At 38.9% G+C, this 72,089-nt stretch overlaps 1 protein-coding gene and 1 long non-coding RNA gene across 3 annotated transcripts; both read right to left on the bottom strand.

The window, feature by feature from the left end:
• Positions 1–12,108: 12,108 nt before the first annotated feature.
• SPINK7 (serine peptidase inhibitor Kazal type 7) lies at positions 12,109–15,810 on the bottom strand. Its single transcript, XM_069592732.1, has 4 exons — positions 15,723–15,810; positions 14,571–14,596; positions 13,664–13,788; positions 12,109–12,231 (listed from the first exon to the last, which is right to left on the bottom strand). Exons 1-4 carry the CDS (start codon positions 15,781–15,783, stop codon positions 12,186–12,188), a joined length of 258 nt encoding a protein of 85 aa, XP_069448833.1. The 5' UTR covers positions 15,784–15,810; the 3' UTR covers positions 12,109–12,185.
• Positions 15,811–33,403: 17,593 nt separating this feature from the next.
• On the bottom strand, positions 33,404–42,271 carry LOC138441406 (uncharacterized). 2 transcript variants are annotated; one of them, XR_011257330.1, is made up of 3 exons: positions 42,215–42,271; positions 41,894–42,001; positions 33,404–34,105 (listed from the first exon to the last, which is right to left on the bottom strand). It is a non-coding gene; the product is annotated as an uncharacterized lncRNA (long non-coding RNA). The 2 variants fall into 2 exon arrangements; XR_011257331.1 differs by having other exon boundaries at positions 42,104–42,223.
• Between the last annotated feature and the right edge of the window lie 29,818 nt (positions 42,272–72,089).

Raw genomic sequence — 72,089 nt, 5'->3', positions numbered from 1 at the left:
AGTGTGTAATAGAATTGGGAATCCAAAAATAAATTCTAATATGTACATTTAATTGATTTTTGACTAGAATGACAAAGCAAGTTAGTGAAGAAAGAATAATCTTTTAAAAACTTTCTGGGACAGCTGGATAGTCACATACAAAACAAATGAGATTGGACCCCCACCTCATTTTGTGTTAAAAATCATAACATAAATTAACTTGAAATACATAAATGTGAGAGCTAAAACTATAGAGTTCTTAGAAGAAAATATAGGTGTTCATCTTTGTGACCTTTGAATAGGTGATTATTTTTTAGATATGACACTAAATTACAAGAAACAAAAGAGGAAATAGATAATTTGGACATCATCAAAATTAAAGACTTTTGCATTTAAGAGCAAAGACCACAGAATGGGAGAAAATAGTTGCAAATTATATATCTGATAAGGGACTAGTATCTAGAGTATATTAAAAAAAATTACATTTGCAACTTACAATGACCAGGAAAATAATTTATTTAAAAACAAAGCAGAGGGTTGGAATAGATATTTTCCAAAACAAAACATGAAAATATGCTCATTGTCATTAGTTATTCAGTCAGTTCAGTTCAGCTGCTCAGTCGTGTCTGACTTTTTGTGACCCCATGAATTGCAGCATGCCAGGCCTCCCTGTCCATCACCAACTCCCGGAGTTCACTCAGACTCACGTCCATCGAGTCAGTGATGCCATCCAGCCATCTCATCCTCTGTTGTCCCCTTCTCCTCCTGCCCCCAATCACTCCCAGAATCAGAGTCTTTTCCAATGAGTCAACTCTTCACATGAGGTGGCCAAAGTACTGGATTTCAGCTTTAGCATCATTAGTTATTAAGTAAAGACAAATCAAAGAGACACCATTTCCTATCCATTAAGATGACTGAAATTAAGAAAACAGACAAGATGTTGGTATGGATGTGAAAATGTTGGAACTCTCATACATTGCTGGTGGGAATATATTATAAAATGTTGTAGCTACTTTGGGAAATAGTTTGGTAATTCCTCAAAAAGTTATATGTAAAGTTACCATATGACTTAACAGTTCCATTCCTAGGTATTTGCCCAAGAGTATTAAAAACATATATCCACTAAAGACATTAATGTTCATAGCAGCTTTATACATCAGTTCAGTTCAGTTCAGTCGCTCAGTTGTGTCCGACTCTTTGCGACCCCATGAATCGCAGCACACCAGGCCTCCCTGTCCATCACATCTCCCGGAGTTCACCCAGACTCACGTCCATTGAGTCCATGATGCCGTCCAGCCATCTCATGCTCTGTCATCCCCTTCTCCTCCTGCCCCCAATCCCTCCCAGCATCACAGTCTTTTCCAATGAGTCAACTCTTCGCATGAGGTGGCCAAAGTACTGGAGTTTCAGCTTTAGCATCATTCCTTCCAAAGAAATCCCAGGGTTGATCTCCTTCAGAATGGACTGGTTGGATCTCTTTGCAGTCCAAGGGACTCTCAAGAGTCTTCTCCAACACCACAGTTCAAAAGCATCAATTCTTCGGCGCTCAGCCTTCTTCACAGTCCAACTCTCACATCCATACGTGTTCAGTTCAGTTCAGTTTAGTTGCTTAGTCGTGTCCGACTCTTTGCGACCCCATGAATCCATACATGACCACAGGGAAAACCATAGCCTTGACTAGACGGACCTTAGTCAGCAAAGTAATGTCTCTGCTTTTGAATATGCTATCTAGGTTGGTCATAACTTTTCTTCCAAGGAGTAAGCGTCTTTTAATTTCATGGCTACAGTCACCATCTGCAGTGATTCTGGAGCCCAAAAAAATAAAGTCTGACACTGTTTCCACTGTTTCCCCATCTATTTCCCATGAAGTGATGGGACCGGATGCCATGATCTTCATTTTCTGAATGTTGAGCTTTAGGCCAACTTTTTCACTCTCCTCTTTCACTTTCATCAAGAGGCTTTTTAGCTCCTCTTCACTTTCTGCCATAAGGGTGGTGTCATCTGCATATCTGAGGTTATTGATATTTCTCCTGGCAATCTTGATTCCAGCTTGTGTTTCTTCCAGTCCAGTGTTTCTCATGATGTGCTCTGCATATAAGTTAAATAAAAGGTGACAATATACAGCCTTGACGTACTCCTTTTCCTATTTGGAACCAGTCTGTTGTTCCATGTCCAGTTCTAACTGTTGCTTCCTGACCTGCATACGGATCAGGAAGCTTTATACATAATAGCCCCAAATTGGAAATAATCCAACTAGCCATCAACTGATGGATGATTAAATGCACTACATCTGTAGAACATAATATTATTCAATGAAAAGGATAAGGTCTTGATATATGCTCTAGCATGGAATAATCTTATAGACAAAAGGCCACATACTTTATGATTCTATTTTAGTGTAATGTCAAGAATAGTGAGTCTATAGAGAAAAGTCAGGTTAATGATTGCCAGGGGCTACAAAGATAGAGCTTCCCTCGGAGCACCAACAATATGGCAGAGGAGGATTGTGCACTCATCTTCTCCTGTGAGAACTCCAAAATTGCGACTCACTGCTGAACAACCATCAATGGGAGAATGTTGGAGTCCACCAAAAAAAGATACCCCGTGTCCAAAGGCAGAGAAGCCCCAGCAAGATGGTAGGAGAGGTGAAATCACATTTAGAATCAAACCCCATACCCATCAGAGTATTCAGAAGGCTCAAACAAAACATGTGCACCAGGGCCTAGAGACCCCAGAGAGACTGAGCCAGACCTGCCTTTGAGTGTTTGAGTGTCTCCTGTGGCAGCACAGGTCAGCAGTGGCCTGTCACAGGGACAAGACTCTGTGCAGCAGACCTGGGTCACCAAGCATGTGGCATAAGCTCTCTTGGAGGAGGTCACCATTAGCCCCACCATAGAGCCACAAAACAGATGACCCACAAACTGCAGAACAATTATACCAAAGAAATTTTTGTACTGTTAAGAAAGTTCTAGGACCCGCAACAGATCTCCCAAGCTGGGGATCTAGCAAAGGGACTGAGAACCCACAAGGAATTTGACTTTGGAGGCCAGTGGAAGACTGAGCCAGACTTGTCTGTGAGTGTCCATGAGTCTCCAGTGGAGGTGTGGGTCAACAGTTTGGCCTCAGGCCAAACAACAGGGAGGGAACACAACCCATCAATAGAAAATTAGATTGAAGTTTTACTGAGCATGACCCTGCCAGTGAGAATAAGATCCAGTTTCTCCCACAGTCTCTCCCATCAGAAGGCTTCCATAAGCCTCTTATCCTTACTCATCAGAGGGCAGACAGAATGGAAACAACAATCACAGAAAAACAACCAAACTGATCACATGGACCACAGCCTTATCTAATTCAGTGAAACTATGAGCCATGCTATGTGGGGCCACCCAAGATGGACGGGTCAAAGTGGAGAGTTCTGACAAAACAGGGTTCGCTAGAGAAGAGATTGGCAAACCACTTCAGCATTCTTGCCTTGAGAACCCTATGAACAGTATGAAAAGGCAAAAATATATGACACCAAAAGAAAAGCTACCCAGATGGAGAAGCCCTATAAAGTCAGCAAAAACAAGTGTAGCTCAGATCATGAACTCCTTATTGCAAAATTCAGACTTACTTGAAGAAAGAAAGGAAAACCACTAGACTATTAAGGTATGACCTAAATCAAATCCCTCACAATTATACAGTGGAAGTGACAAACAGATTCAAGGGATTAGATCTGACAGACAGAGTGCCCGAAGAACTATGGATGGAGATTCCTGACATTGTATAGGAGGCGGTGATCAAGACCATCCCCAAGAAAAAGAAATGCAAGAAGGCAAAATGGTTGTCTGAGGAGACCTTACAAATAGCTGAGAGAAGAAGAGACATGAAAGGCAAAGGAGAAAAGTAAAGATACACCCATTTTGAATGCAGAGTTCCAAAGAATAGAAAGGAGAAATAAGAAAGCCTTTTTCAGTGATCAATGCAAAGAGATAGAGGAAAACAACAGAATGGGAAAGACTAGAGATCTCTTCAAGAAAATAGAGATACCAAGGGAACATTTCATACAAAGATGGGCTCAATAAAGGACAGAAATGGTAGGGACCTAACAGAAGCAGAAGATACTAAGAAGAGGTGGCAAGAATACACAGAAGAACTGTACAATAAAAGATCTTCACGACCCATATAATCATGATGGTGTGATCACTCACCTAGAGCCAGACATCCTGGAATGTGAAGTCAAGTGGGCCTTAGGAAGTATCACTATGAACAAAGCTAGTGGAGGTGATGGAATTCCAGCTGAGTTATTTCAGATCTTAAAAGATGATACTCTGAAAGTGCTGCATTCAATATGCCAGCAAATTTGGAAAACTTGGCAGTGGCCACAGGACTGGAAAAGGTCAGTTTTCATCTAATCCCAAAGAAAGGCAATGCTAAAGATTCCTCAAACTACTGCACCATTGCACTCACCTCACACGCTAGCAAAGTAATGCTCAAAATTCTCCTAGTGAGGCTTCAACAGTACATGAACTGAGAACTTCCAGATGTTCAAGCTGGACTTAGAAAAGGCAGAAGAACCAGAGATCAAATTGCCAACATCCATTGGATCACTGAAAAAGCAAGAGAGTTCCAGAAAAACATCTACTTCCGCTTTATTGACTACACCAAGACCTTTGACTGTATGGATCACAACAAACTCTGAAAAATTTAAAGAGATGGAAATACCACCTTACCTGCCTCCTGAGAAATCTGTATGCAGGTCAAGAAGCAACAGTTAGAACTGGACATGGAACAATGGACTGGTTCCAAATCAGGAAAAGAGTGCATCAAGACTATATATTGTCACCCTGCTTACCTAACTTCTGGCAACCCACTCCAGTATTCTTGCCTGGGAAATCCTGTGTATAGAGTAGCCTAGGGCTACGTTCCATGGGGTCACAAAGAGTCAGACTGAGCAACTAATGAGTGAGTGACTAACGGTACCCTGGTTTTCAAGAATGTTAACTCATAACTATATCTGCTTGTTTTAGCATGGTAGTCGTATAGGTTCAGACACATTCTAAAAGAGCTACATTTTTCCTCCCATCTTCACGTTATGATTTTGATGTTCTATTTTACATGTTCTTGTTTATCCTTTTGCTGCTGATTATAGTTTTATAATTTAAAATTGCTTTTATAAAATTGTTTGATGGTCTCTTAACCTACATACTGGCTTATGTAAATAAGCCAATCCTTTCATATATCTGCCTCTCCTGTTGTATTTTTTCCTTTCCTATAATTTTTTGTTTCTTCTCCGTTTAGAGAAGACCTTTAAATAGTTGCTGTTATGTTAGGTTTAGTACTGTTGTATTCTTTTAATTTTTGCTTCTCTAAGAAATGTTTTCTCTCTCCTTTTGTTATAAATGATACTTTTACTGAATAGAGTATTCTAGGTTACAGATTTTTCCCTTTCAGCACTTCAGTTGGTCATACCTCTCCCTTCTGGCCTAGAAATTTTCTGCAGAGAAATCAGCTGATGACCTTATGAAGGTTCCCTTGTAACTTACTCTTTGTTTTCCTCTTGCTGCCTTTAGAATTATCTCTCCAAGTTTTTCCACTTCAATTAGTATGTTTTGGTGTGGGTCTTTTCATCTTGTTTGGGACACTCTGATTCTTATACCTGGATATCTGTTTTCTTTTAGGTTTGGAAAGTTTTCAGCCATAATTTCTCTAAATATATTTTTGATACTCTCTTCTTCTTCTTCTGGAATCTCTATTTTGCATAGGTTCACACACCTTTATATTATCCCATACATCTCATATGTTGCTTTCATTTTCTTTTTATTTGTTTTCTGTCTGGTGCTCTGATGAAGTATTTCCATTATTCTGTCTTCCAGATCACTTATTTATTCTTCTGTTACTTAGTCTGATATTTATTCCTTTTAGTTTGGTTTTTATCTTTGCAATTGGGTTGTGTAATTTTGATTGGTTACTTTGCAGTTTCTAGTTCCTTGTTACACTGATCTGCATTGTTATTGATAATCTTTCTTATTTTTTTCATCATTTTTACTATCTCCGTTTTGAACTTGGGGTCTGGTAGACTTGAGAGGGAGAAGGCAATGGCACCCCACTCCAGTACTCTTGCCTGGAAAATCCCATGGATGGAAGAGCCTGGTGGCTACTGTCCATGGGGTCGCTGAGGGTCAGACATGACTGAGCGACTTCACTTTCACTTTTCACTTTCCTGCATTGGAGAAGGAAATGGCACCCCACTCCAGTGTTCTTGCCTTATGAATCCCAGGGACGGGGGAGCCTGGCGGGCTGCCGTCTATGGGGTCACACAGAGTCGGACATGACTGAAGTGACTTAGCAGCAGCAGCAGACTTGAGAGGTCTGTTTAATCATTTGTTCTTTCAAGGGATTTCTCTATTCTTTTAATTGGAAATAGTTTCTCTACTTTTTCATGTTACTTAACTTTCATTGTCTCCCTGAGTTTATGGGAAACAGTTATCTACTGTGGTCTTGAAGGGATGTGTTAAGTGGGAATACCCCTGTGTAGACTGTGTGAGTCCAGTATTTTCAGTGCCAGGGCTGTTTTGGTATGGATGCCAGCCACTTCTTTCCTCTGCATGTGCTGGTTTTTAATCTCCTTTATGGAAGGTGTGATGGTACAGTAACCAGAACCTGAACTGGATTATGGAAGGGGTCTCCTCTTTGCTCCATGGCTGTCACAGCCCTGTTGATGGTGATATCTCCTCCCCAGTTTTTAGAGCAGAAGCCCTGAGGGTCAGGTTCACTAAGGATCCGTTGCCTTTGTGTGCTCTGTCGCCGAGGAGGTGAACACTGAAGCAGGTGAGGCCCATGTGGTCACAGTGAACCTGTGGACTGCATTTGTGGTTCTGTCCAGCAGCAAGCAAAGTTTACGTCCCTTTCTCCATTGTGTTGGTCCCAGACTACTGCTCGGCATTGTAGCTCCAGGAATGAAAAGATGGTTTTGCTTCTTCTTGGGACCTGGCATGCCTTTGTTTAGAGCTCCCCCAGGATCTGTTCACCCTAGATCTGGCTCCAAAATGTGGTATTAGTTGGGTGGAACTTGAGTGCTCCTGCCTGGAGAGGGACCTCTGAGTACTCCTTCCCCGGTGCTGGACACTGGGACCACCCCTGATGTGCACATACATGATGCTGATTTGCCCCATGATTAACAATGCTAACTTTAATCACTTGAGTAAGCTGGTAATAACTTCCAGGTTATCCACTATTCAGTTACTCTTTTTACTTTAAAAATTAATAAATATTTTGTAGTGATATTCCTTGAGATTATGCAAATATCATTTTTATTGCAGTTTTGCTCATGCTATTGTGTTAAGTGAGGCCATGTTCAAATGGGGCAAACTATATAAGTAAATGTGTGTAATCTTACATGTTTAAACTACACATTCTCCTTTTCTCTTCCTAGTATCAATTTCTAATGAACAGAAATGTTACCATTTCTCAAACCAAGAAAAATACATGAGCATTTACTGGTCATGAGTATTTAACATGCCAAGCATATTCCAAAAGAATGTGGTATATATTTTTATGCCTTTGTAAGTGATGGAGAAGAATGGGGATATGCAGTATAATCATCTCTTTTCACTTCTATAAGACTTTATAATTTACAAAGCATGTTCACATGCATATCTCATCTGATTCTCACAATATACATGTTAACAGTAAAGGAAAAGATATTGCACACCTGGAGTACCTACCCACAGCTACACACCTGGTAAAAGTCCACGTTGGGGTAAACACACAGTCTTCTGTTGAAAGTTTCCTTGTGTTCTCCTGAGTTGCTTGGTGGAGTTTTATAATGAAGACAGTGATGATGAGGATGCAAATGTTGATGAGTACAGAGAAGCAAGTAAAACTAAGTAAAATCATGCCAAGGCCTAAACTTGGAAATTTAAAAACTTTTAAATAAATTTAAAATAGGAAAAGGAGTACATCAAGGCTGTATATTATCACCCTGCTTACTTAACTTATATGCAGAGTACATCATGAGAAATGCTGGGCTGGAAGAAGCACAACCTGAAATCAAGATTGCTGGGAGAAATATCAATAACCTCAGATATGCAGATGACACCACCCTTATGGCAGAAAGTGAAGAAGAACTAAAGAGCCTCTTGATGAAAGTGAGAGAGGAGACTGAAAAAGTTGGCTTAAAGCTCAACATTCAGAAAACTAAGATCATGGATGGCATTAGGTCCCATCACTTAATGGGAAATAGATAGGGAAACAGTGGAAACAGTGAGACTTTATTTGGGGGGCTCCAGAATCACTGCAGATGGTGACTGCAGCCATGAAATTAAAAGATGGTTACTCCTTGGAAGGAAAGTTATGACCAACCTAGATAGCATATTAAAGAGCAGAGACATTACTTTGCCAACAAAGGTCCATCTAGTCAAGGCTATGGTTTTTCCAGTGGTCATGTATGGATATGAGAGTTGGACTGAAGAAAGCTGAGCACCAAAGAATTGATGCTTTTGAACTGTGGTGTTGGAGAAGACTCTTGAGAGTCCCTTGGGCTGCAAGGAGATTCAGCCAGTCCATCCTAAAGCAGATCAGTCCTGGGTGTTCATTGGAAGGACTGATGTTGAAGCTGAAACTGCAGTGCTTTGGCCACCTCATGTAAGAGCTGACTCATTTGAAAAGACCCTGATGCTGAGAGGGATTGAGGGCAGGAGGGGAAGGGGACAACAGAGGATGAGATGGCTGTATGGCATCACCGACTCGATGGACATGGGTTTGGGTAGACTCTGACAGTTGGTGATGGACAAGGAGGACTGGCATGCTGCAGTTCACGGGATCACAAAGAGTCAGACACGACTGAGTGACTGAAGTGAATTGATTTGACATTTACATTTATGATTGGATGTCTGGCTTTCCTGAACCAGACATAATCCAGAGCCCCAAGTATGGGGGCAAGACTGATCCATTTCTTCTGCAAAGTTTCCAAAGAACACAGAGGTCCAGGTCATTGGCTTCAGGAAGTCAAGTGCATCATGTCTTCACTGGTACAGGCAGAATAACTGTGGAACATAAAGAACCCATTCACTTGCCCCACCTCTCAGGCAACTGTGAGATTGCTTGTAGACATGGTAGGAAGCAAATAAGATTGTTAGAAAAGACACTTCTGTCAGCTTTATAGCCACAAACTAATAACCAGAAGGAGACCCGGACTGAGACATGCAGTAAGTTGCTGCTGCTGCTGCTGCTAAGTCGCTTCAGTCGTGTCCGACTCTGTGCGACCCCATAGATGGCAGCCCACCAGGCTCCACCATTCCTGGGATTCTCCAGGCAAGAACACCTGAGTGAGTTGCCATTTCCTTCTCCAGTGCGTGAAAGTGAAAGGTAAAAGTGAAGTCGCTCAGTCATGTCCGACTTGTAGTGACCCATGGATTGCAGCCTACCAGGCTCCTCCGACCATGGAATTTTCCAGGCGAGAGTACTGGAGTGGGGTGCCATTAGGCCAACTCAATTAAGCCTCAATAGAAGCAGCTTGTCACAGAGGCACAGAACTGGTTTGAAATCATTTAACTCAAAGCAACTGGATCAAAACAACAGTTCAGGTTGAAAAATTATTTTGTTATAAATGATTATGATAAAACATTTATAACAAATGTTATAAATTCCTTAGCCTTGTTTTATTCTTTCTGTTATTTTGTGTTTTAGCTTTTTACTTTAATTCAGTTTCAGCCTTTCATTACTTGGGGAAACCAACAACAGGAACTGATTTGTCACAGTGTAAATAGTCAATAAGATACTAAATGAAACAATCTATATATTTATTAACTGAAAATGAGTTAACTCACTATATTTTTATACATATTGACTTTCAAACACAGTTCTTAAGGTTAGGTTACTGGGGCCACCAGTCATGACCTGGTCATCTGTAAAGAGAGTCACATGTGAACATACACCTACGTAGTTACTAGCATACAAAGTGAGATTGTAGTTTCCCATGTTGTAATCACACATAAGCAGAGTACAACATGCATATAAACATAGGCATTTCAATTCAATCAATGAATAGAAATAAGGCCCAGAGACAGCAAAACATTAGGACTACAGTTTTTAAAGTTTAGGACTGAGTTCAGTGTTGGTTCTCAGATTCATTTATATGAAATGAACTGCATGCAGATTAATATTAAAGATTTGTTTTGAATTTTGATTTAAAGGATAGAATAAAGAGTTGGCCTTTTAAGGGAGTGGTTAAGCCTTATGCTATAGAGCAGTTGTGAAAGGTAAAAATTGGGATTTAGATATAAGGTGAATTTTGGGTTTATATGAAATCAGAATTTATTTTTAAATGTCGAGGTGTAAGCTATCAATTAGGCTATAAGCCTAGGTAAGGATTTGACTGTAGAATAATATACGTGGTAGACATTTTGAAGGTGAGGCCCCAGCCCTCTTCATTTTGAGACAAATGTCTAATAATTTAAAATTTCCCCAAGTGTGTATATGGCTTATGTGCTATCTGACCATTGCTACAAACGGATATACAGTCAGACCTAGAGATATGGAGGCTGGAAGGCTTTGAATAAATAAAAGATGCTTATAAAGACTATAGAAAGTGAAGAAAAGGTAATGAATTTAAGGAAAAGTTAGGAAAAGTTTGCAATAAGAAATAACAGGGAAGGAATATATAGAAAAGGAAAAAATAGTATAGAGAAGAGGAAAACTATTTGAGAGAGAGGAAAGGGAATAGAAAAGAAAGGAGAAAAGATGAGCTTTTGTTTTTATTCACTACTCAGCATTTCTGGACCAGTGTGTCTTCTCTTTTGTGCATTTAGACACTGGTTCTTTGTGTTTACAATTCGATTGAGAAGGTGTGTCACAAAGATCAAAGACTGAGAAATATTAGATTACTGAGTGTCTTACTGTGATTAACATATTGTGAGCTTTTAGTGTTAAACATAGATTTGAGTTAAACGCTATGAACTGTCTAGGATTATGGATAAATTAGGCATTTAACATTAGGATTAAGGGGTTGAGAATCTAAAATCATGGGTCAGGATTTATTAATATGGAATAGCTGATGTTTGTGGCACAATTAGATTGATAATTAAAATGATAAAGATGGTTCAGAGCTGTGTTAAATTTGAAGTAGGATTTGCAAATGTGCCCTCCTCCCTTGAATCACACAGCATCCTTGTTAAAACAGACTGGTATGTCAAGTAAAGAAGACTTAATTAGGAATTAGAGTTTCATTAGAACAATTAGGAAATTAATAGGGTCTCTATTGCAAATGAAAAATTTTTGTCAATTTATTTTAAACATATACTTTTTTAAAACCTTAGGAATAAGTTAGATTGTTTAAGCTATGTCAGAGAGTTCAGTGGTTTATTTTGATAATTTTTGCTATAAAATGTGTTTATGAAATAAATTTATAGTTGTAAAGGCATGTCATTCCTGAAAATATTTATGACTGTGCTATAGGCATTACAAAGGGCTTCCCTGGTGGCTCAGTGGTAAAGAATCCACTTGTCAGTGCAGGAGATTTGAGGTTGATCCTTGGGTTGGGAAGATCCCCTGGAGAAGGGAATGGTAGCCCACTCCAGTATTCTTGCCTGGGGAACCCCTTGGGCAGAGAAGACTGGTGGGGTGTAGTCCATGGGGACACAAAGATTTGGACTTGACTCAGTGACTGAACAACCACAATAGGCATTACACATATTTGGCTCCTTATGTTCCATTTAAAGTAGGTTTTTATCTTTTGATCTATTGAAGTTACTAGGGAGGGATTGGGGGCAGGAGGAGAAAGGGATGACCGAGGATGAGATGGCTGGATGGCATCACTGACTCGATGGATGTTGAGTCTGAGTGAACTCCGGGAGTTGGTGATGGACAGGGAGGCCTGGCGTGCTGCGATTCATGGGGTCGCAAAGAGTCGGACACGACTGAGCGACTGAACTGAACTGAACTGAGGTAGATAGTAGTTCTGCAAAGTTTTTAATAAGCATAATTATTTTGATGCTTAGAACTCAACAATGAGCTGTTACAATTTCATTGTACTTTTTATTTTGAAATATTTGTATTTGTCAGTCAGTGAGACAGAAGTCTGAGGGAGAGCACAACTTTCCCCACCCAACAAAGATGACTCTGGGTCTGTCTCTGACCCCTCCCTACCAGTCCCACCCTCCTGGAACCAGGGATGATGACGATGATAATGAGGATATCCTTGCTCTGTATCCACGTCTGTGGGGAAGTTAACATACTCCTTCATGAAGAAACTGAACTTTTCCATAACTCTTCCTATGGGAAGACACAGTTAAGAGGATCATTAACACAAGAGGAAAATTTACGTTATATTAGAGCTGAAAGGAACTACAGAGATTACAGCCACAACCTGATCTTACACATGAGGAAAATGAGTCTCTAAAAAGGAGTGTCCTTGCTACAGGCAGTTTCTGACAGAGCGAGTAGCAGAATGTCCCTAGTCCAGTGATATTTTCATCCCACCTGCTCCCTCTACTGATCCTAGAGCCCAAACTAATCACCCAGTGTCTTAAACCAGCAAAGAAGGAGGACCTCTGACAAGGGAAGCTGAGGTGGCCGGCTGGCCCCTCAGGCTTTCCTGCTCCACAGGGCCCGTGGTGGGGCCGGCCCCTGTACTAGTGAGAGGGACGTCCATCACGTGTCCTCTTCAGTGTCCTTGGATGCAAGGTGTTTTCTAGGTTGAGGGCCCAGTGTCTGTGCACATTAGAGAATCTTCCCTTTCGTGAAATAAAAGCTCCTGAGTAGGAATCAATGTGTAGACATCCTTCTGGGCTCAGGTCCTAATGTGATATTTTAACTTGTTAAGATGATCACAAAGATGAAAAAAACCCAAAAGAGCTAAGTGGCCAAAACCCGGGGGTCTAAAAGAGAGTTAGCAGTGAGCAAAGGGAACTGGTTGTTACGACCCCTGAGTTGCCTATTTTGCACTAAAGAAGTGTCTTCTGCCTGGTTATATTGCCTTCCAAAACATTGTGTAAGCCAAACGAAATAGTTAAAGCTTGTCCATGAGGATTCTAGCCCAAATTCTGACAGCTTGGACTATATTGTATTCCTTATTTCAGATTGAAGAAAAAAATCTTTGTGGTAGACTTATCCTCCCTACTGCCTCAGGCAACGGATATTTACAGCCACCAGGAAATTGAGGAGGATAAAGACCTTCTGGTCACAGTTTATCTAGAATCATTAAGTCCATTAAGTCTCTTAGAAGTAGGATAAGAGGCTTCTATTCTACATGATAGGATAGTAGTTTTCAATTATTTTTTAGTGTGGGATTCAGAAACATTTCTTCCAGTAAGAAATTTTGTGGAACTCCACTACTTAAAAGAGCCCAAAGCTGGTTAGAATTGGAGACCTCCCCAGATGATCTCTGTAACCTCTTGGGTGACTCCTAACTTCCCTCTACAGAACCTCTGGGCTCTAGAGACAGTAATTTGAAGGCTTCTGGTCTTGTTAGACTCTAAGTTGACAGATGGGAATTAGAGGCTCTGTCATGGAGGGACCAGTCCAAGCTGGTAGAGCAGGTGGCTCATCCTTAATCCAACTGTGAGGCAGCAAGTTTTCTCTGTCTCCCAGATGCTCTGGGTGGGTAAGTACAGTTTTTAGAGAGCTGAGCATGCTGGTGGAAAGAGGAGAAGATTGCAGTGAAGGGCAGTGCCCTAGCTTTTTTTCCTTCCCATGAGGTACTCACAAATTCTCAATACACAAGTGGCATTCATTCCCATAGGTGATGTAGTCAGAACCACAAACAGGCAGGTATGTGATGGGGCAAGGGATGGCCACCACTGGGTACTTCTTGTAAATGCTGCAGTTCACCTGGAACATATGCAAGAGAATGTCCTGCTTTTCTCCTCGTCCTTAAGCTAGGCTACCCTGGCCTCTATCTGACAGGAAGCACAGTACCATCCGGAGGTTCCAGCTCCTATACTCTGAAACTGCTGTGGCTACTTCTATTGATAACACTATGACCACTCTGACAAATAAATGCTAGTACTACCAGTATCACTTCTATTACTACTAGTACACACAGTGAACAGCTCCTGCATATTTCCTTGCCAGGCATTAAACTTAAATCTTACATTAATTTCTTTTGTTGTTTAATCTTCAGAAAACTGAAGTGGGTAGGTTCTTCTGTTACCCCTATTTACAGATGAGGGGGATCTGGGCTTAAAAAAGGAAAGAATTTGTATAATATAAAAGCTAGTTAGTGGTAGGGCTGGGATTTGAATCCAGAATCTGTGCTGTTAACCAAGGTAACTGTCTTTTGCCTCTCACATGTTGCCCTTTCCATGGAGACATCACCAGCTTCTCAGCTAGAAGTACCCTCTCTCTTTTTTAAAAATTTGGAACACTTTCTTTACATTTAGATTATTTGTTTATATGTATATCACATTTCTACAGCTGCCTTCTGAAAAGCAGAGGCAACTTACCTACAGCTGCCTTCCTTGCCTTTCACCTGGCCACTTACCCCACCACAAGCATACTGAATTAACCTTTCATATGTATTTCTCAAGTGTTTTTTGAGTAAATACAGTAAATAGAAAATTAAACTAAGTAGGAAATTAAACTGAAATTAAATTGTGGTTCAATATACTCACTGTTTTTAAAGGCAGGCTAGCAGCTTCTGAAAGAGAGATTCAGTTGGAAACATTAAAAATAAAGCAGAGTTGTAAGGTCTCATTAATTAACGTAAAGTCAGTCTGTCGAATAAGACTCTGTGGTTCTTCTGGTAATTAGTTTCAGCACCTACCCTATCCTTTCACAAAACCCAACTGTATTCTGACGAAGCCAGATGGCCACTGTGTTAGGTAATCCTTGGTTCAGCAAGAGAATTATCCAAATTTCCTCCCTTTATATACCACGGGATGTTTTCTGGAGCTCATTGTGTCTCTGATAGTGTTTTAAATCAGATAGCAATAAAAGTATTGCACTCACTATTTCTAAGAGCCTGAAGCACCATTTTCAATAGTCTCCCCCTCCTAATTGATATGAAGAAAAGTAATAGAATATCTCTAAGGTATTATAATCTTATTTAAGTAATTTTTCACTATATAAATGTTTAATTGTTGACTCCTGGGTTTTGGATAATTTTTTTTCTATTTTCCTGGATTAATTTGGAGAGAGATTCAAGTTCTGGATTAATTTGGAGAGAGATTTAAGTTCTGGATTAATCTGGAGAGAGATTCAAGTTTGTCTGCATCTTTGCAATGAGGAGTAGTATCTCATAACACCAGCAGTTTCCAGGTCCTAATAAAATGGGCTTCCCCGGTGGCTTACATGGTAAAGAATCTGCCAGCAATGCAGGAGACTCAGGTTCAATCCCTGGGTTGTGAAGATCCCCTGAAGAAAGGAATGGCAACCCACTCCAGTATTCTCGCCTGGAGAATTACATGGTCAGAGGAATGTGGTGGGCTACAGTCCATAGGGTCACAAAGAATCAGATATGACTAAGCGACTAACACATGCAATAAGATGGTAGACTTATGAAAAAAGTAGTGTGTGTGTGTTTTTGGTTTTGGTCCCATGAATGGAAATAAAAATCCTTGAAAGGGAATGTTCTAGATCCAAACCCTTAAACTCCAAGTGGAACATAAGATTCTCCCTTTCCAGGCCAAGGCTGTTTCTATTACAAACTAGTATCCTTTAAATCCACATGACCAGACGTTTCTCTGAGATGTTCATATCCTAGGAGGGGCCATGTCAGACAACAAGCTTATGGCTATTAAGGGCACTATCTACCCTTGACTCACCTGAGCAGGAGCAGAGATGGGCCACTACACAGAGCAGAAGGAGACCCCCAGTGGTCTTCATGATGGAGACAGCTGTGATGCAGAGGTTACTCAGGATGGTCACAACAACTGCATCAGCCATACCCTAGGAAAGGGTCATGTTTATAAGGCAATGTTTGATTTCCCCGCCTTTCCTTTGAGGTCATCCAAAGTCAGGGTTGGCTCTGAGTGGCTCTCAAAGCACAATGTCACACCCTGGGTGGTGTTACTTAATTGCTACTTCCTGTCTGATCAACAAATTGATTATTCAAGGTGAGAAGTATTTTTCTGCCTGCTCTAGGGGTGGGGAATGTTGTTCCTTTGAATTCTAAAACTCAGAGTAGAAGAGATTAAGTATAGGCTACTTGACATACTTAAGGAATAAATGAAAATATCAAACTTTCTGTATTTCACCAAAATAGAGACTATTACACTTAGATCAGTCAGATTACACTTTGAACTTGTGCTGTGTTGCTCAGTCATGTCCAGCTCTTTGCGACCCCATGGGCTGTAGCCCGCCAGGCTCCTCTGTCCATGGGATTCTCCAGGCAAGAATACTGGAGTTGGTTGCCATGCTCTCCTACAGGGGATCTTCCCAACCCAGGGATCAAACCCAGGTCTCCTGCATTGCAGGTGGAATCTTTACCATCTGAGCCACCAAGGAAGCCCAAGAATACTGGAGTGGGTAGCCTGGCCCTTCTCCAGGGGATCTTCCTGACCCAGGAATCAACAGATTACACTTAGGTTTATATTTTGGCTCCTGGGGAAATGTTGTTTTATTTTCGAGGCAAAAAGTCCATGAAGCAAACAAGAATATAGTGAAAGGAAGAGTGACCTTAGCCCTTTTGAGGCTTGGAGAAAGGCACTGACATTTTCTAGCTGTAGTCTTCAGGAAGTCCATTGTGCCATGAGCCTGTATCAGTTAGGAAGACCCGATTATGTTGTGGTAACATATAACCCCAAGATTTCTGTGACTTGAAGCAATTCATGTTTATTTTTATTCATACATACAAGCTATACATGTATGATGGTCAGTTGATGGTGCTCCATTGCTTCAGTGGGTTCTAGGTAGACAAGATAGTCACCATTTTGAATATTGTTAACTGTCAAGGTGAAGTGAAGATGTATTCCTAAGGATTTCCATTTACAGCAATTGAATATTCCAGCTCAGAATTGGCACCTATGTGACTATGCTTCGCCATCATTGGCCCTTGTGCAACCATAGAGATTACGGAATACAGTGTTACCTTGTCTCTTAAAAACCAGAATGGGGGAGAACTAGAAATAATTGGCAAATGATACAGAGACCACCCCAGAGCATTAGTTTCATGTCATGTCAAGTGGGACCCATTGCTAACCCTAATAGAGTTCACATAATTGGAGTCTTTTACATGAAAGTCTGTTCTAAAGTGCAGTGCATATAATTGTTGCTACGAGTGTTATTATTATTATTAGCAGGCCAAGAGTATCTGCTAGGGTTGCTGACATTAGATTGTAAACTGTATTGTCCAACTACAGTTGTCGAAATGGCCACTGTTTTCATCTTTTGGGCCTGGGGACATAGGTATGAAAACCTGGGGGAAGGCAGTAGACTGTTCCACCAGTGCTTTGCTTTCAGGTTTATTGTAGTACATCCCAAAGCATAGCACCTACAAAAGAGAATAATTAATGACATTGCATGCCTCTCCAAATATTGACTCATATTTGTTTCAGTTCAGTTCAGTTCAGTCGCTCAGTCATGTCCGACTCTTTGCGACCCCATGAATCGCAGCACACCAGGCCTCCCTGTCCATCAGCAACTCCTGGAGTTCACTCAGACTCATGTCCATCAAGTCAGTGATGCCATCCAGCCATCTCATCCTTGGTCGTCCCCTTCTCTTCCTGCCCCCAATCCCTCCCAGCATCAGAGTCTTTTCCAACTCTTTGCATAAGGTGGTCAAAGTCCTGGAGTTTCAGCTTCAGCATCAGTCCCACCAAGGAAATCCCAGGGCTGATCTCCTTCAGAATGGACTGGTTGGATCTCCTTGCAGTCCAAGGGACTCTCAAGAGTCTTCTCCAATACCACAGTTCCAAAGTATCAATTCTTTGGCGCTCAGCCTTCTTCACAGTCCAACTCTCGCATCCATACATGACCACAGGGAAAACCATAGCCTTGACTAGACGGACCTTAGTCGGCAAAGTAATGTCTCTGCTTTTGAATATGCTATTTAGGTTGGTCATAACTTTTCTTCCAAGGAGTAAGCGTCTTTTAATTTCATGGCTACAGTCACCATCTGCAGTGATTTTGGAGCCCCCCAAAAATAAAGTCTGACACTGTTTCCACTATTTACCCGTCTATTTCCCATGAAGTGATGGGATCGGATGCCATGATCTTCGTTTTCTGAATGTTGAGCTTTAGGCCAACTTTTTCACTCTCCACTTTCACTTTAATCAAGAGGCTTTTTAGTTCCTTTTCACTTTCTGCCATAAGGTGGTATCATCTGCATATCTGAGGTTATTGATATTTCTCCCGGCAATCTTGATTCCAGCTTGTGTTTCTTCCAGTCCAGCGTTTCTCATGATGTACTCTGCATAGAAGTTAGATAAGCAGGATGACTATATACAGCCTTGACGTACTCCTTTTCCTATTTGGAACCAGTCTGTGGTTCCATGTCCAGTTCTAACTGTTGCTTCCTGACCTGCATACAGATTTCTCAAGAGGCAGGTCAGGTGGTCTGGTATTCCCATGTCTTTCAGAATTTTCCACAGTTGCTTGTGATCCACGCAGTCAAAGGCTTTGGCATAGTCAATAAAGCAGAAATAGATGTTTTTCTGGAACTCTCTTGCTTTTTTCATGATCCAGCGGATGTTGGCAATTTGTTTGGGAAGCAATATAATCTTAGGTAAGAATATGTGCATTGAGACTTCCCTGGTGGTCTAGTGGGTAAGGCTCCATACTCCCAATACAGGGGACACAGGTTTGATCCCTGGTCAAGGGACTAAGATCCTACATACTGCACAGTGTAGCCTAAAAAAATAAATTTTTTTAAAATTTTAAAACAGAATGTATGCATTGAGTCCCATGGATCTTATTTGTTTCTAATAAATATTGGTTGTGTGACTTTAAGTGAGTAAATTAAGTTCTGATTATTTAGTTTCCTCATCTGTAACACAGAAATTATATTTACCTCACAGAGTGGTTTTGAGTGTGAAATGCAATTATACATATATATATGCATACATATAGTCTGTGTATTTATAAACATGTAAAATCTCTGGGGTGTGTGTGTGTATATGTATCAGATACCAGTATCATAATTAGAGCTTGATATATAGTAACTAATGATAGGGAATGTGATATTAATCACAGCTCATTGAGGGAGGAATTTTTATTACTCTAATTTTATCTGTGAGTAAGTGGAGGCTCAGAGGATTTAAGTGATCTTCCCAAGATCATAATACCAATTAATGTAGGAAACCATTGAGTTAGGTCATGGAAAAAAGGGGGAGTGAATGTTCTAACAGAGTTAATTATAAGCTTTATTGTTTGCTATGAAAGTTTGAAGACAATGATTACTAAGAAAAAACCATTATATTTCAAGAAGGTGTTTTGTTGCAGTTTAAAATGCAATATTAGCTAAAAGGATTGGGAATGGAATCAAAGAGTGATTAGGATTAAGTGGAAAGATAGGGTTATTTTTTTACATGTTTGATTGTCAAAGGAGGAGAATGGAAGAAGCGAAGGCAACAAGGTCTCAGATGGACTCAGAGCACAAGTGTAACACCATTCCCTGTGACAGGAAGGCAGAAAAAAGCAGATGAGTGAAGAGACAGATATTGTGAAAAGAGAGAGAAAGATGAAGGGGAACCTATTGTAAGCTTGACTCTGACTGTTATGTTCTGGGATTGCCTTTTGCAGTGAAGAATCAAGTTTGTCTGAAAGCTGGAGGAAAATAAAGAAGGCTTGGCATAGAACTTGATGGGAGCATGTCAGAGAATCAACAAAGGATATAAAATTAGTGGCCGCTAGGGAATGATGCTAAAGCTGAAACTCCAGTACTTTGGCCACCTCATGTGAAGAGTTGACTCATTGGAAAAGACTCTGATGCTGGGAGGGATTGTGGGCAGGAGGAGAAGGGGACGACCGAGGACGAGATGGCTGGATGGCATCACTGACTCGGTGGACGTGAGTCTGAGTGAACTCCGGGAGTTGCTGATGGATAGGGAGGCCTGGCGTGCTGCGATTCATGGGGTCGCAAAGGGTCGGACACGACTGAGCGACTGAACTGAACTGAACTGAGACAAAATTAGTACTAGTTTTTAGCAATCAGTACCATGCTTAATATTTCTCCCAAAATATGACACTGAGTACACACTGGGAGTGTGTACATCAGAGACTTGACGGTGGCCCTAAAGTCTATAGTAGGTTTGCAAGGGAGTCAAGTGTTTCACAAGGTTTTGATGAACTATGCAAGGTATGAGCAGTGTAGGTTTAGAGGTCAAGGTTCAGGCAAAGTTTGCACTTAGTAGGTGTGGCAAATAGGAACAATTGTTTATGGAAGCTGTAGCTGATAAGCAAAATGTCCTATTTAATTTCTCAGGGCTGGGGCCAAGATAATGATCTTCAAGCTGTATACAAAGATAAAGTAGATGAAGAATGAGTGGAGGTAAATTTCTATAGATTCAAAAGGCCAGGAAAAAGTCAGTTCAGGGGATCAGAGTAGGGTTGCTTTGACATTTGTTAACTGTATACATGGAGAAGAAATTTTCATGCTGCACAATGAGCCACAGATTATGGAGATTTCTTTGGAGATGAAAGATGAAGGCTCTGAATATTAAAAAATAAAAATAAAAAAGCAGTCGGTGCATTTTAGGCTGAAGGCAGTTTGCTTATTTATCCCCATAGTCCTAGGAGGAGTGGAAAGTTGAAGTATCCTCACAGAGGATCATGATGCCCATCCTACCATTCCAGGGAAGGCAGGATAGAATTAGTGAAGAGAATATAAAAATGAAATGAGAGAAAAGAATGAGACTATGAGAATTCCTTCCCTAGTAGATTTTAGATGTCATAGGCAGGGGAAAGGCAACCTATTAGTAATTTAGAGAACAGACTGGTTCCAAATAGGAAAAGGAGTCTGTCAAGGCTGTATATTGTCACCCTGCTTATTTAACTTCTATGCAGAGTACATCATGAGAAACGCTGAGCTGGAAGAAGCACAAGCTGGAATCAAGATTGCTGGAAGACATATCAATCACCTGAGATATGCAGATGACACCGTCCTTATGGCAGAAAGTGAAGAGGAACTAAAAAGCCTCTTAATGAAAGTGAAAGAGGAGAGTGAAAAAGTTGGCTTATAGCTCAACATTCAGAAAACTAAGATCATGGCATCTGGTCCCATCATTTCATGGGAAATAGATTGGGAAACAGTGGAAACAGTGTCAAACTTAATTTTGGGGGGCTCCAAAATCACGGCAGATGGTGATTGCAGCCATGAAATTAAAAGACACTCCTTGGAAGGAAAGTTATGACCAACCTAGATAGCATATTCAAAAGCAGAGATATTACTTGGCCAACAAAGTTCCGTCTAGTCAAAGCTATGGTTTTTCCAGTGGTCATGTATGGATGTGAGAGTTGGACTGTGAAGAAGGCTGTGAAGAGTGCCGAAGAATTGATGCTTTTGAACTGTGGTGTTGGAGAAGACTCTTGAGAGTCTGCAAGAAGATCCAGCCAGTCTATCCTAAAGGAGATCAGTCCTGGCTGTTTATTGGAAGGACTGATGCTGAAGCTGAAATTCCAATACTTTGGCCACCTGATGTGGAGAGTTGACTCATTGGAAAAGACCCTGATGCTGGGAGGGATTGGGGGCAGGAGGAGAAGGGGACGACAGAGGATGAGATGCCTGGATGGCATCACCGCCTCGATGCACATGAGTTTGGGTGAACTCCAGGAGTTGGTGATGGACAGGGAGGCCTGGCGTGCTGCAATTCATGGGGTCGCAAAGAGTTGGACATGACTGAGTGACTGAAATAAACTGAACTGAGAGGATTAAATTGGAACTGGGCCTGAGTGAAGAGTTCCTGGGACAGTTGTTGTTGCTGTCACAAGGTCATGTCTGACTCTTTGTGCCTCATGAACTACAGTGTGCCAGGCTCCTAATCCTCCACTATCTCCTGGAGTTTGTTCAAATTCATGTCAGTTGATTCGTTGATGCTATGTAACCATCTCATCCTCTGTCGCCTCTTTCTTCTTTTGCCTTCAATCTTTCCCAGCATCAGGGGCTTTTCCAATAAGTTGGCTCTTTGCATCACATGGCCAAAGTACTGGAGCTTCAGCTTCAGCATCTGTCCTTCCCATAAATATTCAGGGTTGATTTCCTTTAGAATTGACTGGTTTGATCTCCTTGCAGTCCAAGGGACTCTCAAGAGTCTTCTCCAACAACACAGTTCAAAAGCATCAATTCTTCGGCACTCTTCACAGCTTTCTTCACAGTCCAACTCTCACATTCCTACATGACCACAGGAAAAGCCATAGTCTTGACTACATGGACCTTTGTTGGCAAAGTAATGTCTCTGCTTTTTAATATGCTATCTAGATTGGTCATAGCTTTCCTTCTAAGGAATGTCTTTTAATTTCATGGCTGCAATCACCATCTGCCGTGATTTTGGAGCCCCCCAAAAATAAAGTCTGACGCTGTTTCTACTGTTTTCCCATCTATTTCCCATGAAGTGATGGGACCAGATCAAAAACAGTTCAAAAACACTCAGCCTTCCTAATGGTCCAACTCTCACATCTGTACATGACTACTGGAAAAACCATAGCTTTGACTATATAGACCACTGTCAGCACAATGATGTCTCAGCTTTTGAATATGCTGTCTAAGTTTGTTATAGCTTTTCTTCCAAGGAGCAAGCATCTCTTAATTTAATGGCTACAGTCACTGTCTGCAGTGATTTTGGAGCTCAAGAAAATAAAATCTGTCTCAATTTCCAGTTTTTCCCCATGTATTTGCCACGAAGAGATGGGACTGGATGTCAAGGTCTTCGTTTTCTGAATGTTGAGTTTTAAGCCAGTGTTTTCACTCTCCTCTTTCACCCTCATCAAGAGGTTCTTTTGTTCCTCTTTACTTTCTGTCATTAGCATGGTATTATCTGCATATCTGAGGTTGTTGATGTTTCTCCTGACAGTCTTGATTCCGGCTTGTGATTCATTCAGCCTGGCATTTTGCATGATGTACTCTGCCTAGAAGTTAATGAGCAGAGTGACAACATACAGCCTTGATGTACTCCTTTCCCAATTTTGAACCAGTTATTTGTTCCATGTCTGGTTCTAACTATTGCTTCTTGTCCTGCATACAGGTTTCTCAGGCAACAGGTAAGCTGGTCTGGTACTCCCATCTCTTTAAGAATTTTCCAGTTTTCTGTGATCCAGTCAAAGGCTTTAACATAGTCAGTGAAGAAGAAGTAGATTTTTTTTTAAATGGAATTCCTTTGCTTTTACTATGATCCAAGTGATGTTAGTAATTTGATCTCTTGTTCCTCTGCCTTTTCAAAATCCAGCTTGTACATCTGGAAGTTTTTGGTTCATGTACTGTTGAAGCCTAGCTTGGAGGACTTGGAGCATAACCTTACTAGCATGTGAGATGAGTGCAATTGCATGGTAGTTTGAACATTCTTTGGCATTGACTTTCTTTGGAATTGGAATGAAAACTGAACTTTTCCAGTCCTGTGGCCACTGCTGAGTTTTCCAAATTTACTGGCATGTTGAGTGCAGCATTTTAATAGCATCATCTTTAAGGATTTGAAACAGCTCAGCTGAAATTCCATCACCTCCACTAGCTTTGTCTGTAGTAATGCTTATTTAGGCCCACTTGACATCCCACTCCAGGATGTCTGGCTCTAGGTGAGTGATCACACCATCATGGTTATCTGGGTCATTAAGACCTTTTGTACAGTTCTTTTGTGTATTTTTTTTTCACCTCTTAATCTCTTTTACTTCTGTTAGGTACTTGCCATTTCTGTTTTTTTTTTTTTTTTTTTTCCCATGCCCATCCTTCTATGAACTCTTCCCTTGGTATCTCTAATATCTCTAATTTTCTTGAAGAGATTTCTAGTCTTTCCCATTCTATTGTTTTCCTCTACTTCTTTGCATTGTTCATTTAAGACAGTCTTCTTACCTCTTCTTGCTATTCACGGGAATTCTGCATTCAGTTGGTATATGTTTCCCTTTCTCCCTTGCCTTTTGCTTTTCTTCTTTCCTCAGCTATTTGTAAAGCCTCCTCAGACAACCATTTTGCCTTCTTGCATTTCTCTTTCTTTGGGATGGTTTTGTTCAGTTAGCTGGAGGGGAAAAGGAAAGCTAGTATTTCAGCTGGGCAATAATTAGGTGTGGAAGATTGGCTGTAGGAAGGGAATCTTAAAATGAGAAAATCCACCAAACACTAAGCACTTATTTGTGCTGGAACTGTGCTATACCTGCTGAGTGCATGAAATAGTTTAAGACCATCTCATGAGATGGGTGTTGCTATTTGCCCTGTTACTTAGCTGAGGCAACAGGGACTTAGAGAAGTGGCTAGTTTATGGTTAACGTTAAGAGTCCATGTTTCTAATCACGGATGTATTGCCTTTAAATCTAAGAGGTAGCCTTGAAGACATATTGGAAATTGGAGTAATAGGAGTAAAACTGGCCAAATCAGACTAGTCAGGAAGGATAGCTGATGTCTCAAGTGAGCAGGCAGAGGAGGCTGAGCACCAGGTCAGGGTGCATGGCATTTTCATGTGTGAGGATCATCTGGAAGAGGATCCCCGTGGGAGAGGGGATGATTGAGAACCAGGGGACGAAGGCTCCTTCTCTGTCCCCACCTTCATCTGTCTAACATGCAATGCTGTGACAGTCCTTTCACCATTTGGTACTTTCTGCTTCTGCCACAGCTAGAGAGATTAGACTGGTGCTTCAGGTTTTCAGGTTAAAACCCCTCCAAGGAACCCTGATATGTTCAAGTGATAAATAAGGCGGCGGATTGGGAGTGGCTGAGAAGAAGTCAGAAGTCTACTACTTGGTTCTGTTTTTCTCTCCTAGTTACTTCACCAGCTCACCCTCAATGCCCAGTGCCTTTCTTACTGGCATCTGTCACTTTCAAGGCCTTCTTGTGGAGTTTGCAATCAGTGGCCTAGACCTGGCTGAACTAACTGTAACCTTTCGTCTGTCCTCTTTTCCCTTCCCTATGTGACCCCTGAATGCTTCAGCTTTTGTTGTTGTTGTTGTGGCATGTGAGATCATTTCCTGACCGGGGATTGAACCTGCACCCCCTACATGGAAGCATGGAATCCTAACCACTGAACTGACTGGGTATTCTGCTCCAACTTTTTTTCCTTTCCCTTCCTTTCCCTTCCCTTTTTCCATTGTGATCATGCCTCCATGCACTGGGCACGATGACCCAGAGATCTGAATATTTGCATTTTAATCTTGTGTCTGATGGGACCTTATACCCTACTTCTCATTGGAACAGGAAGTTAGCACATCTAGTAATTCTATACTTTGGTTCTATTCAGTTTAATTGCATCACCGAGGCTTAATAGTTTCAATCATGGGACAAGATGATCTGAATTAACAGTAAGGACTATTTTGTCCTGTTGGTTCATGTTGCTTCTAAGTAAGCTGACACTATCTGGATCTAGAGTATATACACACACATGCACCTCCCGGCTCCTATTAGTAAAATCATGTCTACTGTGCTCAGTGCTGAAGGGAATATCTGTAACCCCAGAATTAGCCAACATTAGAGACTGTGTCAGTTTGCTAGAGCTGCCATAACAAAATACCAAAGACCGAATGATTTAAGCAACAGGAATTCATTTTCTCACAGTTCCGGCGACTAGAACTTCAAGATCAATGAGCCAGCATTGAACCAGCCAGGCTGGTGTCTCCTGAGGCCTCTCTCTTTGGCTTGCAGATAGCCACCTTTGCACTGTGTCTTCATAGGGACTTCACTCCGGGTGTATGAGCCCTGGTGACTCTTACTCTTCTAATAAAGGCACAAGCCCTATTAACTAGGGGCACACCTTTACGATATCAGTCATCCCCTAATTACTTCTTTGAAAGCACTGTTCCAAATATAGTTACATTAGGGATTGGGACTTTATCACATGGATTTTTGGAAAGGACACCAATCAATCCATAACGTTTACCCCTCTGTACCCCCAGCCCCACCAGTTCATGTCCTTCTTCGGTAGAGAACCATAGACCTTTGATCTTTAAGACACTGGTATTCCATGAAATGTTAACTAGTATTTCTTGAAAAAGGAGCTCTCTGGTCATTTAGATTTGAGAAACCTGAGATACTATTTCATTTGGAGAGATGGAGAGAGTCATAATACACTTTATTTTATTAAAGGCTCTATTAAATTTCCTATAATACAGATTTTTTTTTAACTTTAACTTAATTTCCCCCCAAATTAATTTGCCACAGTCTACTTATTGTGTTACAGAATACTTAATAACATCTAGTGAGATGTTGGTGTTTTCCTGGACATTAGGAAATAAGGATTTACTCCAGTTTCACATAAAGTCATAATGATCAATATATGGACTAGTTGCCAAGGAAGGTCACTGGATTTTTGGTCTGTTTGGACTGTTCAGAAGTTCTTTACCATATTCAATAGAACTGCACCTCTATCTGGCTTTCATATATTCTGGTTCTTTACAGTGGAGCTCAAAGGAATGTGTCTGCTCTCTCATTACAAATGTGCAAAGGCAGCTAGCTCTAAAGTGCCTAATCAGGGCCTTTTTTCTCCAGATGATATGGATCAGCTTCTTTAATACTTTTTGCAGTATATAATCCTGTAAGTCCTCCCTACCCTGATATATCAACATCACTTTACTATTAAAACACAGGTAATAATCAACCTCACCATTTCCTTTCTCTGTCCCAGGCAGTGTTATTGTCACAGAGATAAATAAGACAGATGAGGGCTTTACTTCTTGGACTTTACTTTCTTGTAGAAAAAGAATTGATCAAAAATAACATAATATTGAGATGATTTCAGGTTCTGACAAATATCAAAAAATATATATATCATGGTATTGGGATAGAGAATAACATGGATGTTGGGGGCCAGATTTGACTGGTGGATCAGAAAGGTTTTTATCAGAGGAGCTATTTGAACAGACACCTGAATGATTGGAAGGAGCCGCTCTAGGAGAGCTGGGGGATCAGACAGTACAGAAGCAACGGGAGGTGCAATGGCCATAGGAACAAAAGCCTCTTGAGTGGTTCCCTTTTCTCCAGTTTCATACGCAGTGGCTAGTTTTTCCTGAAAACTTTCAACTTGTAAATCTGACAAGCTATAGCCTGTGTCTTCTGTGATTAGGCTAAATGTTTTATACTGAATTCTATCTGAGACTGCACTGAAGAATTCTATAATCTATTTTTTTAATTGCCATTTTCCTTCTTTCTTCTTATTTTCTATGGCAAATTTTCTTTATGATTTTAATTGGCATCTGGGTCTAGGAGTTTATGGTTGCAAATATTCATTTAGCCTCTGTTTATTTAACTCATAAGATAGGTCTCACTTGTTATTATATGAACATGTTTCATTCATTTTTATCACAACTTTCATTACAACTTAGCCCTATCTGTTCCTTTATTTGTGTATTATTCATCTTTCACCACTAGAATGCAGGTTCCACAAGAAGCAGATCTTGCCTATCGTGTTTACTTGCCTATTATCAGCCCCTAGCACAGTGCACTGCACAGAGTAAAAATTAGTTACTAAATAATTACTAAATAAATGAATAGTCCTAAGATTCAACAAATCAGTCAAAAGGTAGAGTAACACTGGAAAAGGGAATGTCTGTCCACTCCAGTATTCTTGCCTGGAGAATCCCATGGACAAAGGAGCTGAGTGCGCTACAGTCCATGGGATCGCAAAGAGTTGGACAGAATTGAGTGACTAATACTATACTACACTAGAGTAACACACAGTTCACTCAGTATTTGGCAGGAATAGTCTTTTGCATAAATTAATTTAAAAATAAATAAAGCCAGAAATTCCCTGATGGTCCAGTGGTTAGCACTCCACACTCTTACTGCCAAGGGCCCAGAATCAATCCCTAGTCAGAGAACTAAGATTCTACAAGCTATGAGGTGTGGCCAAATAAATAAAATAAATAAAGCCTGTCTCACTGGAACTTATAAGAGTTCAATAATTTTAAATTGAATTTAACTTTAATAAGAATAGAAAACTGTGAAACATTTAACACATTCTCCACTTTTTTTTTTCTGATATGACTCAAAATCATCTTTAAGTTGAAATCACCGTGTTATCTTAGTGACTAGGACTTCTTTCATTACCTAATAGAGGTGAAAAAAAACCACTGCCTGCTTCTCCTTAGCTGCTACCCATGTGTCCATGTAAGTGTTCATACATAATTAAACATTTACCCACTAACCTAAAGGCAGTGTTAATTAAGGTAATACCTACAAAGAAACAATGGAAACAGAATGTGAGAAATAAAGTAACTGGAGCCATACCCATTGCCCCAGAAAAAGAAATTAAGTATGTAATGAGTAGAACATAAGTATGTAATAAATATTCATTGGAGGGACTGATGCTGAAGCTCCAATACTTTGGCCACCTGATGCGAAAAGCTGACTCATTGGAAAAGACCCTAATGCTGGGAAAGATTGAACGCAGGAGAAGGGGACGACAGAGGATGAGATGGTTGGATGGTATCACCGACCTGATGGCTGTGAATTTAAGCAAATTCCAGAAGATGGTGAAGGACAAGGAAGCCTGTCATACTGCAGTCCATGGGGTCGCAGAGAGTCGTACGGGACTGAACAATGACGACAAATGAGTAGAAGACAGGCTATTTATCTTCTGATGCTAACTGAGAGAGGGTAAGCTCCTTCTGTTTTGTCATGAAAGTCTGATGACTGAAAGCACCATGAATGTAGCTTTGGACTCAAGGTAAGCAATGCTCCTAACAATCAAGCCAATACAGCAGTGTTCCTGATTCATCATGAGGTGAATTTTCCATCAGCAGGAAATTCTGGCTGATGCTAGCTCATTAGGGATATTATGGAGGAAGTCAGAGATTGTTTCAGTGGTTTCTGAGTCCTCAATCCAACTCTGAAAGCCTATGACTGTACTAAAATTAGGCTCTCTGTCAATGCATCTTGGGTTTAATTGACTTTACTCATGTTTGATAAGATGGCAGACTCTCCTTGATCATGTTGTAGTCACGTTCGCCTGAGCCCTCTTCTCAACTTGGCTTCAACTTTGACCTATAAAAACTGTAGACTCTCAACACAAATAGTTTTACCCCCACCCCTAACACACACACAAACACCTCTGAGAGACTTGAACATGGTTTCAAATAGCTCGAAATCATTCTTAGGATGACCCAGCCCCATTTAAAATGCCTGCTTGAGAAAGCCCAATGCGGCAGGAAGAATTTAGCATTTGATATAGCCACAATGTGATAAGCAGACAGACCCTTAAACCCCTCTTAGAGCACTTACAGCATGTTTTTTAAAAGGTTAGAATGGTTAAGGCAATTTTACATCTTTTATCTATCATTTGAGTTACAAGTCTACCACCCAAACAGTTTCCTCTAGGACCTGAGAGCTGGCCCTTTGAAATGCAACCTTTCTGGGAGATAACTCTCCTTTTTACTCCCAGTTCCTTTGGGAGTGCTGTGCTGTGCTTAGTTGCTCATTCGTGTCCGAGTCTTTGTGACCCCATGGACTGTAGCCTGGCAGGCTCCTCTATCCATGGGGATTCTCCAGGCAAGAATACTGGAGCAGGTTGCTGTGTCCTCCTCTGGGCAATCTTTCCAACCCAGGGATCGAACCCAGGTATCCCACATTGCAGGCAGGTTCTTTACCATCTGAGACAGCAAGGAAGCCCAAGAATACTGGAGTGGGTAGCCTATTCCTTCTCCAGGAGATCTTCCCAACCCAGGAATTGAATGGGGGTCTCCTGCATTGCAGCTGGATTCTTTACCAGCTGAGCTACCAGGGAAGCCCCTTCTTTGGGAGTAAAATGGCCTTAAATTTGGTATCTTGCTCTGTCATCATTGCCTCCTGACACCCAGATATAAGAAGTTTGTTTCTCCTCTGGAGAAGCACCAATTAGCAAACCTACATGGCCTGGTCACATTAACTAACCTCTGAAAGTGAATTTGTTAGTTTTTCAGTCGTGTCCCACTCTTAGTGATCCCATGGATAAAGGAGCCTGGCAGCCTATAGTCCATGGGATTTTCCAGGTAAGCATACTGGAGTGGGTTGCCATTTCCTTCTCCAGGGGATCTTCCCGACCCAGGGATTGAACCTGAGTCTCCTGCATTGCAAGCAGAGTCTTTAGCACTGTGCCACCTGGGAAGCCCAAGAATAACCCCTATTCTCTGCCTTTGTATAAATTTCTACTTCCCTGACTCTGCTTAACTTCCACCTTACTCATCCCCCTACTCCCTCATTCTCTTTTTAAAATGCCCAGTCATCTCTGAACAAATCAAAGTTGAGTTCAGATCAGTCTGGGCTCTTTCCCCTATTGCAGTAGTATTGCTGAACAAAACCTACCCTTACCTCTCTTACTAGTGCCTGGCTTTCTTATCTTGGACAAGGATTAATTCATAACCTCTAAGTGGGGAAGATATGTGGGGTCGCACAGAGTCGGACACGACTGAAGCGACTTAGCAGCAGCAGCAGCAAGTGGGGAAAAAACAATTGTGACACAGTCAGAACTGTTAGATGTGCTTCTCAAAGTTTAAATAATGGATCAAAATCTGGTCTCAAATGCTTGATGAAAAGGAGAATGTATTTAGACTTAGTCTTGTTAGAAAGAAGATTAGGAGGTCCAATAGAAATTTCTCTGGATGCAGTGACGCACTCTCTGATGGTATATTCAATCTTCTGTCTGTACTCCTATGGCATTCACCCTCACCTTCACAACCCCCCCCCATTATATCTGCCTCAAAATAGAGATTTTTCCTTTCAGTCCTTTTTACAAGCGATGTTTTATTTATTGTTGTTTAGTTGAAAAGTCATGTCCAACTCTTGGCAACGCCATGAACTGTAGCCCACCAAGCTCCTCTCTCCATGGGATTTCCCAGGCAAGAATAATGTAGTGGGTTGTCATTTCCTCCTCCTGGAGATCTTCCTGACCCAGGGCTTGGAGCTGCTTCTCTTGCATCTCCTGGATGCGCAGGTAGATTCTTTACCACTGTGCCACCTGGGAAGCCATTGAATTAGTAGGATACATCGATGGTGGTGAAATTTCTGGGTCAGAGTATGTGTGTGTGTATATATATATATATATCTCCAGAAATTTTATGTCGAGACTAAAATTTCTTAATTAAAATTGAAGGACAAGCATTAGAGATTCCATAGATTCCCTGAAATTTTATACATCATTTGGAATCTATATGAGCACATATATAATTTTATCTTTATGTTAGAATCTCAAAGGGACATCTCTTTAATTCTCGAGTGTGTCCTAGACTCTAAGATGCCAGAAAGTTGAGTTTTTAAAGTTTTCTTCAGCACGGGTCTCTGCACAAAGTAAGTATTAGTAAATGATAAGAACAGTTTTTCAAAATATAGTCCTTTGAACTAATTGTTTTTCAGCCAACATAGCAGTGAACCTGAAATATTTTTACAAACTTATCTCCCTCTTGTAAGGTCTTATTTTTTTTATTGCCCTGAATTTCCTTGTCAGTTGTTCTTTCATCTCACCAGCTTGGGGTGAGAATGGAAATGGGAATGGTAAGGAGGGAGAAATGTGCAGAATGTTTTAAGTTCTATGTGGAGAGAACATGGCATCTGTGGGGAAAGGGTAACTGTGGCTCTGGGATGTGAAGGACAGAGCTATTTAACCCTGCTCTCCAGGAAAAGTGAACCCATCACTCAGGCAGTTGCATGTGTTTTCCTTCCAAGTGGTGTGATTGCCAGTGAAATTTGGCAAGAATGCCACCCCCAAATATGCCACTTTGGCATAATGATTATTTTGAGCTAAAGACACTTATAAAACAGCAGGTGCAAGAAAGATATACTGACTAGTACAAGAAAACATGAATTAACACTCTCATGTGAAAGATGTCCTCTCTACACCAGGAGAAAAGACACTCATCACCAAAAACAAGAGTCAATGCCATGAGAATTGTATGCAAACAGACCTTATTAAAATAACTCTTATCTTACTTTGCCCCTCCTATATTTCAGTTACTTTTCCACAATTGCCTCCCTTTGTTTAGCCAAGTATGAAAACATTTAGGTCTTTTTTAATTCTTTACTTCCTCCCATTTCATAAGTAAACCTTATACCAAATATATTAGTGTGCTTTTTTCTTGTTACTATGTCTTTTGTAACAGAGTCCTAGTCAAGATGTAAGACAGGTAGAAGAAATGCTTTCCTCCCCTGCATCATGATGAATGGCTGATGACATCACAAGCTTCCCTGCTCCTCTTTGTTAGATTCAATCTCTGCACATGCTTGACAGAGGATTTAGCCCGCAGCTTCTTAGAATTCTTTCTCACACATGGAGAAGTTTTCTCAAGTTTTGAATGGAGATAATGTGGGTAGGCACAGCTATCATCCAGAGTCATCGTTTGGACAGATCATGAGCATAAGTATGAACAGGCATGCCAGCATTGCAAGAAAGAAGCAAATGGGGAGAAATCATGGCTAGTGCCTTCTATTTTCCCAGTCTGTGAAAGAATATCCTCAGGCTACCTCCGATGGTACGCCCTCAAAATGATGGTAAAGGGAAAAACTCCAGATCCTTAGGTAAGGAGATTGGAATGTGAAGACATTAGAGTGGGTTGACTTATAGAGTGAAGGGGCACAGAAGTTAGGAAAGAGTGCCTGAGGCAGGTGTGTGTGAGAGAAGGGTGTAGGAACTAAGGCTTTGAGAAGATGACAAAACTGGAGAAAAGGAATTTTCAGAGGAGTGGCTAGGCAGCAAAGATAGAGGGTTAGGAGTTGAAATCTAGGAAGAGGAGAAAAGAAGCAGGAAATCACACAGGAATTTTCTGATGATTCTTTTTTTTCCCAGTTGGGAAAACTAACTACAATGAGAAAGAGTTTTGGAACCAGAAGAGAAGAATAATATCAAGTTTTATAATGGAGACTATAAAGGAAGAAGATGAAAAGAGTTAGCATTGTAAAGAGACCCAATCTGGAAGAGCACTGAGGATGAGAGGAGGTTTAGCAGGGGCTAGGAGTGATCAGTAGCCCAAATTTGAGAAGCTATTAATTTAGAAGGAAAGAGCTAGAAGATAAAAATTAGAAAGTATCAAGTTATGAAGAGGGAAAGTAGAAGGGATACCACTTATTGTTTCTAAGTGACAGTAACTTGAACAGTGAAAGAATTTAAAAGTTTTTTTTAGTGTGAAGTGAAGTGAAGTGAAGTTGCTCAGTCGTGTCCAACTCTTTGCGACCCATGGACTGTAGCCCACCAAGCTCCTCTGTCCATGGAATTTTCCAAGCAAGAATACTGGAATGGGTTGCCATTTCCTTCTCCAGGGGATCTTCCCAACCCAGGGATCGAACCCAGGTCTCCCACATTGCAGGCAGATGCTTTAACCTCTGCACCACCAGAATTAGAACAAATAATCCTAAAATTTTTATGGAACTATAAAAGGCTCAGAATTACCAAAGAAATCCTGAGGAAAAAGAACAAAGTAAGTAATCAAAACAGCATGGTATTGGCACAAAAACAGAAAATACATCAACAGAACTGAATAGAGGGTACAGAAATAAAACCACACACTTAGAGTTAATTAATCTTCAACAAAGGAGGCAAGAATATACAATGGAGAAAAGATTATCTCTTTGGCAAATGGTGTTGGGCAAGCTGGATAGCCACATGGAAATCAGTGAAGTTAGAACACTCCTTCAAACCATACACAAAAATAAACTCTAAATGACTGAAAGACTTAAATATAAGATCAGTTCAGTTGAGTTCAGTCACTCAGTTGTGTCCGACTCTTTGTGATCCCATGAATCGTAGCATGCCAGGCCTCCCTGTCCATCACCAACTCCCGGAATTCACCCAGACTCATGTCCATCGAGTCAGTAATGCCATCCAGCCATCTCATCCTCTGTCGTCCCCTTCTCCTCCTGCCCCGAATCCCTCCCAGGATCAGAGTCTTTTCCAATGAGTCAACTCTTCTTATGAGGTGGCCAAAGTACTGGAGCTTCAGCTTTAGCATCATTCCTTCCAAAGAAATCCCAGGGCTGATCTCCTTCAGAATGGACTGGTTGGATCTCCTTGCAGTCCAAGGGACTCTCAAGAGTCTTCTCCAACACCACAGTTCGAAAGCATCAATTCTTCAGTGCTCAGCCTTCTTCACAGTCCAGCTCTCACAGGACACCATAAAATTCCTAGAAGAAAACATAGGCAGAACATTCTCTGATACAAATTGTAGCAATGTTTTCTTGGGCAGTCTCCCAAGGGAATAGAAATGAAAGCAAATATAAACAAATGGAATCTAATCAAACTTAGAAGCTTTTGCACAGCAAAGGAAATCATCAAGAAAACAAAAAGACAACGTAAGAACTGGGAGAAAATATTTGCAAATTATGAAACCAACAACAGGTTAATTTCCAATATATGAAAACATCTCATCAGCTTAATATTAAAAAAAAAAAAAACAATCAGAAAATGGACAGAACTAAGTAGACATTTCTCCAAAGAAGACATACAGATGGCCAACAGGTGCATGAAAAGATGCTCCACATTGTCAATTGTTAGATAAAGGCAAGAAAAAACTACAATGAAGTTATCACCTCATATCAGTCAGAGTGCCCATCATTAAAAAATCTACAAAAAATAAATACTGGAGAGAGCATGGAAAAAAGGAGCCCTTCTACACCATTGGTGGGACTGTAAATTGGTACAGCCACTGTGGTGAACACTTAAGGAGGTTCCTTTAAAAACTAAAAATAGAGTTACCATATGATCCTGTAATCCTGCTCTTGGGCATATATCTGGAGGAAACCATAATTTGAAAAATACATGTACCCCAATGTTCACTGCAGCACTATATGCAATAGCCAAGACAGGGAAGCAACCTAAATGTCCATTGACAAATGAATGGATAAAGACGATATATATATATATATATATATATATATATATATATATATATACACACACATATATATATATAATACAAATATTAAAATATAAATATATAAAAGATAGAATTATATATATTTATCTTCCCTGGTGGCTCAAACGGTAAAAAATCTGCCCACAATTTGGGAAACCCAGGTTTGATCCCTGGGTCAGGATGATCCCCTGGAGAAGGAAATGGCAACCCACTCCAGTATTCTTGCCTGGAAAATCCCATGAACAGGGGAGCCTGGAGGGCTACAGTCCATGGGGTCACAGAGAATTGGACATGACTGAGCAACTAACACTTCCAATTTTCATACATATGTATATATATATATACATATGTATATTCATATATATAGATACATGAAATGGAATATTACTCATAAAAACAAATGAAATTATGCCATTTGCAGCAACATGGATAGGCCTAGAGATTTTCATGTAAGTGAAGCGAGTCGAAGAAAAACAAATATCATATGATATCACTTACATGTGGAATCTATGAATCTATGATACAAATATACTTATTTACAAAATAGAAACATACATTAAAAAAGACCTGTGGTTATCAAAGGGGAAATGGTTGGGTGGAGGAATAGATTAGTAGCTTGGAATTAGCAAATACAAGCTACTATATATAAAAAAATAGACAAACAGCAAGATTTGACTGTATAGCACAGGGAGATATATTCAACATCTTATAATGACCTGTAGTGAATAAGACGGAGAAGGCAATGGCACCCCACCCCAGTACTCTTGCCTGGAAAATCCATGGAGGGAGGAGCCTGGTGGGCTGCAGTCCATGGGGTCGCTAAGAGTCGGACATGACTGAGCGACTTCAATTTCACTTTTCTCTTTCGTGCATTGGAGAAGGAAATGGCAACCCACTCCAGTATTCTTGCCTGGAGAATCCCAGGGACAGCGGAGCCCGGTGGGCTGCCGTCTCTGGGGGTCACACAGAGTTGGACACGACTGGAGTGACTTAGCAGCAGTGAATAAGAATATGAAAGAGTAATTCTAAAATTTGAAAAATTCTAATCTACACAAAATTCTGAAACATTACATTGTCAACAAATGTGGTCTAAGGTTTTGCCTAGTTGTATTTTTTGATACTAAACCTCTAATGATAAGAAAGCATGCTTAATGATTCTCTAGATTAAAGAGGTTACACTAGAATATAAATCACTCTATCCTTTATGGAGAAAGTTTCACTATGAAAAATACTCTTAGTAGTTGAATTAAATGTTCTTAATGATGTAGTAAGAACTGTGAATTGTATATGGCTAATGCATTACCACTTGGATATTACTGTCTTTTTTATATGATAATGTGGATGTTGATCTTAACCATGGTTGTTCTCTGTACTTATCAGAAAGAAATGATCTGTTGAATATTTTACCACAGAATATACTCCCACTATTTCTGCAAGACCTGAAACTAGTTTGATCTCAAATTTTAAAGATATGAATAAGCCAGACTTATTTGTCTGATATGTTGAGTATTTTTAATTAATATATCCATTCAAAGATGGAGTGTAAGATTTTTTTTTTTTAATGAGCAAAGGTGAAAAACAAAAGTTAGATGTTTGGATGAACAGAGTATCTACAAATTATTATGACATATATGATGATTTAACAATTATCAATAGCTAGTGATAAATTTGGTGTTGAATGTCTGTGAAAAGTTAACACCAAAATCTTACATATTTGTATCTAATTTAAATTTTATTTTCTGTCAAAAGAATATTAATGCATAGGAAATTTTTAAATTAATTAATTTATTTTAATTGGAGGCTAATTACTTTACAGGATTGTAGTGGGTTTTGCCATACATTGACATGAATCAGTCATAGGTGTATATGTGTCCCCCATCCTGAACCCCCATCACCCTCCCTCCCTATCTCATCCCTCAGGGTTGTCCCAGTGCATTGGCTTTGAGTGCCCTGTTTCATGCATCAAACTTGGACTGGTGATCTATTTCACATATGGTAATATACATATTTCAGTGCTATTCTCTCAAATCATCCTACCCTTGTCCTCTCCTACAGAGTCCAAAAGTCTGTTCTTTATGACTCTTTTGCTGTCTTGCATAAAGGGTCATCATTACCATCTTTCTAAATTCCATATATATGCGCTAGTATACTGTATTGGTGTTTTTCTTTCTGACTTACTTCACTCTGTATAATAAGCTCCAGTTTCATCCACCTCATTGGAACAGATTCAAATGGGTTATTTTTAATAGCTGAGTAATATTCTATTGTGTATATTTACCACAGCATTCTTATCCATTCATCTGCCAATGGACATCTAGGTTGCTTCCATGTCCTAGCCATGGTAAACTGTGCTGTGATGGACATTGAGGTACATGTGTCTCTTTAAATTCTGATTTCCTTGGTGTATATGCCCAGCACCAGTAATTGCCCAATTACTTCTTTTACCTTACATCTCTATTAACTCCTCTAATGATATACAGACAAATGAATTAGAAAATACAGATCAAAAACAATCCTTATGGACACCATTGGTACTGAATATATCCGACCAAATATAAATATCAAAATTAATGGTAAAAGATTTTCTAGTCTCCTCAGTATTGGATTTGATATCACTGTTATTTCCAAACACTTATGGCCCAAATCTTGGCCTATACAAAAAATTTCTTGCCAAATTACAGGAGTTTCTCAAACCAAAATGCAAAAGCCTATCAAACTATTCAAATTTATCCTTGTGAGGGACCAAAAGGCCAGCCTGCAACATTACAACCTTATGTGATAGATGGACCCCTTAATATCATAGGAAGGGATTTACTTATGCAATGGCAAACTCAGATATACATTCCACATTTTTCTTAGGGGCCACTGCTCATTTAACAAACAATGCAATTATTAAAATAACCTGGAAAAATGACGAGCCTATTTGGACAGAGCAGTGGCCTCTTACAAAAGAAAATGTACAAACTGCTAAAGAACTTATAGATACACAATTGAAATTAAAACATATTGAGAAATCTTATTCCCCTTGGAACTCTTCCATTTTTGTTATGAAAAAGAAATCTGGCAAATGGCATCTCTTCAGTTCAGTTCAGTCACTCGGTCGTGTCTGACTCTTTGTGACCCCATGAATTGCAGCACACCAGGCCTCCCTGTCCATCACCAACTCCCAGAGTTCACTCAAACTCACATCCATCGAGTCAGTGATGCCATCCAGCCATCTCATCCTCTGTCGTCCCCTTCTCCTCCTGTCCCCAATCCCTCCCAGCATCAGAGTCTTTTCCAATGAGTCAACTCTTCTCATGAGGTGGCCAAAGTACTGGAGTTTCAACTTCAGCATCATTCATTCCAAAGAACACCCAGGACTGATCTTCTTTAGAATGGACTGGTTGGATCTCCTTGCAGTCCAAGGGACTCTCAAGAGTCTTCTCCATCTCTTAACAGACCTTAAAAAAGTTAATGCATTTATAATACCTATGGGTACATTACAACCAGAAATCCCATCACCTACTGTTATTCCTCAAAACTGGCATATTATTATTATAGATTTACAAGATTGCTTTTTTAATATACTTTTGCACCCTCTAGACCGAGAGATATTTGCTTTCTCTCTTCCTTATCCTCATCACACCAGGCCTCATAAATGGTACCAATAGACTGTACTGCCTCAAAGAATGATAAATTCTCCCACCATGTGCCAATTCTATATAGTCAAAGCCCTTAAACCTGTAAGAATACAATTTCTTAACTTTCTTGTTATTCATTACATGGATGATATATTGTCAGCTCCATCTGTTTTAGAAACTCAACACATGTTTAATATAGCTCAACAATGCTTGAAAGACTGGATTAAACATTGCCCCTAAAAAGATTCAAACCTCTACACCTTACCATTACTTAAGATTTGTTGTTAATAAATAACATATTACTAACACAGATTTACAGTGATAAATTATCAACCTTAAATGATTTTCAAAAACTTTTAGATGATATAAATTGGATTAGATCTTCTTTAGACATTGCTAATTATCAACTGACTAATCTATTTATACTTTGAAAGGAGATCGCAATTTAAATAGCCCTCATTCACTTTCATAAGAAACATGAGAAAAACTCTATTTAATACAAAATAAATTGCAAAAGCAGTTTCTTTTTTTTTTTTTTAAATTTTAGTTTTTTATTTTTTAAATTTTAAAATCTTTAATTCTTACATGCATTCCCAAACATGAACCCCCCTCCCACCTCCCTCCCCATAACAACTTTCTGGGTCATCCCCTTGCACCAGCCCCAAGCATGCTGCATCCTGCGTCAGACATAGACTGGCGATTCAATTCACATGATAGTAACATGTTAGAATGTCATTCTCCCAAATCATCCCACCCTCTCCCTCTCCCTCTGAGTCCAAAAGTCCGTTATACACATCTGTGTCTCTTTCCCTGTCTTGCATACAGGGTCGTCATTGCCATCTTCCTAAATTCCATATATATGTGTTAGTATACTGTATTGGTGTTTTTCTTTCTGGCTTACTTCACTCTGTATAATCGGCTCCAGTTTCATCCATCTCATCAGAACTGATTCAAATGAATTCTTTTTAACAGCTGAGTAATACTCCATTGTGTATATGTACCACAGCTTTCTTATCCATTCATCTGCTGATGGACATCTAGGTTGTTTCCATGTCCTGGCTATTATAAACAGTGCTGCGATGAACATTGGGGTACATGTGTCTCTTTCAGTTCTGGTTTCCTCGGTGTGTATGCCCAGAAGTGGGATTGCTGGGTCATAAGGTAGTTCTATTTGCAATTTTTTAAGGAATCTCCACACCGTTCTCCATAGTGGCTGTACTAGTTTGCATTCCCACCAACAGTGTAGGAGGGTTCCCTTTTCTCCACACCCTCTCCAGCATTTATTGCTTGCAGATTTTTGGATCGCAGACATTCTGACTGGTGTGAAGTGGTACCTCATTGTGGTTTTGATTTGCATTTCTCTAATAATGAGTGATGTTGAGCATCTTTTCATGTGTTTGTTAGCCATCCATGTGTCTTCTTTGGAGAAATGTCTATTTAGTTCTTTGGCCCATTTTTTGATTGGGTCGTTTATTTTTCTGGAATTGAGCTGCATAAGTTGCTTGTATATTTTTGAGATTAGTTGTTTGTCAGTTGCTTCATTTGCTATTATTTTCTCCCATTCAGAAGGCTGTCTTTTCACCTTGCTTATAGTTTCCTTTGTTGTGCAGAAGCTTTTAATTTTAATTAGATCCCATTTGTTTATTTTTGCTTTTATTTCCAGAATTCTGGGAGGTGGGTCATAGAGGATCCTGCTGTGATTTATGTCGGAGAGTGTTTTGCCTATGTTCTCCTCTAGGAGTTTTATAGTTTCTGATCTTACATTTAGATCTTTAATCCATTTTGAGTTTATTTTTGTGTACGGTGTTAGAAAGTGATCTAGTTTCATTCTTTTACAAGTGGTTGACCAGTTTTCCCAGCACCACTTGTTAAAGAGATTGTCTTTACTCCATTGTATATTCTTGCCTCCTTTGTCAAAGATAAGGTGTCCATATGTGTGTGGATTTATCTCTGGGCTTTCTATTTCAATGGAACAAAAGCAGTTTCTTACACATATTAGACTTAATTTGCCTCTAAAATTATTTATACTCCCCTCTCTTCATTCTCCCACAGGACTTCTTGCCCAACAGAAACACCCAATAAAATGGATCTATACCCATTGTAGAGGGACAAAATCGCTTACATCCTATCTTGATTTAATCGCTCTAATCATTATCAATAAAAGAAATAAAACTGACTTTAATTGGCTCCAATCCTTATAAAATTGTAATACCTATTGATAAACCTCAATTCAAGAACACATTACAAACTTCTACTAATTTCCAAATAACTTTTCTGGAATATTTTGGAGAAATTTCATTTCATTATCCTTCTAATAAGCTCTGGAATTTCTTCAAAAATACTGAATTTATTATCTCCCACATTGTCAACTCACAGCCTGTACCTCAAGCTGATGTTTTCTATATAGATGAGACTGAAAATGCCAAAGCCTCATTCTGGTTTCTCAAAAAAATATGAAGTCTTTTATACTAAATTTCATTCTGCTCAACAAAACAAATTATATGCTCTTATTCAAGTTATTCACCTACATCCTTAATCCATTAATATAATCCATTAATATAGTCTCTGACTCCTTATATTCAGTTTTTGTATTATAAAATATAGAAACTTCCACTGTAAACTCCAACCAACCTATTATTCAACGTCTTTTTTTCAAACTGCAATCTATTATTAGAAACCACAGTTCTTTCATTTATATTACTCATATTCAAACATATTCCTGCCTTCCCGGCCCCTATGACTAATGGAATAAACAAGCTGATAAACATTACTTTTGCTACTCCCAAGAAACAATATGCTTTATTGCACAATAATGCTGGCTCCTTATACCAAATTTGAAAAATTCCATACCGCCATAACAGCAACAAAAATCATTAAAAATTGCTGTACTTGTAGGCCCCTACATCTTTGACCTATTACACAGGGTATCAGTCCTCGAGGATTACAACCCAATGAACTATGACAAATGAATGTAACTCATTGCCCTGAACTTTCTCCCTCTTCCTTCTTACATGTCTCAATTTGATACAAATTCTTCTTTTATATGGGCCACACCTCTCCGAGGTGAAACTACATGGCATATTATAACCCAGCTGTTAACTTGCTTTACAATAATGAAAACTCCTAGTTCTATAAAAACAGACAATGGCCCTGCCTATATTTCTAGACACTTCAAACAATTTTTACAATCATTTTCTATTAAACATGTTACAGGTATTCCTTATAATTCACAGACACAAAACATAGTCAGACGGACACATCACACACTGAAACTGCAAATGAAATAATAATTTAAATTTTAAAAAGGGGAATACACAGGAACACTACTATCTTCCTTATCTAAAGCAGACTTTACTAGATTCCAACATAAGTTATTTCTAAAGCTATAACTATTGTTAATACAGTTTTATTTGTTTTAAATTTTTTAAACTTACCACAAGGAGATATTTTGACAATAGCAGAAAAACATTTCGAGACATTGAAAGATGCCTGCCTTCCTCTTCCCATTTGGTATCAAGATGGGTTGACTAAACAATGGAAATCTGAAAAATATTACAGAGAAAGAGATATGCTTATATTTCTCCAGATGGATCCAATGAAGTCAGTTAGTTCCTTCTTCAAAAGATCCGCCCCCAGGGAACTACCAGTGTCCAAGATAGAGAGGAAAAGGCAAAATCCCCAGAAAGAAGAGGTTCCAATACAAGCCATAGTGGCTTTAGAGATTTCCAAAAAACACTGCACTGAACATCATCTACCTCGTGATCTCCCTCCTTGGAGACAGATAACCCTTACTAATCAAGCTGAAAATCTGATTTCTCAACAGGAAATGCCTCAGAATCCAGAAAATATTTTTGTCTCTGTGCTTGCGTTGCTTGCTTTTGCTCTCCCTGCTCAAGCTGAATATATTAATCATACTTACTGGGCTTATATACCCAACCCCTTTTACTGTAGGTTGTAAAATGAAGACAGAAAGAAGGATGCGGGGGACCCACGTTTCTAGTGGAACAAAGGCATTTTATTAGCAGAAATGCATGCTTATATATCTTCAGTAAAATGATTACTCAGCCATTACAAAGAGTGAAATTCCGCCAGTTGCAACAAAATAGATATTCTAATAAACACAAGGTCGCTGAAGAGAGTCACTGAAGGGAGTCACCAAAAGAATCCAAGCGGGTGCCCTTTCCCATGGTCTCAGTCCTGAGAACTGTGTGCAGCTCTACTCGTTCCTGTATTCCAGGAACTGATAAGGAACAGAGTCCTTGAGAAATGGCACACAAAGGAAAATGCAACATATTGGATCCCTTAAAATTGAACGTCCCCTGACAGTATGGCAGTTCTATTTCCAGTTTTTAAAAGAATTTCCACACTGTTCTCCATAGTGGCTATGTTAGTTTGCATTCTCACCAATGGTGTAAGAGGGTTCTCTTTTTTCCCACACCCTCTCCAGCATTTATTGTTTGTAGACTTTTTGATAGCAGCCATTCTGACTTGCTTGAGATGGTACCTCATTGTGGTTTTGATTTGCATTTCTCTGATAATGAGTGATGCTGAGCATCTTCTCATGTGTTTGTTAGCCATCTATATGTCTTCTTTGGAGAAATGTCTGTTTAGTTCTTTGGCCCATTTTTTGATTGGGTCATTTATTTTTCTGGTATTGAGCTGCATGATCTGCTTGTATATTTTTGAGATAAATTATTTGTCAGTTGCTTTGTTTGCTATTATTTTCTCCCATTCTAAACACTGTCTTTTCACCTTGCTTATAGCTTCCTTTATTGTGTAAAAGCTTTTAAGTTTAATTAGGTCCCATTTGTTTATTTTTACTTTTATTTCTACTCTGGGAGGCGGGTGATAGAGGATCTTGCTGTGATTTTTGTCAGAGAGTGTTTTTCCTATGTTTTCCTCTAAGAGTTTTATAGTTTCTGGTCTTACATTTAGATCTGTAACCCATTTTGAGTTTATTTTTGTGTATGGTGTTAGAAAGTGTTCTAGTTTCATTCTTTTACAGGTGGTTGACCAGTTATCTCAGCACCATTTGTTAAAGAGATTGTCTTTATTCCATTGTATATTCTTGCTTTCTTTGTCAAAGGTAAGGTGTCCATAGGTGCATAGACTTATCTCTGGGCTTTCCATTTTGTTCCATTGATCTATATTTTGGTCTTTGTGCCAATACCATACTGTCTTGATGACTGTAACTTTGTTAGTAAAGTCTGAAGTCAGGCAGGTTGATTCCTCCAGTTCCACTCTTCTTTCTCAAGATTGCTTTGGCTGTTTGAGGTTTTTTTATATTTCCATACAAATTGTGAAATTATTTTTTCTAGTTCTGTGAAAAATATTGTTGGTAGCTTGATAGGAATTGCATTGAATCTGTAGATTGCTTTGGGTAGTATACTCATTTTCATTATATTTATTCTTCTGACCATGAACATGGTATATTTCTCCATCTATTTGTGTCATTTTTTATTTATTTCACCAGTGTTTTCTAGTTTTCTACATATAGGTCTTTTGTTTCTTTAGGTAGATTTATTGCTAAGTATTTTATTCTTTTCCTCACAATGGTGAATGGAATTGTTTCCTTAATTTCTCTTTCTGTTTTCCCATTGTTAGTGTATAGGAATGCAAGGGATTTCTGTATGTTAATTTTATATCCTGCAACTTTACTGTATTCATTGATTAGCTCTAGCATTTTTCTAGTGGTGTCTTTAGGGTTTTATATTTAGAGGATCATATCATCTGCAAACAGTGAGAGTTTTACTTTTTCTATTCTAATCTGGATTTCTCTTATTTCTTTTTCTTCTCTCATTGCTGTGGCTAAAACTTCCAAAACTATGTTGAATAATAGTGGTGAGAGTGGGAACCCCTGTCTTGTTCCTGACTTTAGGGGGAATGCTTTCAGTTTTTCTCCATTGAGAATAATGTTTTCTGTGGGTTTATCATATACGGCTTTTATTATGTTGAGGTATGTTCCTTCTGTGCCTGCTTTCTGGAGGGTTTTTATCATAAATAGCTATTGAATTTTGTTAAAGGCTTTCTCTGCATCTATTGAGATAATTGTATGGTTTTTAATCTTTCAGTTTGTTAATGTGGTATATCACATTGATTGATTTTCAAATGTTGAAAAATCCTGGCATCCCTGGGATAAAGCCCACTTGGTCATGATGTATGATCTTTTTAGTATGTTGTTGGATTCTGTTTCATGCATAGAATGGATCCAGATCTATTTCTTTCATGCATGGGAAACTTACACATGAAGTGGATCCAGATCTGTTTCTTTCAGATCTAATTTCAATTTAACTTTAATTTTACACAGCTCATTTTGGAACTGGTTACTGATGAAAAATTAAAAATACAACATCACTTCCTTTATATCCTATAAAAGTTAAGAGTGAATATCCTGAGCTTTGTTGAAATTGCTTTAAATAGCTTCTAAAAAAACTTAAGTAAATATTGTTTAGGTTGTTTTTTATTTAAGTAAAACAACAAAACAGAAAAAGTTTTAAACATACATTATCCTCTGAGGCAGCTTTATCCTCTGGAGACAAGATTAGATGAGTTAACTAGCAAGGGGCATATTAAAACCTATAAAACTACAAGAACACAATTCTTTCAAAATAATCAAATAGGTGTTTCTTACTGGGAATTGCTATTTTGCTCAATTATAATTGCAAAAACAATACATTGTGAGTGAAAAAATAGCAATTAACTATATTAATGACCTATTTGTTCAATTTCAAAAACAAGTACAGTGTTCTAATTTTTTTCTCTTTTTTATGCTGTATTTGCATTTACTTAATTTATTAAAATTAATTTTATATGTGAATTTAATGTTGACTATTGTTTTGAGAAATAATGTTGACTGTTTTGAGAAATTTTAATCTTTTTATTTTCTAGTAATGGATTTTGCATTGTATAAAATTATTGATCTTTGAAGGGTTGAATGTCAAAAAATAATTGGTCTTTAGATAAAAGTGGTTAAAGAACTTCACTTGAGAGTTTGGTGACTTTATGGCTAAAGGTGGAGTCACTAGGGAGATAAAGGAAGAATACCATTTTTGAGCCTCATAACAAAATAAATCTCCTTGGACTAAAACTGGGCCAGCAGGAAGAGGAGTTGGCTTGTGTGGCAAGGTGCTTGGTTGAATTTGGACCTTTAGATTGTAAGATGATGATAGAAAATTCAGATACAGGGTCTAGCAGGAGATTGGAGAGAAGGGACTGAAGCTCAGGTCATGGAAAAGCACAAGGAATCATTTGCACAAATATTGTAGTTGGGTCATGAAAATGACAAGACATTCAAAAAAATGAATATCCTATAAGAACTGATTGCACAGTTGCACTCATCACACATGCTAGTAAAGTAATGCTCAAAATTCTCCAAGCCAGGCTTCAGCAATATGTGAACCATGAACTCCCTGATGTTCAAGCTGGTTTTAGAAAAGGCAGAGGAACCAGAGATCAAATTGCCAACATCCGCTGGATCATGGAAAAAGCAAGAGAGTTCCAGAAAAACATCTATTTCTGCTTTATTGACTCTGCCAAAGCCTTTGACTGTGTGGATCACAAGCAACTGTGGAAAATTCTGAAAGACATGGGAATACCATGACCATACCATACCACCTGACCTGCCTCTTGAGAAATCTGTATGCAGGTCAGGAAGCAACAGTTAGAACTGGACATGGAACAACAGACTGGTTCCAAATAGGAAAAGAAGTACATCAAGGCTGTATATTGTGACCCTGCTTATTTAACTTATATGCAGAGTACATCATGAGAAATGCTGGACTGGAAGAAACACAAGCTGGAATCAAGATTGCCAGGAGAAATATCAATAACCTCAGATATGCAGATGACACCACCCTTATGGCAGAAAGTGAAGAGGAACTAAAAAGCCTCTTGATTAAAGTGAAAGAGGAGAGTGAAAAAGTTGGCTTAAAGCTCAACATTTAGAAAACGAAGATCATGGCATCTGGTCCCATCACTTCATGGGAAATAGATGGGGAAACAGTGGAAACAGTGTCAAACTTTATTTTTTTTGGCTCCAAAATCACTGCAGATGGTGACTGCAGCCATGAAATTGAAAGACGCTTACTCCTTGGAAGAAAAGTTATGACCAACCTAGATAGTATATTGAAAAGCAGAGACATTACTTTGCCGACTAAGGTCCGTCTAGTCAAGGCTATGGTTTTTCCAGTGGTCATGTATGGATGTGAGAGTTGGACTGTGAAGAAGGCTGAGCACCGAAGGATTGATGCTTTTGAACTGTGGTGTTGGAGAAGAGTCTTGAGAGTCCCTTGGACAACAAAGAGATCCAACCAGTCCATTCTGAAGGAGATCAGCCCTGGGATTTCTTTGGAAGGAATGATGCTAAAGCGGAAGCTCCAGTACTTTGGCCACCTCATGAGAAGAGTTGACTCATTGGAAAAGACTCTGATGCTGGGAGGGATTGGGGCCAGGAGAAGAAGGGGACGACAGAGGATGAGATGGCTGGATGGCATCACGGACTCGATGGACGTGAATCTGAGTGAACTCTGGGAGATGGTGATGGACAGGGAGGCCTGGTGTGCTGTGATTCATGGGGTCGCAAACAGTCGGACATGACTGAGCAACTGAACTGAACTGACTGATGAGAACTGAGCATGCAGATTTTATCACAGAGTGACTTTCAATAAAATTGGTTTACACTTTTTACAAATGTTGTTATTTTCTGAACTGATTTACAGTTTTCTAAAGAGCTGGGCTTAGAAAAGACAGGAACTAGAGATCAAAATGTCAACATTCATTGGATCATAGAGCAAGTAAGGAAATTCCAGAAAAATATCTACTTTTGCTTCACTGACTATGCTAAAGTCTTTGACTATGTGGATTACAACAAACTGGAAAATTCTTAAAGATGAGAGTACCAGAACATCTTACTTGTCTCCAAGAAACCTGTAGCCAGGTAAAGAAGCAACAGTTAGAATTGGACATGGAACAATGGACTGGTTCAAAATTGAGAATGGAGTCTAACAAGGCTGTATATTGTCACCCTGCATATTTAATTTCTATGAAGAGTACATCATGTGAAATGTGGGGCTAGATGAACCACAAGCTGGAATCAAGATTGCCAGGAGAAATATCAGCAACCTTAGATATGCAGATGATACCACTCTAATGGCAGAAAGTAGAGAGAAACAGTTGGAGAAGGAAATGGCAACCCACTCCAGTGTTCTTGCCTGGAGAATCCCAGGGACGGGGGAGCCTGGTGGGCTGCCATCTATGGGGTCGCACAGAGTCGGACACGACTGAAGTGACTTAGCAATAGCAGAGAGAAACAGAAGAGCCTCTTGATGGAGGTGAAAGAAGAGAATGAAAAACCTGGCTTGAAACTCAGCATGAAAAAAATGAAGATCATGGCGTCCAGTCCCATCATTTCATGGCGAATAGAAGGGGAAAAAGTTGAAGCAGTGATAGATCTCATTTTCTTAGTCTCCAAAATCACTATGAACAGTGAATGCACTTGTCAAAGTAAAAGACACTTGCTCCTTGGAAGGAAAGCTATGAAAAACTTAGTGTATTAAAAAGAAGAGACATCACTTTGCTGCCAAAGATCTGTATAGTCAAAGCTATGGTTTTTCCAGTAGTCATGTATGGATGTGAGAGTTGGACCATAAAGAAGTGCTAAGCACTAAAGAATTGATGTTTTTGGATTGTGGTTCTGAAGTCTCCTGAGAGTCTCTTGGACTGCAAGATCAAATCAGTTGATCCTAAGGAAAACAGCTATGAATATTTATTGGAAGGGCTGATGCTGAAGCTGAAGCTCCAGTACTTTGGCCACCTGATGCAAAGAGCTGACTCATTGGAAAAGACCCTGATAATGGGAAAGATTGAAAGTGAAAGGAGGATGGGGTGGCAGAGGATGAGGTGGTTAGATAGCATCACCAGCTCAATGGACATGAATTTGTCCAAACTCCAGGAGATAGTGAAGGACAGGGAAGCCTGGCATGCTGCAGTTCATGGATTCCAAAGAGACATGACTGAGCAACTGAACGACTATTCTCCCTCCAGCTCTATACTCTTGCACAAGGCCATCTGAATGTGAACTCCTTGAGAATAGAGGCTTTATCTGCCTAGTACCTCAAATGGTGTCTGGCATAGTACAGGCACCAATAAATGTTTGTTATACAAATCAATAGGTTTTATTTGCCTGTGATCTGAAAAAAAAATTCTTAAACTGTTTTATAGACAATAAGTAGATCTGTAGATCAGAAAACAGACAGTTGTCAGATTATATCTAAAAGGCTGATTCAAAGTGAGTATCAGGTAATTTAAACATCTGAAAAAAATAAGCAGGAAAATTGGCTCCCATTTGAGGAGAACTGAGGTTTCTAATTTTGCAAACAAAATTTTATTTTGATACATTATTTGTCCACTAATGCTTCTAGGCTGTTATTCTAGTCCCTTCTGGGTTTGTAGACAACATAAGGTTGTGGTTAGGAGCAGGGTCATTGAGTCTAAATTACAACCCTCCTTTGTAAACTACAAGGTTGCATAGTATACCTTGTCTAAGTTTAATTACCTCATTTGTAAAATGAGGATGACAATGGTAGCAGGCTCATAGGACTGTGGAGAGGATTCACTGAGACAAAGTAAATAAAAGACAGTACTTGGCATGGTGCATGTCCTCACTGAACATGGGCTAATTATTGTCAGTACTTACCTCTGCTTATAAGGCTGGACCAAGGTGTAAGTATTCCCCTTCCTTTTCTGGAATACTTGTATTCTCATCTAAAGCTTCAGATGGTTATTTCCATTCTCAGTTTATTTTTCATATGAGCTTAGGTACCATGTGTTTGTTCATATCTGTTTCCTAGTCAGTGCAGCATTTTCATAGTACAGAGAAGCTACTTATGAGTCAGAGATTTCTAACTATCCCTGTTTATTTCTCTACTAAACTGGAATAATTGTGGACTCTCTCTTTTATTGAAGAAGGGAAAGTAAAAGAATTTTTATGCTTCTCTCTTTTTTATTCTATAGCAGCACAAGTTGTACCTCCCACCTCCTGTTTGGGGAAAAGATTCTGCTTTTGTTATTTTTTTGTGAGATAGAGATGGAAAGATGAAATAATGCAGTAGTCTTCAACTATACAAGATGATAAAAATTAATAAGAGAAGGTCAGTATTTTAAGAGCCTCTTTACTTTGAGGGACCCAAGAGAGCTGAAACTTTATCACCCCAGCTCCAGAGAGCCACCCAGATGGACCCTACTGACAGGGCACTGGAGACAGCAGGGAGAAAGGTATAAGAGGATAAAGGTCTCACCTATTAGCAGAGACGGACTGTGTATGTACTGAAACGGTGATGAAGGGACTTAATGTGCTTTTTCTGAACTCAGCTGGCTCAGTTCCTCAGAGTGAGTTAGAACAGTGAGGCTGGCATCTAGTGGCAGCACCAGGTACTAGGAACAGAGCACAAAAGCCTAAGGAGAGAGCTCCTCATTTTTCACTTCTCCAGATTAAATATAGTGATTTTACCTCACTGTATTAGTTAAGATCTTTCAGCCATAAGTGACAGATTATAGACCAGGTTAAGCAAAAAAGAAAAGAGGATTTATTGACCGGTGTAATATGAATGATGGGATGGCGTGAGAATTAGGCATGCTTGAACTGAGGGTCAAATTATAAGCACTTTCTCCCTTTCTCTCAAAAACATGCTTGTTCCCCAAAGCTCTTAACTCTTATTTATTCCTTCTATTAATATTCCCTTCTTTTCTACACTACTGAAGGTGGGCTTCATTCATGAATTTGAGGTAGAAATTCTTAAACAATTGTATTCAGGTGTAAGGGGAATATTTTCTGCTTTGTTCATGTCTTTAAGTGAGATTAGCAGGACAGGGACTGACTTTGCAGATAAACCAGCAATTTGGGATAAATTGATTCAGGGGAGTGTTCATAAGCATATTTGATAACAGACCCAAGCAAAATGAAAGGAGATTGAAACAATCAATACCCAGATATGAATACCTACCTTTTCAGTATTGTGTTTATTTGTAATAAATGTGATACTCAGTTCTCCATTAGTTTTCTTTTGTTTCCAATTTTGTTCCAAATTTGGATAAAGCATAGATGTGTGTTACTTATTTAATATACATATTCAAATTTCAAAAGAAATAATTTTCGGAAGTCATGAAAAGAATAAGCAAGTATAACACTCAGTTATCCATTAATCACATTTTCCATACTTTACAAATTTAATATGAGGACCAAATTCCCTAAAGAAAAAAGAAAAAAAAAAGATTAGTATCATAAAGAAAGAGGGCTTTGCTTCACATTCCTTTCTCTTCCAAATGGAGTCCTGAGAAGGAAAGCTGCTTCTATAATTCTCTTTACCTCATCTCTTTTCCATTTCTGTTCATGACCACCACAGTTGGCACATTTCCCACCCATGTCTTAATTATTCAAAAAGTGTTCTGAAGATGATGGAGGAGTGGGTGGATGTGGAGTACATCTCTCCCCATGGATACATCAGAAATACACCTTCAGACACAGAAGTGTATGCAGAACACAAGTTGAGAGTGGACAGGAGTGCCTGACCAGTGGAAACGAACGTATAGAACCATGCAAAACTCAATATCAAGCCCTGAGCCTTTGGAGTGAGACCACTGACTCCAAGACCCTAGACTACCAGAGAACTAACCCTAGGGAGGATCAAATAGTGAGAACTCACACAAAGGAAACCGCTTGAATAAAAGACCCAGCATCACCCAACCACCAGTAGCAACCCTGTGCATAATGCCTCATCTAAACAACAAACAAAACAAAAATACAAATCCAGTCATCAGCAGACAGGATTACCACCTCACTTAGCCTTGCCCATCAGAGGAAAAACAAACAAAAACCAGCGCAAATCTCACCCTATATGAAGCTTACACAAACCACTGGACCAACCTTAGGAGGGCAGGAACCAAAAGGAAGAAAGAATTCTACCTTGAATCCTGGGAAAAGGAGACCTCAAACACAATCACTTAAAAAAAAATAATGAAAAGGCAGAGAAATACTACACAAATGAAGGAACAAACTAGAAACACAGAAGTCCAAATAAATGAAGAGGAAATAGGTAAACTACCTGAAAAAGAATTCAGAATAATGATAGTAAAGATGATCAAAAACCTTGAAAACAGAATGGAGAAAATGCGAGAATTAATTAACAAAGACCTAGAAGAATTAAAGAATAAACAGACAAACAACACAATTACTGGAATTAAAAATACTCTAGAATGAATCAAAAGCAGAATATTTGAAACGGAAGAACAAATCAGTGAGCTGGAAGATAAAGTGGTGGAAATAACTTCTGAAGAGCAGAATAAAGTGAAAAAAATGGAAAGAACTGAGGATAGTCTCAGAGACCTCTGGGACAATATCAAATGCACCAGCATTCGAATTATAGGGGTTCCAGAAGAAGGGGAGAAAAGACAGGGTATGAGAAAATTTTTGAAAAGGTTATAGTTGAAAATTTCCCCAACATGGAAAAAGAAATGGTCAATCAAGTCCAAGAGGTGCAGAGTCCCATACAGGATAAACTGAAGGAGAAGCACACCAAGACGCATACTAATCAAACTAACAATAACTAAACACAAAGAAAGAATATTAAAAGCAGCAAGGGAAAAGCAACAAGTAACATACAAGGGAAACCCCATACGTTTAACAGCTGATCTTTCAGCAGAAATTCTGCAGACCAGAAGGGAATGGCAGGATATATTTAAAATACTGAAAGGGAAAAATCTACAACCAAGATTACTGTACCTGGCAAGGATCTTGTTCAAAACTGAATGAGGAATAGAAAGCTTTTCAGACAAGCAAAAGTTAAGAGAAGTCAGTACCATCAAACCAGCTTTACAGCAAATGTTAAAGGGACTTAAATATTCAAGAAATACAAGAGAAGAAAAAGACCTACAAAATCAATCCCAAACAATTAAGAAAATGACAATAGGAACATATATATCAATAATTATTCTAAATATAAACGGATTAAATGCCCCAACCGAAAGACACAGACTGGCCAAATGGATACAAAAAGAAGACCCATAGATATGTATTTATAAGAATCTCACTACAGACCTAAAGACACATATAGACTGAAAGTGAGAGGATGGAAAAATATATCCCATGCAAACAGGAAGCAAAATAAAGCTGGAGTAGCAATCCTCATATCAGACAAAATAAATCTTAAAGTAAAGATTACAAGAGATAAGGAAGGACACTACATAATGATCAAGGAATCGATCCAAGAGGAAAACATAACAGTTGTGAATATCTATGCACTCAAAATAGGAGCACCTCAATACCTAAGACAAACACTAACAGACATAAAAGGAGAAATTGACAATAACACAGTAATAGTAGGAGATTTTAACACCCCACTCACACCAATGGACAGATCATCAAAACAGAATATTAACAAGGAAACACAAGTCTTAATGATACATTAGATGAGATGGATCTCATTGATATCTTCAATACATTCCATCCAAGTGCAGAAGAATACACCTTCTTCTCAAGTTCACATGGAACATTCTCCAGGATAGACCACATCTTGGGTCACAAATCAAACCTCAGTAAATTTAAGAAAATTGAAATTGTATCAAGCATCTTCTCCAACCACAATGCTATGAGACTAGATATCAATTACAAGAAAAAAACTGTAAGAAACACAAACACATGGAGATTAAACAATATGTTTCTGAATAACCAAGATTACTGAAGAAATCAAAAGGGAAATAAAAAAATTTATAGAAACAAATGACAATGAAAACATGACAACTCAAAACCTACGGGATGCAGCAAAAGCAGTCCCGGGGGAAGTTTATAGCAATACAATCCTACCTCAAGAAGCAAGAAAAACATCGAATAGACAACCTAACTTTACACCTAAAACAACTGGAAAAAGGAGAACAACAACAAAAAAACACCCCAAAAATTAGTAGGAGGAAAGAATTCATAAAAATCAGAGCAGAAATAAATGAAAAAGAAATGAAAGAAACAACAGTAAAGATTAATGAAACTAAAAGCTGGTTCTTTGAGAAGATAAAATTGATAAACCTTTAGCCAGACTCATCCAAAAAAAAGAAAAGAGAGACAAATCAAATCAACAGAATTAGAAATTAAAAAGGAGAGGTTACAACAGACAATGCAGAGCTCTTGCCTATCCTTCTAAAACTCTTTCAAAAAATTGCAGAGGAAGGAACACTTCCAAACTCATCACCCTCATACCAAAACTAGACAAAGACAACACACAAAAAAGAAAAGTACAGGCCACTATCACTGATGAACATAGATGCAAAAATCTTCAACAAAATTTTAGCAAACGGAATTCAGCAACACGTCAAAAAGCTCATATATCATGATCAAGTCGGGTTTATTCCATGGATGCAAGGATTCTTCAATATATGCAAATCAATCAATGTGATATACCATATTAACAAATGAAAGATGAATACCATATGATCATCTCAATAGATGCAGAAAAAGCCTTTGACAAAATTCAGCACGCATTTATGACTGAAACTCTTTAAAAAATGGGCATAGAAGGAACCTACCTCAACATAGTAAGGGCCACATATGATAAACCTACAGCAAACATTATTCTCAATGGTGAAAAACTGAAAGCATTCCTCCTAAGATCAGGAACAAGACAAGGGTGTCCACTTTTGCCACTGTTAATCAATGTAGTTCTGGAAGCCCTAGCTACAGCAATAAGAGAATAAAAAGAAATAAAAGGAATCCAGATTGGAAAAGAAGTAAAGCTCTCACTGTTTGCAGATGACATGATACTGTATATAGAAAACCCTAAAGATAGTATCAGAAAATTACTAGAGCTCATCAATGAATTTAATAAAGTTGCAGGATACAAAATCAATACACAGAAATCACTTGCATTTCTATATAACAACAATGAAAAAGCAGAAAGAGAAATTGAAGAATCAACCCCATTCACCATTGCAACAAAAAGAATAAAATACCTAGGAATAAACTTACCTAAGGAGACAAAAGAACTGTACACATAAAATTATAAGACAATAATGAAAGAAATCAAAGATGACATAAACAGATGGAGAGATAGTCCATGTTCCTGGCTAAGAAGAATCAATACTGTGAAAATGACTGTACTACCAAATGTAATCTACAGATTCAGTGCAATCCCTATCAAATTACTGTAGGCATTTTTCACAGAATTAGAACAAAAAATTTCACAATTCATATGGAAACAAAAAATACCCTGAATAGCCAAAGCAGTCTTGAAAAAGATGAATGGAGCTGGAGCAATCGACCTTCCTGCCTTCAAATCATACTGCAAAGCTACAGTCATCAAGACAGTATGGTCCTGGCACAAAAACAGAAATATAGACCAATGGAACAAGATATAAACAAGAAATAAACTCATGCACACATAGGTACCTTATTTTTGACAAAGGAGGCAAGAATATAAATGGGGCAAATATAGCCTCTTCAGTAAATGGTGCTGGAGAAACTGGACAGCTACTTGTAAAACAATGAAATTAGAACATTCTCTAACACTATATTCAATAATGGATTAAAGACCTAAATGTAAGCCCAGATACCATAAAACTACAAAGCTTCTAGAGGAAAACATAGGCAGGACAGTCAGTGACATAAACCATACCAGTATGTTTTTGGATCTCTCTCATAATAGAAAGAAAAACAAAAACAAAAAAATGGAACCTAATTAAACTTAAAAGGTTTTACACAGCAAAAGAAACCATAATCAAAGCAAAAAGGCAACCTAAAGACTGGGAGAAAATATTTGCAAACATTGAGACCAATAAGGGAATAATTTCCAAAATATACAAACAGCTCATCAGCTATAAAAACAAACAAGCAACCCAATCTGGGCAGAAGATCTAAATAGATATTTCTCCAAAGAAGACATGCATAGTCTATATACAGAAGAAAAAATATTCAACATTGCTAGTTAAAATAGAAATGCAAATCAAAACTACAATGAGTTATCACCTTGTATCAGATAGAATGGCCATCATTATAAATAATAAATGCTAGAGAGGCTCCCCATGGAAAAGAAATGCAAAAGAGCAAAATGGCTGTCTGGGGAGACCTTACAAATAGCTGTGAAAAGAAGAGAGGCAAAAAGAAAAGAAGAAAAGGAAAGATATAAGCATCTGAATGCAGAGTTCCAAAGAATAGCAAGAAGAGATAAGAAAGCCTTCTTCAGCGATCAATGCAAAGAAATAGAGGAAAACAACAGAATGGGAAAGACTAGAGATCTCTTCAAGAAAATTAGAGATACCAAGGGAATATTTCATGCAAAGATGGGCTTGATAAAGGACAGAAATGGTCTGGACCTAACAGAAGCAGAAGATATTAAGAAGAGGTGGCAAGAATACACGGAAGAACTGTACAAAAAAGATCTTCATGAAGAATATTATTGTTGTTTAGTCGCTAAGTCATGTCTGACTCTTTTGCAACCCCATGGACTATAACCTGCCTGGCTCCTCGGGCCTCTCTGGTGCCTGGTAAGGCCCAGAATATTTTGAGCTTGAGTTCTATATGTCCTTTCTAATAAATTTCTATTTGTGATGGAAAAAAAAAATAAAGCAGAAAAAAGAAAAAGATCTTCATGACCCAGATAATCATGATGATGTGGTCACTAATCTAGAGCCAGACATCTTGGAATGTGAAGTCAAGTGGGCCTTAGAAAGCATCACTATGAACAAAGCTAGTGGAGGTAATGGAATTCCAGTTGAGCTGTTTCAAATCCTGAAAGATGATGCTCTGAAAGTGTTGCACTCAATATGCCAGCAAATTTGGAAAACTCAGCAGTGGCCGCAGGACTGGAAAAGGTCAGTTTTCATTCCAATCCCAAAGAAAGGCAATGCCAAAGAATGGTCTAAATTCCACACAATTGCACTCATCTCACATGCTAGCAAAGTAATGCTCAAAATCCTCCAACCCATGCTTCAGCAATACATGAACCATGAACTCCCTGATGTTCAAGCTGGTTTTAGAAAAGGCAGAGGAACCAGAGATCAAATTGCCAACATCTATTGGCAAGAGAGTTCCAGAAAAACATCTATTTCTGCTTTATTGACTATGCCGAAGCCTTTGACTGTGTGGATCACAATCAAATTTTGAAAGAGATGGGAATACCAGACCACCTAACTTGCCTCTTCAGAAAACTGTATGCACATCAGGAAGCAACAGTTAGAACTGGACATGGAACCACAGACTGGTTCCAAATAGGAAAAGGAGTACGTCAAGGCTGTATATTGTGACCCTGCTTATTTAACTTCTATGCAGAGTACATCATGAGAAACGCTGGACTGGAAGAAACACAAGCTGGAATCAAGATTGCTGGGAGAAATATCAATAACCTCAGATATGCAGATGACACCACCCTTATGGCAGAAAGTGAAGAGGAACTAAAAAGCCTCTTGATTAAAGTGAAAGAGGAGAGCGAAAAAGTTGGCTTAAAGCTCAACATTCAGAAAACGAAGATCATGGCATCTGGTCCCATCACTTCATGGCAAATAGATGGGGAAACAGTAGAAACAGTGTCAGACTTTATTTTTTTTGGCTCCAAAATCACTGCAGATGGTGACTGCAGCCATGAAATTCAAAGACGCTTACTCTTTGGAAGAAAAGTTATGACCAACCTAGATAGTATATTCAAAAGCAGAGACATTACTTTGCCGACTAAGGTCTGTCTAGTCAAGGCTATGGTTTTTCCAGTGGTCATGTATGGATGTGAGAGTTGGACTGTGAAGAAGGCTGAGTGCCAAAGAATTGATGCGTTTGAACTGTGGTGTTGGAAAAGACTCTTGAGAGTCCCTTGGACTGCAAAGAGATCCAACCAGTCCATTCTGAAGGAGATCAGCTCTGGGATTTCTTTGGAAGGAATGATGCTAAAGCTGAAGCTCCAGTACTTTGGCCACCTCATGCGAAGAGTTGACTCATTGGAAAAGACTCTGATGCTGGGAGGGATTCGGGGCAGGAGGAGAAGGGGACTACAGAGGATGAGATGGCTCGATGGCATCATGGACTTGATGGACGTGAGTCTGAGTGAACTCCGGGAGTTGGTGATGGACAGGGAGGCCTGGCGTGCTGCGATTCATGGGGTCACAAAGAGTTGGACACCACTGAGCGACTGAACTGAGAGAGGGTGTAGAGAAAAAGAAACCGTTCTACACCGTTGGTGGGAAAGTAAATTGGTAGAGCCTCTATGGAGACTAATATAAAGTTTCCTTAAAAAACTAAAAACAGAGTTAGCATATGATCCTAGAATCCCACTTCTGGGCATATATCTGGATAAAACTCTAATTTGAAGAGACCCAAGTACCCCAAGTTTCACTGCAGCACTATTTACAGTAGCCAAGACATGGAGGTAACCTAAATGTCTATCAACAGATAAGTGGATAAAGAAGATGTTGTGTGTGTATGTACACACACATACACACAATGGGACTTTTACTCAACCATAGAAAAGAATGAAATAATGCCATTTGTAGCAACATGTATGGACCTGGAGATGATCATATTAAGTTAAATAAGTCAGAAAAAGACAAATATCATATGATATCACTTATATGTGGACTCTTAAAAATGATACAAATAAACTTATTTACAAAACAGAAATAGACTCATAGAAGAAGAATTGATGCTTTTGAACTGTGGTGTTGGAAAACACTCTTGAGAGTCCCTTGGACTTCAAGGAGATCCAACCAGTCCATCCTAAAGGAGATCAGGCCTGGGTGTTCTTTGGAAGGACTGATGTTGAAGCTGAAACTCCAATACTTTGACCACCTGATGTGAAGAGCTGACTCATTTGAAAAGACCCTGATGTTGGGAAAGATTGAGGGCAGGAGAAGGGGACAACAGAGGATAAGATGGTTGGATGGCATCACTGATTCAATGGAGATGGGTTTGAGTGAACTCCAGGAGTTGGTAATAGACAGGCAGGCCTGGCGTGCTGCTGTTCATGGGGTCGCAAAGTGTCAGACATGACTGAGCAACTGAACTGATATGTGGAATCTTAAAAATAATACAAATAAACTTATTTACAAAACATAAATAGACTCATAGACATAGAAAAAGCTTAGGATTACCAAAAGGGATAGGAGGTTTGGGGAATAAATTAGGAGTTTAGGATTAACATATACATACTAATATGTATATAATTATTATTTTATAATACTTTAATATTTATTATAGTATATAATATAATTATATAATATTAATAGTTATTATTAATTTTGGATTGGATCCAAATTGGGAAAGGAGTACATCAAGGCTGTATATTGTCACCCTGCTTATTTAACTTATATGCCGAGTACATCATGCAAAATGCTGGGCTGGATGAAGCACAAGCTGGAATCAAGATTGCCAGGAGAAATATCAATAACCTCAGATATGCAGATGACACCATCTTTATGGCAGAAAGTAAAGAGGAACTAAAGAGCCTCTTGATGAAAGCGAAAGAGTTGAGAGTGAAAAAGCTGGCTTAAAACTCAACCTTCAGAAAACTAAAATCATGGCATCCAGTTCCATCACAACGTGGCAAATAGATGGGGAAACAATGAAAACAGTGACAGACTATTTCCAAATAGTCTATCACTATCTGCAGTGATCTCCAAAATCACTGCAGATGATGACTACAGCCATGAAATTAAAAGATGCTTGCACCTTGGAAGAAGAACTATGACCAATCTAGATAGCATATTGAAAAGCAGAGACATTACTTTGCCGACAATGGTTTGTCTAGTCAAAGCTATGGTTTTTCTAGTAGTCATGTATGGATGTGAGAGTTGGGCTATGAAGAAAGCTGAGCAGTGAAGAATTGATTCTTTTGAACTGTGGTGTTGGAGAAGACTCTTGAGAGTCCCTTGGACTGCAATGAGATCCAACCAGTCCATCCTAAAGGAAATCAGTCCTGTATATTCATTGGAAGAACTGGGGCTGAAGCTGCAACTCTAATACTTTGGGCACCTGATGTGGAGAACTGACTCACTAGTAAAGACCCTCATGCTAGGAAAGATAGAAGGCAGGAGGAGAAGGGGATGACATAGGATAAGATGGTTGGATGGTATCACCAACTCAATGGACATGAGTTTGAGCAAGCTCTGAGACTTGGTGATGGACAGGGAAGCCTGGTGTGCTGCAGTCCATGGGATCACAAAGAGTCAGACACGACTGAGCGACTGAATTGAACTGATATATAAAATAGATTTAAAAAGGACCTACTGTTTAGCACTGGTAACTATACACAGTATCTGGCCTAGAGAATTCCATGGACTGTATAGTCCATGGAGTCGCATAGAGTTGGACATGACTGAGTGGCTTTCACTTTCACATAATAGAAAAGAATCTGAAAAACAACACACACACACACACACACACACACACACACACACATGGGGAGGGGGAGGGAGCAGAGAAAGAAAGGAGGGGAGAAAAATCTGTGTGGAAAAAAAAATTCTATCCTGTAACTGCCTCTTCCATCAAATGACTCTCCATCCTAATCCCCATATTAGGCTTACATTTGATATACATTTGATTTTCTCTCTTGGTTCAGGGGTTTCAAACATAATTGTTTGTAGGGGCCAAGCTGGTAATATAAGTAAGTGAATTGGACCACCTTCCCACAATAGAGAGAGGTGGGACTGTGGCTTTCTGAGATACCTGGACTCCATTTGGATGGAGAGTTGCTACTAGATAACTGTTGATTTTCTTGCAAGTGAAGTCCTAGCTTCACTTTGTATTTTTTAAAATAAATTAGAAATCTGTATTTTTAGGTAAAATCTGATTTTTTAAAATACTGTCAACTATAAAAATTTAGTGATATACTGTTCTGGTTAAACAGAAGCAATACTGTTTTCTATTTCCATGAATTTTCTTATGCAATATTTCTTCTTGGCACATAAAACCACAAATTTATGAAGAGTTGGGGATGTGTTTCATACAATTGTGTTTTCTTGGTAGTTATTCTTAGGGCCCTACAATGAGTAGGCTTGTATTTTCCAGTTTTCTTTTTTCTTTTCTTTTTCTGAGGGATTTACATTGTTCATAAATGGTAGATATCTCTCAGGATTATGATTCCAATTTATCAGAATTTTTCTTCAAAACACTAGCTAAGGGCAAAGACAGCCTTAGTGTTTTGACTGCCTCCCTCACTCCAAGAACATCAGGACTGTTCTTTTTGCCCTGAATACAGAAATGGCATAAAGGCCAAGTTTATACATGCAAGTCACAGTGAAAATTAAAACAAATACACAGTCTCCTGTACCATCCCTGCCATTGGCATCAATATTCTCTGGCACACTTATAAAATGGAAAAGAAAGAAAAATGAAAAAGAGAGGGGGAAGGAGGGAAGGAAAGAAAGAAAGAAGGGAGGAAAGAAAGGAGAGAGAAAGAGCCAGAATAGATCAGAGGCATGATCTTAGAATTTCTAAAACTTTCTCAAGTCTCCCAGTTGAGGCTGAAGAAAATCTCAGAACCATCTTTGAGAAGTCATTAGGTTGTAGCATACTGGAGAATCAAGCCCACAATGTAATTCTGTGTCAACCTATTCTAATTTCCAAAAGCCCAGGCCATTCTGGGTAGGTCCTTCTTATGCTGGTCATTGTAGTGGTGTGCACCCAAATACCAGACAGTATGAAAAAAGCTTATGTGTAAGAACTAAGAAGACACTTCCAAGTTTCTTGCCTAATTATCCCTGCCTGAGAAAGTGACAACCACCATATTATGTAATTTAATCTTCTACATAGTCTGACAATATTCATGAATTCTCATTCTTCTTTCTTAGAAATCAGTGGTAGATACTTGTTTAATTCACATTTTTCAGTTTCCAATTCTTTCCTTTAAAGTCATCCTCTGAGGCTACTACTTGCTGTGAAGATGAGTCAGTATTACTTTTTTTGGACTAATTTCTACACCTTGTTTCCTTCAGTGCTCAGAAATAATTCTCTTGGTATGGTAGCATGGTGCCAGAAATCCATGAAGATTCTTCTCAAAGAAAGATAGGCATAAAGGAGTTAGCTCAGCAGACTCAAGATGCTCAAAATCAATTCAAAGGAAGTAGCCTATAAACCCTTGGGATATTCTGCCTAAGAATAATTTTGTAACCTAGGGCCATAGGCCATGCCAGATAGTTTACCCTCTGGTGAATGTTTTTTTTTTAGCTGTGCTGCTAAGTCACTCTGTATCAGTTTAACTCTTGAGGGGAGGGGGCTCGAGACTAGTAGTTGTCAGTCGAGTAGGTGCTGCCTGTCCCCATTAAAAAGCCTAGACACCAAAGCTTTTGTGGGTTTCCCAGGTTGGCAATACTTTATACAAGTTATGACACATCATAGCTGGGAGAATTTAAGCACTACCTTTGTGACTGTCCTGGTAGAGCACAACTGGAAGATGGTGCTTGATCTCCCAGACTCTACCCAATGAGTTTTCTGCCTTTGCTGATTTTATTCCATATACTTTCATTGTAATAAACTGTTACCATGCATGTAACGGCTTTTCTGACTTCTATGAGTCCTACTAGGGCATCATCAAACTTGAGGGTACTCTTAGAAACTCCCAACAGAGAGGATCTCATAGGTCATGAAAGAGTTACTTACAAGACACAACAAGACTGATTTGTAAAAACAATTTCAAATAGAGCTAAAACATATTACAAGGAATATAATTTTTAGTCTAAATGTCCCATTGAATTTATTTGAAAGGCAAAAAATATTAAAAGTTCACTGTCAATTTTTATCCATGTAAGACCACATAGCCACTTTGTTACTCATGTGTATATCTACAACTCGTGTTTTTGTCTGTGTCTGTATCTATGTCTATATCAGTACCTGTATTTATTTCTTCCAAGCTAAGGTATGGGTGCTATTCATATGTATGTCACTGTAAGTTGTTAAAGAAAATTTGATTTTTTAAAAATGGATTTCTATTTATGCTTGTATGATCTATAGACTATCTACTAATACGATCTCTGTACAATTCTGCCAAAATATTGTGTAAGCTTTTTATCTTTGTTTTTAAATGAGTCAACTAAATTTTTTTAAAAAGACTTTTCTCTTTACTATATGTATAGTCTATCTCCAGTCTTCCAGTCTTTTGTGAACCAATGGAGGCTATTAAAAAAAAATCCATGAATCAGCAAATCCAGCTCCTTGCTAAAATTATTGGAAATTTCTGTGGAGAAATATAGAGAAAAAATAATGGTATCTTATTTTGAACTTACCACTGATCAACACAAAGGAAACACTCATTCTTGTAAGTGAGGCCATTTGTCCCACAAACATATGCTGTCACTTCAGGACAGTCTGCATCATAAAGAGGATCCAGTGGGTAATATATTTTACACGGGGGCTGCAAACATCATAAAATATCGTATGAATAAGAATTGATCAATTTTCCCTCATCTATTTCTGGCCTGTCACTTCTGCCCCGCATAAAAGTAATATCAGATGTTACTAGTTAATGGATGTTAATGGATCTTTCTCAAGATTTTGTCTCCTTTGGGCTTTAGTTAGGCAAGTTTCTTTTCTGACTACAAAGTCCTCACCCATTCATCATCTGTTGAAGCCATAAACAGTGTAATAACTCAGTTTAAACCCCAAATGGAAAGTTCTCCTTTAAACTTGGAGTCCCCATGCCAGTAACTCAGAAGTTTTTGAGTAGAGATAGCTATGTGGACTCCTAGAATACAAGGGTTTAAATGATGAGGTACCACTTCACACCAGTCAGAATGGCTGCGATCCAAAAATCTGCAAGCAATAAATGCTGGAGAGGGTGTGGAGAAAAGGGAACCCTCCTACACTGTTGGTGGGAATGCAAACTAATACAGCCACTATGGAGAACAGTGTGGAGATTCCTTAAAAAATTGCAAATAGAACTACCTTATGACCCAGCAATCCCACTGCTGGGCGTATACACCGAGCAACCAGAATTGAAAGAGACACATGTACCCCAATGTTCATCGCAGCACTGTTTATAATAGCCAGGACATGGAAACAACCTAGATGTCCATCAGCAGATGAATGGATAAGAAAGCTGTGGTACATATACACAATGGAGTATTACTCAGCCGTTAAAAAGAATTCACTTGAATCAGTTTTGATGAGATGGATGAAACTGGAGCCGATTATACAGAGTGAAGTAAGCCAGAAAGAAAAACACCAATACAGTATACTAACACATATATATGGAATTTAGAAAGATAGCAATGATGACCCTGTATGCAAGACAGGAAAAAAGACACAGCTGTGTATAATGGACTTTTGGACTCAGAGGGAGAGGGAGAGGGTGGAATGATTTGGGAGAATGGCATTCTAACATGTATACTATCATGTAAGAATTGAATCGCCAGTCTATGTCTGACGCTGGATACAGCATGCTTGGGGCTGGTGCATGGGTATGACCCAGAGAGATGTTATGGGGAGGGAGGTGGCAGGGGGGTTCATGTTTGGGAATGCATGTAAGAATTAAAGATTTTAAAATTAAAAAAATAAAAAACTTAAAAAAAAAAAAAGAGTGAGGGTTCTGTATTGAGACTGGGATTAAATTCTGAACGTGTGCTTAGCTTCTCAGTTGTAGCCAACTCTTTGCAACCCTTTGTACTGTAGCCAGCCAGATTCTTCTGTCCATGGGATTTCCCAGACAAGAATATTGGAGAGGGTTACCATTTCATTCTCCCGGGGATCTTCCCAATTCAAGGATCAAACCGCATCTCCTTGGTCTCCTGCATTGCAGGTAGATTCTTGACCCACTGAGCTATTGTACCACTGTTAAACTTTTTAAGTGTTAGTCGCTCAGTCGTGCCCAACTCTTTGTGACCCCCATGGACTGCGGCTCACCAGGCTCCTCAGTGCATGAGATTTTCCAGGCAATGATACTGGAGTGGGTTGCCATTTCCTTCTCCAGGGGATCTCCCCAACCCAGGGATCAAACCCAGGTCTCCTGCACTGGATGCAGATTCTTTACCGAGTGAGCTACAAGCCTTGGACAAGTGACAGGGATTATTTCATTTAACGTTCAGAGATGCATTTTATTATTATAATGCTTATGCTACATGGGGGTAAATTTAAGCCTGACAAGATTAAGTTACATGCCCAAAGTCATACAGAAAACTTCCATTCTACTTTACCACTATGAAGTTTGAGATCCCTTGAAGAGAGTGATCAGATTAAAATAAAAATTCAGAACTGCTATAAATTTAAATTTACCTCAGGCCATTCAGAGTAATCATGTGGTTTGAAGAGTTCTGCAAATAAAGAACAGACACAATAGGTTAGTAGTTCTCCACGGAATTTGATTTCACTCACTGAAGTTACTGACTGAATAAAGAAATGTAATGCAGTTACTTATTTGCACAAAGTGTACAAAATAATTTATGGCAATAAAATTTGTAGGTGGTCTGCCTTTGTTAATTACTTCATCCATTTATTTATTCTCTACTTCTTTTTCACAGTCCTAACTTCATTTATAAATTTGCTGTGTCATTGAAGAAAGAGTAAAAACTATTTGGGGTTATATGATCTGAACATAAAAAATAAAACTATTCAAAGATCAAAATACAACACAACTGAATTCCTCTTTAATCTTAACGTAGGAAAGACTTTCTGGTAATGGTTCATTGATCTCTGTGAAATAACAGAAATAACTGATACACTTTATGACATTCGAATAAAAATAATTTTTTCATGACAAAACAAACTAAAAAATTCTGATAAACTGGAAAAAATATTTGCAACACCTATCATAAAGGGTTCATATATACACACAAACCCCAAAGATATGGAAATGACCCTTAAATTTGTAAAAGATATTTAAATGCAGTATGATAAGAAAAATGCTATAAAACTATATTGAAATACCATCTATTACTGGTGGGAATGCAGATTCGCACAACTTTTATGAAGTGAAATTTGGCAATGTTGAACAAAACTACTTTGCATTCATATTTGATCACAATTCAGGGAATATACCCTGAAGATAACCTTCCAACAATAGAAAAATATATATGCATAAGATTATTTCTTGCAGCATTGTTTTTATTGCAAAATATTGGACACAAACTAATGCCTGTACACCTAAAGACTGACTGAATAAACTTTGGTATATTCATCCAATAAAGTTTTATGCAGTTGCGTAAAAGAATGAGGAAATCCCTGTAAACTGATAAGCACTGGTTTTCAAGACATTCTTAAATTGGGAAAAGCATGATGCAAGTAGGTACTTATACTATGCTATCTTTTATGGGAGAAAGTAGGAAGAATGACAAAATGTACATATGTATGTTTATTTGAGCAAAAAGAAACACAGAAAAAATAAACCAGAGACTAATAAGATTGGTTACATAAAGGATAAGGATGGAATTGCAGTAGAACATGAAGGGTTTGAAGGTAATGACTCTCTTTGAGTCTAAACTTTTGTTCGTTTCATTTTTGTCATGTTCAAAATAATTTAAAATTGCATTTTGATTTTTCTTGACCCATGGATTATATAGAAATGTGTTATTTATTTGATTTCAAAATAATGGAGGATTTTCCATAGTAACTCCTTTTCTAATGTGTGTGTGCGTGCTCAGTCACTCAGTCATGTCTGACTCTTTGTGACCCCCATGGACTGTAGCCTGTCAGGCTCCTCTGTACATGGGATTATCTAGGCAAAAATACTGGAGTTGCCATTTCCTCCTTTAGAGGATCTTCCCATCACAGGGATTGAACCTGTGTCTCCTGAATCTCCTGCATCGGCAGCAGATTCTTTTACTCCTGAGCCACGAGGGGAGCTCTCCCTTTCCATAGTGCTGTGCTCAGTCACTCAGTCATGTCTGATTCTGTGTGATCCCATGGACTTTAGCCTGCCAGGCTCCTCTGTCCATAGGGATTCTCCAGGCAAGAATACTGGAATGGGTTGCCATGCCCTTCTCCAGGGGATCTTCCAAACCTAGGAGTCGAACCCAGGTCTCCCATATTACAGGCGGAGTCTTTACCATCTGAGCCACCAGGGAAGCCCCCCTTTCCGACAGTGATAACCAATTGGTATTATCAAGCCCAAAGGCTTATGTTTCAGCAAAATTTTCCCATCCAGTCACAAATGACTCTTTTTCTTTTCTACAATGAAAAGAAAAAAACAGGTGTTTTGCTCCTAAGTTTGCTTACCTGAAAAAACAATATGTGCCAAAGTGGAGGATTCCAGGAAAAATATGATCATACAGGGAAAGGCAGTCATTTGATCTCATCTAATGCCCTGCTTGAAGAGGCCTGTGGAAATGCTCAAGATAGTTTATTCATCATTTCTTGCACAGCTGTCTTTCCAAACCTAAGATAATCCACTACTCTGAATTGAACTTGGTCATGGTGGTCTCAAACTGGCCTGGTCTCTAGGGATTCAGACCTAAGAAGGCTCTTCTGCCCTGAAGAGGGAAAGAAAACCATTAAAATAACTTTTTTCCCCCAGCCAGCAAGCATTGTGTTATTACAATCTGTTTTGACTTGGAAGAAGAATTAGCCTCAAGGCTATCACCAGGACTGGACCCAGGCATGTTACATATAAATGGATTTATCCTACAATATAAAGTGAGGTTAATGAATATGGATACTTTAAGAATTCTGAGAAAAAAGGTATGATCTGAGGACTATCTTATACAATCAGAGCTATGTCACTTTATAATGCACATTGTTTGATTCCCTAGGGTAGACCAATTTCTGCCACACTGAAATGCTCCGTTTCCTAGTTAAGTTTCTTCATCCAGGCCATTTACATGTGCTCAAATACAAAGAATAGATTGAAAGTGGAATTGTTGGTCTGGTGATCATAAAGATTGTATATACCTTTCCTGATAGATGAATCAAGATAGTTGATATTAATCATTTTTTGATTCATATATAGGTACACATTATTTGATGCCATCTATCAGTGAGATCCAAGTTCAAATTCTAGCTTCAACAGTTTTTAGAAGTGTGAGCCTCAGAAAAAGTGTGAACATCATAGGATATTGAGAATATCAACTGATACTAGTATCAATATAAGTGGAGTTTCTTTTGTAAGAATGGAAATATTTAGCCCAGAGAGAAGATAATTTCCAAGTTATTTACACTCAACTTCCTTATGCCCTACTCTATTCATTCTGTCTCTTCTCCAAATTGCAGTTGGTGGGCACGTAGGGAAGTAAGGGAGATCCATATTAGCCGTACAGAGGAAACAAAAGCGGGTGATGGAGGAAAACAAACATAATGACAGAGAAGAGAGAGAGATACCATCACTGACTTAGACTAAGAATCTGAAGAGCTGTTTACCTGAATGGGCTTGCTGCAAAAGCCTACTGTAGTTACCCTGAGGTCACAGCTAGCCTTGAGCAAAGTTACTGTTCAGTGAGTCTGTGGCTAGGGGCATATTGAGCAGAGGAGGCTGGCTCCCTGCTCAGTTGAGCGACCAATTGTTTGGCAAGAACCACCTCCTCTGATGTTTCATGCTCCAGCAGGCAGGGACACACATGGATGTTCTGTACTTGTGGTTTTTGATTGTGGATCATGAGGACAAGATGACATTTGCAAAGCAGATTAATTACCTACCTCATTCCAGACAATCTGGTTTACATTTTACTAGATACAAGACTGGTTCTTTTTCCTGGTGTCTGCCTCCAGAGGTCGCTTAGCCCATCCTGCTTCTCAGAAGGTTTATCTGTTTTGTTCTTTCTAGGACAGGATTTCTGACATCAGTCAGAGAAACTCCAGCACCACAACTAATAATCTCTGCAATACCTTAGTCTTCTGATGTTTTCATTTTTTTCCTTCCACTCCATCTTAATGTTGGCAAGTGTGAAAATTTGCCATTATGTGGAAAATTTCTCTCTCACACACTTTAAGCTCTCCTAGAGTAGTCTGTTAGTGTACCTTCTGCTGTTTGTCTTCCCTTCTCAGCCTGAGTCCCATAAACTGACATTTATATTAGCCCCTTGGCATGACCATATTTTCTTGACATCCTACTCTTGATTCTTCCCTCCTTCTTCCAAGCTGGGATAAATTCAGCATCCTGTTTTCCTGTCCCAGACCTTGGCTGTGGAGCAAGGAGAAAAAGTTCCATACAATGAACTCTACAATCCTGCTATCATTACTACCTATCTAGGCCCTCTAGACTCCTAAAGAGGCCTCTTATTTTAATGTCAGATTGCTACCTATGCCACCCATCTCCATACAATTTCCTTTTTTTATCTAACTTTTTCCAGCAAAACACACCTCCACATTACTTTGAATAGTAAATTTCACCTCTTCTTTATGGAATAGGGAAAACTCAGGATGAACTAGCTCCACTTCCCCCCACCCTCACCCCCAGCCCCTGCCTTGTAATTCTGGTAATTTATCATCTACATTTCTGTATTTACCCTTCTCTCCACATCAGCTTACCTAGGGACTTACACATTCATCCATTCCTTTCTTTTTGCCAGTACCTGGCTATGTGGTTTACATTTCCCATCATATTTATTCCTCATAGTAATCCCATGAGGTTTACATAGTTCTACAACTTGTAAAGGAAAAGGAAACTGAGGCTGAAAGGACTAAATTCATGTGCTGAAACTAACTAACTACTAACAAAGTTACGAATGGACAGAGATGGGATTCAAGCACAGGTCCCTTTAACTCCAAAGTCCGTATTCCACTACTTTTAAGTTTTCTTTCATTTTAGAGAGTGAAATTCCCCTTTAATTTACTATCTATAATTTTCTGAGACCAGTACCATGAACATCTTGTGTGACACCCTGTGCCTTTCTTGGCAGTATCTTTGCTTCTAACTCCTTCTCTCCACGGTCGGTACTCTTAATCTCTCCACAATACTATCCCTCCCCCACACCACCCTCCCCAAGTAATTAGTCTGCATGCTCTGGAACAGAAAAATTCTATCTTTACCCAATTTTTACCTTGTAACTGCAGTATATTGCAGGGTTTTGTTTTTTAAATCAGTTAATAAATATACAGTAATATGTACAGAAGGAAGGAAGAAAGAAATCTATCCATTTTTGAAAATCGTGTTCTCGGATATTCTTGGGAGTATCATCACAGATATATTTTAGACACACTATATCTAGTCCACAAGACATAATCTTACTGGAATTTTTATTAGTCACATAAATTTGGTAAAAGTAACATCTCATGAGAAGAGTTGACTCATTGGAAAAGACTCTGATGCTGGGAGGGATTGGGGGCAGGAGGAGAAGGGGACGACAGAGGATGAGATAGCTGGATGGCATCACAGACTCGATGGATGTGAGTCTGAGTGAACTCCGGGAGATGGTGATGAACAGGGAGGCCTGGCGTGCTGCGATTCATGGGGTCGCATAGAGTCGGACACGACTGAGTGACTGAACTGAACTGAACTGAACATCTTTATAACAGTTTCTTTTTACACTAATATGTTTTATTACAAAAGGTTCAAACAGACACAAAAATATAGAAAATAATATAATGAGCTCATATATACCTATCATATAGATTCAGTAATTATCAAGATTGGCACTTTTTGCTTTACCTATTCAATTTTTTAGAAAAATGCTAAAGCATTATAAAGTGTTCCAGGCTTTGTCATTTCTTCCCTACAACTTCAACTGGCATCTCTCATACAGAGAATTATTTTCTCAAATAATCTTACTGAGATTCACACATTTAACAATTTAACATTAAGAGTAATTCGTATCATCTGAAATAATGGCTTTTTGTAATCAAATTGCCCTATTACCTCAAACTTGTTTACAGTTTGAGTAAAAATCCAAAGAAGGCCCACTTGACACTTGTCTCTTACAACCCTTAATGCAGAGCAGTTTCCTTCTCTTCTCATTATTTCTCTGTGCCATTGACTTGTTTGAACGGGGTCAGTTTTTTTCATAGAACCACATTTTGCATTTGCCTCTTAGCTTCCTTGTGATATTTTTAAACTCTTCCTCTGTATCAAAATACACTTCTGAATTGTCGGCTTTCTGCTTATAAATGCCTTTCTTGAACAAGATGAATAAGTTAGGGGAATTTATTGGGGTGAACATAAGCTTTATTTTTCTCAGATGAGTAGAACTAAAATTAAAAAAAAATTATTGAATTTTAGTTGATTTACAATGTTGTGTTAAGTTTCAGATGCATAGCAAAGTGATTCAGTTATACATATACATATATTTATTCTTTTCCAAATTCTTTTCTTATATAGGCTTTTTACAGACTATTGAGTAGAGTTCACTGTGCTATACAGTAAGTCCCTGTTGGTTATCCATCTTAAATATAGTAGTCTGTATGTGTTAATCCCAACATCCTAATTTATCCCTCTCCATCCATGTTGTCCCTCTGGTAGAGATGTTTGTTTTGAAATTTGTGAGTCTGTTTCTGGTTTGTAAAGAAGTTCATTTGTATCATTCTTTAAAAATTAGATTTCACATATGAGTGATATGTCTTTAACTTATTTCATTTAGATAATAATATGTTGGTCCATCCATGTTGCTGCAAATGGCATTAGTTCATTCTTTTTTATGACTGAGTAATACTCCATAGTATATATGTAATAGCTTAGCTTATGGTGAATGGTGCCAGTATCTGTGGTCTCTGAAGGAGGAAATTTCACTCCTGTATCCAAAAGATGTGGTCTCAGTAACTCAAGATTTGTGTAATAAGCTTTTATTAGAGTGAAAAGTATAGAGAAAGCCTCCAGCAAAAGATACTGGCAGAGGGTAAAAGAATACCCACCTCACTAGTTTAAACAGGGCATTATATGCTTTTCAACTGGCTGCTGAGGACAGATAAAAAGAATGCCTCAAGGTTGGTAAAGTTCCACTAGACCCTGTCCCAAGGCATACACCCTGATATAACTTTGACACATATTAGCCAGGGATAACAGGTTCCAGGCAACTTCTCTGGACAAGATGTACTGTGCTGTGTAATTAGGGGGAAAGTCTTGAGAAATAGATTCCCAAGCAAGATTTGATACAATTATAATCATTAACATAGAGACATAGAGTCTGAAAAAAGCATTCCCATGAGCAAGATATATTATACTTAAAGAAAGGCCAGTTTTCAAATGAAATATATTGTTGCAAAGTTTACACAGAGCTTTCTTTTTTTCCTTTAAATAAGCATGTCCTTGAGCAAGAGAGTTCCCGAAAAACATCTATTTCTGCTTTATTGACTATGCCAAAGCCTTTGACTGTGTGGATCACAATAAACTGTGGAAAATTCTGAAAGAGATGGGAATACCAGACCACCTGACCTGCCTCTTGAGAAACCTGTATGCAGGTCAGGAAGCAGCAGTTTGAACTGGACATGGAACAACAGACTGGTTCCAAATAGGAAAAGGAGTACGTCAAGGCTGTATATTGTCACCCTGCTTATTTAACTTATATGCAGAGTACATCATGGGAAACGCTGGGCTGGAAGAAGCACTAGCTGGAATCAAGATTACCAGGAGAAATATCAATAACCTCAGATATGTAGATGACACCATGCTTATGGCAGAAAGTGAAGAACTAAAGAGTCTCTTGATGAAAGTGAAAGAGGAGAGTGAAAAAATTGGCTTAAAGCTCAACATTCAGAAAACAAAGATCATGGCATCTGGTCCCATCACTTCATGGGAAATAGATGGGGAAACAGTGGAAACAGTG

The sequence above is a fragment of the Ovis canadensis genome, chromosome 5 (genome assembly GCF_042477335.2).
Source record: "Ovis canadensis isolate MfBH-ARS-UI-01 breed Bighorn chromosome 5, ARS-UI_OviCan_v2, whole genome shotgun sequence".
Classification (NCBI taxonomy): domain Eukaryota; kingdom Metazoa; phylum Chordata; class Mammalia; order Artiodactyla; family Bovidae; genus Ovis; species Ovis canadensis.
The sequence above is the reverse complement of the archived record's forward strand: the minus strand, read 5'-3'. Positions and strand labels throughout refer to the sequence as shown.

Bases quoted from the DNA above. Each gene is read 5' to 3' on its own strand.
- SPINK7 (XM_069592732.1), bottom strand. From the start codon at position 15,783: ATGAAGACCACTGGGGGTCTCCTTCTGCTCTGTGTAGTGGCCCATCTC. The intron at 14,597-15,722 runs GTGAGTCAAGGG...TCTCTCTTTCAG, and splicing joins CCATCTCTGCTCCTGCTCAG to AAGCTGCTAGCCTGCCTTTA. The intron at 12,232-13,663 runs GTGAGTACCTCA...GTCTTCCCATAG, and splicing joins CACTTGTGTATTGAGAATTT to GAAGAGTTATGGAAAAGTTC.